This window comes from Heterodontus francisci, unplaced genomic scaffold (assembly GCF_036365525.1).
Source record: "Heterodontus francisci isolate sHetFra1 unplaced genomic scaffold, sHetFra1.hap1 HAP1_SCAFFOLD_136, whole genome shotgun sequence".
Classification (NCBI taxonomy): Eukaryota; Metazoa; Chordata; class Chondrichthyes; order Heterodontiformes; family Heterodontidae; genus Heterodontus; species Heterodontus francisci.
The window spans coordinates 4947505-5019593 of NW_027141926.1; the positions used below are offsets into that span (position 1 = coordinate 4947505).

Here is a 72089-nt window from a genome sequence, read left to right on the forward strand (position 1 = left end):
CACTGAGTGGGTCTGTTATTATAGTATCTCCACAGGGAGAGTCACTGAGTGGGTCTGTTATTATAGTATCTCCTTAGGGAGAGTCACTGAGTGGGTCTGTTATTATAGTATCTCCTTAGGGAGAGTCACTGATTGGGTCTGTTATTATAGTATCTCCACAGGGAGAGTCACTGAGTGGGTCTGTTATTATAGTATCTCCACAGGGAAAGTCACTGATTGGGTCTGTTATTATAGTATCTCCACAGGGAGAGTCACTGAGTGGGTCTGTTATTATAGTATCTCCACAGGGAGAGTCACTGAGTGGGTCTGTTATTATAGTATCCCCACAGGGAGAGTCACTGAGTGGGTCTGTTATTATAGTATCTCCACAGGGAGAGTCACTGAGTGGGTCTGTTATTATAGTATCTCCACAGGGAGAGTCACTGAGTGGGTCTGTTATTATAGAATCACCACAGGGAGAGTCACTGAGTGGGTCTGTTATTATAGTATCTCCACAGGGAGAGTCACTGAGTGGGTCTGTTATTATAGTATCTCCACAGGGAGAGTCACTGAGTGGGTCTGTTATTATAGTATCTCCACAGGGAGAGTCACTGAGTGGGTCTGTTATTATCGTATCTCCACAGGGAGAGTCACTGAGTGGGTCTGTTATTATAGAATATCCACAGGGAGAGTCACTGAGTGGGTCTGTTATTATAGTATCTCCACAGGGAGAGTCACTGAGTGGGTCTGTTATTATAGTATCTCCACAGGGAGAGTCACTGAGTGGGTCTGTTATTATAGTATCTCCACAGGGAGAGTCACTGAGTGGGTCTGTTATTATAGTATCTCCACAGGGAGAGTCACTGAGTGGGTCTGTTATTATAGTATCTCCACAGGGAGAGTCACTGAGTGGGTCTGTTATTATAGTATCTCCACAGGGAGAGTCACTGAGTGGGTCTGTTATTATAGTATCTCCACAGGGAGAGTCACTGATTGGGTCTGTTATTATAGTATCTCCACAGGGAGAGTCACTGAGTGGGTCTGTTATTATAGTATCTCCACAGGGAGAGTCACTGAGTGGGTCTGTTATTATAGTATCTCCTTAGGGAGAGTCACTGAGTGGGTCTGTTATTATAGTATCTCCTTAGGGAGAGTCACTGATTGGGTCTGTTATTATAGTATCTCCACAGGGAGAGTCACTGAGTGGGTCTGTTATTATAGTATCTCCACAGGGAGAGTCACTGATTGGGTCTGTTATTATAGTATCTCCACAGGGAGAGTCACTGAGTGGGTCTGTTATTATAGTATCTCCACAGGGAGAGTCACTGAGTGGGTCTGTTATTATAGTATCCCCACAGGGAGAGTCACTGAGTGGGTCTGTTATTATAGTATCTCCACAGGGAGAGTCACTGAGTGGGTCTGTTATTATAGTATCTCCACAGGGAGAGTCACTGAGTGGGTCTGTTATTATAGAATCACCACAGGGAGAGTCACTGAGTGGGTCTGTTATTATAGTATCTCCACAGGGAGAGTCACTGAGTGGGTCTGTTATTATAGTATCTCCACAGGGAGAGTCACTGAGTGGGTCTGTTATTATAGAATCTCCACAGGGAGAGTCACTGAGTGGGTCTGTTATTATAGTATCTCCACAGGGAGAGTCACTGAGTGGGTCTGTTATTATAGTATCTCCACAGGGAGAGTCACTGAGTGGGTCTGTTATTATAGTATCTCCACAGGGAGAGTCACTGAGTGGGTCTGTTATTATAGTATCTCCACAGGGAGAGTCACTGAGTGGGTCTGTTATTATAGTATCTCCACAGGGAGAGTCACTGAGTGGGTCTGTTATTATAGTATCTCCACAGGGAGAGTCACTGATTGGGTCTGTTATTATAGTATCTCCACAGGGAGAGTCACTGAGTGGGTCTGTTATTATAGTATCTCCACAGGGAGAGTCACTGAGTGGGTCTGTTATTATAGTATCTCCACAGGGAGAGTCACTGAGTGGGTCTGTTATTATAGTATCTCCACAGGGAGAGTCACTGAGTGGGTCTGTTATTATAGTATCTCCACAGGGAGAGTCACTGATTGGGTCTGTTATTATAGTATCTCCACAGGGAGAGTCACTGAGTGGGTCTGTTATTATAGTATCTCCACAGTGAGAATCACTGAGTGGGTCTGTTATTATAGTATCTCCACAGGGAGAGTCACTGAGTGGGTCTGTTATTATAGTATCTCCACAGGGAGAGTCACTGAGTGGGTCTGTTATTATAGTATCTCCACACGGAGAGTCACTGAGTGGGTCTGTTATTATAGTATCTCCACAGGGAGAGTCACTGAGTGGGTCAGTTATTATAGAATCTCCACGGGGAGAGTCACTGAGTGGGTCAGTTATTATAGTATCTCCACAGGGAGAGTCACTGAGTGGGTCTGTTATTATAGTATCTCCACAGGGAGAGTCACTGAGTGGGTCTGTTATTATAGTATCTCCACAGGGAGAGTCACTGAGTGGGTCTGATATTATAGTATCTCAACAGGGAGAGTCACTGAGTGGGTCTGTTATGAAAGAATCACCACAGGGAGAGTCACTGAGTGGGTCTGTTATTATAGAATCACCACAGGGAGAGTCACTGAGTGGGTCTGTTATTATAGTATCTCCACAGGGAGAGTCACTGAGTGGGTCTGTTATTATAGTATCTCCACAGGGAGAGTCACTGAGTGGGTCTGTTATTATAGTATCTCCACAGGGAGAGTCACTGAGTGGGTCTGTTATTATAGTATCTCCACAGGGAGAGTCACTGAGTGGGTCTGTTATGATAGAATCTCCACAGGGAGAGTCACTGAGTGGGTCTGTTATTATAGTATCTCCACAGGGAGAGTCACTGAGTGCGTCTGTTATTATAGTATCTCCACAGGGAGAGTCACTGAGTGGGTCTGTTATTATAGTATCTCCACAGGGAGAGTCACTGAGTGGGTCTGTTATTATAGAATCTCCACAGGGAGAGTCACTGAGTGGGTCTGTTATTATAGTATCTCCACAGGGAGAGTCACTGAGTGGGTCTGTTATTATAGTATCTCCACAGGGAGAGTCACTGAGTGGGTCTGTTATTATAGTATCTCCACAGGGAGAGTCACTGAGTGGGTCTGTTATTATAGTATCTCCACAGGGAGAGTCACTGAGTGGGTCTGTTATTATAGTATCTCCTTAGGGAGAGTCACTGAGTGGGTCTGTTATTATAGTACCTCCTTAGGGAGAGTCACTGATTGGGTCTGTTATTATAGTATCTCCACAGGGAGAGTCACTGAGTGGGTCTGTTATTATAGTATCTCCACAGGGAGAGTCACTGAGTGGGTCTGTTATTATAGTATCTCCACAGGGAGAGTCACTGAGTGGGTCTGTTATTATAGTATCTCCACAGGGAGAGTCACTGAGTGGGTCTGTTATTATAGTATCCCCACAGGGAGAGTCACTGAGTGGGTCTGTTATTATAGTATCTCCACAGGGAGAGTCACTGAGTGGGTCTGTTATTATAGTATCTCCACAGGGAGAGTCACTGAGTGGGTCTGTTATTATAGAATCACCACAGGGAGAGTCACTGAGTGGGTCTGTTATTATAGTATCTCCACAGGGAGAGTCACTGAGTGGGTCTGTTATTATAGTATCTCCACAGGGAGAGTCACTGAGTGGGTCTGTTATTATAGTATCTCCACAGGGAGAGTCACTGAGTGGGTCTGTTATTATAGAATCTCCACAGGGAGAGTCACTGAGTGGGTCTGTTATTATAGTATCTCCACAGGGAGAGTCACTGAGTGGGTCTGTTATTATAGTATCTCCACAGGGAGAGTCACTGATTGGGTCTGTTATTATAGTATCTCCACAGGGAGAGTCACTGAGTGGGTCTGTTATTATAGTATCTCCACAGGGAGAGTCACTGAGTGGGTCTGTTATTATAGTATCTCCACAGGGAGAGTCACTGAGTGGGTCTGTTATTATAGTATCTCCACAGGGAGAGTCACTGAGTGGGTCTGTTATTATAGTATCTCCACAGGGAGAGTCACTGATTGGGTCTGTTATTATAGTATCTCCACAGGGAGAGTCACTGAGTGGGTCTGTTATTATAGTATCTCCACAGTGAGAATCACTGAGTGGGTCTGTTATTATAGTATCTCCACAGGGAGAGTCACTGAGTGGGTCTGTTATTATAGAATCACCACAGGGAGAGTCACTGAGTGGGTCTGTTATTATAGTATCACCACAGGGAGAGTCACTGATTGGGTCTGTTATTATAGTATCTCCACAGGGAGAGTCACTGAGTGGGTCAGTTATTATAGAATCTCCACGGGGAGAGTCACTGAGTGGGTCAGTTATTATAGTATCTCCACAGGGAGAGTCACTGAGTGGGTCTGTTATTATAGTATCTCCACAGGGAGAGTCACTGAGTGGGTCTGTTATTATAGTATCTCCACAGGGAGAGTCACTGAGTGGGTCTGATATTATAGTATCTCAACAGGGAGAGTCACTGAGTGGGTCTGTTATTATTGAATCACCACAGGGAAAGTCACTGAGTGGGTCTGTTATTATAGAATCACCATAGGGAGAGTCACTGAGTGGGTCTGTTATTATAGTATCTCCACAGGGAGAGTCACTGAGTGGGTCTGTTATTATAGTATCTCCACAGGGAGAGTCACTGATGGGTCTGTTATTATAGTATCTCCACAGGGAGAGTCACTGAGTGGGTCTGTTATTATAGTATCTCCACAGGGAGAGTCACTGAGTGGGTCTGTTATTATAGAATCTCCACAGGGAGAGTCACTGAGTGGGTCTGTTATTATAGTATCTCCACAGGGAGAGTCACTGAGTGGGTCTGTTATTATAGTATCTCCACAGGGAGAGTCACTGAGTGGGTCTGTTATTATAGTATCTCCAGAGGGAGAGTCACTGAGTGGGTCTGTTATTATAGTATCTCCACAGGGAGAGTCACTGAGTGGGTCTGTTATTATAGTATCTCCACAGGGAGAGTAACTGATTGGGTCTGTTATTATAGTATCTCCACAGGGAGAGTCACTGAGTGGGTCTGTTATTATAGTATCTCCACAGTGAGAATCACTGAGTGGGTCTGTTATTATAGTATCTCCACAGGGAGAGTCACTGAGTGGGTCTGTTATTATAGTATCTCTACAGGGAGAGTCACTGATTGGGTCTGTTATTATAGTATCTCCACAGGGAGAGTCACTGAGTGGGTCTGTTATTTTAGTATCTCCACAGGGAGAGTCACTGAGTGGGTCTGTTATTATAGTATCTCCACAGGGAGAGTCACTGAGTGGGTCAGTTATTATAGAATCTCCACAGGGAGAGTCACTGAGTGGGTCTGTTATTATTGTATCTCCACAGGGAGAGTCACTGAGTGGGTCTGTTATTATAGTATCTCCACAGGGAGAGTCACTGAGTGGGTCTGTTATTATAGTATCTCCACAGGGAGAGTCACTGAGTGGGTCTGTTATTATAGTATCTCCACAGGGAGAGTCACTGAGTGGGTCTGTTATTATAGTATCTCCACAGGGAGAGTCACTGAGTGTGTCTGTTATTATAGTATCACCACAGGGAGAGTCACTGAGTGGGTCTGTTATTATAGTATCTCCACAGGGAGAGTCACTGAGTGTGTCTGTTATTATAGTATCACCACAGGGAGAGTCACTGAGTGGGTCTGTTATTATAGTATCTCCACAGGGAGAGTCACTGAGTGGGTCTGTTATTATAGTATCTCCACAGGGAGAGTCACTGAGTGGGTCTGTTATTATAGTATCCCCACAGGGACTGAGTGGGTCTGTTATTATAGTATCTCCACAGGGAGAGTCACTGAGTGGGTCTGTTATTATAGTATCTCCACAGGGAGAGTCACTGAGTGGGTCTGTTATTATAGAATCACCACAGGGAGAGTCACTGCGTGGGTCTGTTATTATAGTATCTCCACAGGGAGAGTCACTGAGTGGGTCTGTTATTATAGTATCTCCACAGGGAGAGTCACTGAGTGGGTCTGTTATTATAGTATCTCCACAGGGAGAGTCACTGAGTGGGTCTGTTATTATAGTATCTCCACAAGGAGAGTCACTGAGTGGGTCTGTTATTATAGTATCTCCACAGGGAGAGTCACTGAGTGGGTCTGTTATTATAGTATCTCCACAGGGAGAGTCACTGAGTGGGTCTGTTATTATAGTATCTCCACAGGGAGAGACACTGAGTGGGTCTGTTATTATAGTATCTCCACAGGGAGAGTCACTGAGTGGGTCTGTTATTATAGTATCTCCACAGGGAGAGTCACTGAGTGGGTCTGTTATTATAGTATCTCCACAGGGAGAGTCACTGAGTGGGTCTGTTATTATAGTATCTCCACAGGGAGAGTCACTGAGTGGGTCTGTTATTATAGTATCTCCACAGGGAGAGTCACTGAGTGGGTCTGTTATTATAGTATCTCCACAGGGAGAGTCACTGAGTGGGTCTGTTATTATAGTATCTCCACAGGGAGAGTCACTGAGTGGGTCTGTTATTATAGTATCTCCACAGGGAGAGTCACTGATTGGGTCTGTTATTATATTATCTCCACAGGGAGAGTCACTGAGTGGGTCTGTTATTATAGTATCTCCACAGGGAGAGTCACTGAGTGGGTCTGTTATTATAGTATCTCCACAGGGAGAGTCACTGAGTGGGTCTGTTATTATAGTCTCTCCACAGGGAGAGTCACTGCGTGGGTCTGTTATTATAGAATCTCCACAGGGAGAGTCACTGAGTGGGTCTGTTATTATAGTATCTCCACAGGGAGAGTCACTGAGTGGGTCTGTTATTATATTATCTCCACAGGGAGAGTCACTGAGTGGGTCTGTTATTATAGTATCTCCACAGGGAGAGTCACTGCGTGGGTCTGTTATTATATTATCTCCACAGGGAGAGTCACTGAGTGGGTCTGTTATTATAGTATCTCCACAGGGAGAGTCACTGCGTGGGTCTGTTATTATAGAATCTCCACAGGGAGAGTCACTGAGTGGGTATGTTATTATAGTATCTCCACAGGGAGAGTCACTGAGTGGGTCTGCTATTATAAAATCTCGGCAGGGAGAGGCACTGAGAGAGTCTGTTATTATAGTATCTCCACAGGGAGAGGCACTGAGAGAGTCTGTTATTATAGAATCTCCAAAGGGAGAGTCACTGAGTGGGTCTGTTATTATAGTATCTCCACAAGGAGAGTCACTGAGTGGGTCTGTTATTATAGAATCTCCACAGGGAGAGTCACTGAGTGTGTCTGTTATTATAGTATCTCCACAAGGAGAGTCACTGAGTGGGTCTGTTATTATAGAATCTCCACAGGGAGAGTCACTGAGTGGGTCTGTTATTATAGTATCTCCACAGGGAGAGTCTCTGAGTGGGTCTGTTATTATAGTATCTCCACAGGGAGAGTCACTGAGTGGTTCTGTTATTATAGAATCTCCACAGGGAGAGTCACTGAGTGGGTCTGTTATTATAGTATCACCACAGGGAGAGTCACTGAGTGGGTCTGTTATTATAGTATCTCCACAGGGAGAGTCACTGAGTGGGTCTGTTATTCTAGTATCTCCACAGGGAGAGTCACTGATTGGGTCTGTTATTATAGTATCTCCACAGGGAGAGTCACTGAGTGGGTCTGTTATTATAGTATCTCCACAGGGAGAGTCACTGAGTGGGTCTGTTATTATAGTATCTCCACAGGGAGAGTCACTGAGTGGGTCTGTTATTATAGAATCACCACAGGGAGAGTCACTGAGTGGGTCTGTTATTATAGTGTCTCCACAGGGAGAGTCACTGAGTGGGTCTGTTATTATAGTATCTCCACAGGGAGAGTCACTGAGTGGGTCTGTTATTATAGAATCTCCACAGGGAGAGTCACTGAGTGGGTCTGTTATTATAGTATCTCCACAGGGAGAGTCACTGAGTGGGTCTGTTATTATAGTATCTCCACAGGGAGAGTCACTGAGTGGGTCTGTTATTATAGTATCTCCACAGGGAGAGTCACTGAGTGGGTCTGTTATTATAGTATCTCCACAGGGAGAGTCACTGAGTGGGTCTGTTATTATAGTATCTCCACAGGGAGAGTCACTGAGTGGGTCTGTTATTATAGTATCTCCACAGGGAGAGTCACTGAGTGGGTCTGTTATTATAGTATCTCCACAGGGAGAGTCACTGAGTGGGTCTGTTATTATAGTATCTCCACAGGGAGAGTCACTGAGTGGGTCTGTTATTATAGTATCTCCACAGGGAGAGTCACTGATTGGGTCTGTTATTATATTATCTCCACAGGGAGAGTCACTGAGTGGGTCTGTTATTATAGTATCTCCACAGGGAGAGTCACTGCGTGGGTCTGTTATTATAGAATCTCCACAGGGAGAGTCACTGAGTGGGTATGTTATTATAGTATCTCCACAGGGAGAGTCACTGAGTGGGTCTGCTATTATAAAATCTCGGCAGGGAGACGCACTGAGAGAGTCTTTTATTATAGTATCTCCACAAGGAGAGGCACTGAGAGAGTCTGTTATTATAGAATCTCCAAAGGGAGAGTCACTGAGTGGGTCTGTTATTATAGAATCTCCACAGGGAGAGTCACTGAGTGGGTCTGTTATTATAGTATCTCCACAGGGAGAGTCACTGAGTGGGTCTGTTATTATAGTATCTCCACAGGGAGAGTCACTGAGTGGGTCTGTTATTATAGTATCTCCACAGGGAGAGTCACTGAGTGGGTCTGTTATTATAGTATCTCCACAGGGTGAGTCACTGAGTGGGTCTGTTGTTATAGAATCTCCACAGGGAGAGTCACTGAGTGGGTCTGTTATTATAGTATCACCACAGGGAGAGTCACTGAGTGGGTCTGTTATTATAGTATCTCCGCAGGGAGAGTCTCTGAGTTAGTCTGTCATTATAGTATCTCCAGAGGGAGAGTCACTGAGTGGGTCTGTTATTATAGAATCTCCACAGGGAGAGTCACTGAGTGGGTCTGTTATAATAGTATCACCACAGGGAGAGTCACTGAGTGGGTCTGTTATTATAGTATCTCCACAGGGAGAGTCTCTGAGTTAGTCTGTCATTATAGTATCTCCAGAGGGAGAGTCACTGAGTGGGTCTGTTATTATAGAATCTCCACAGGGAGAGTCACTGAGTGGGTCTGTTATTATAGTATCTCCACAGGGAGAGTCACTGAGTGGGTCTGTTATTATAGTATCTCCACAGGGAGAGTCACTGAGTGGGTCTGTTATTATAGAATCTCCACAGGGAGAGTCACTGAGTGGGTCTGTTATTATAGTATCTCCACAGGGAGAGTCACTGAGTGGGTCTGTTATTATAGTATCTCCACAGGGAGAGTCACTGAGTTAGTCTGTCATTATAGTATCTCCAGAGGGAGAGTCACTGAGTGGATCTGTTATTATAGAATCTCCACAGGGAGAGTCACTGATTGGGTCTGTTATTATAGTATCTCCACAGGGAGAGACACTGAGTGGGTCTGTTATTATAGTATCTCCACAGGGAGAGTCACTGAGTGGGTCTGTTATTATAGAATCTCCACAGGGAGAGTCACTGAGTGGATCTGTTATTATAGTATCTCCACAGGGAGAGACACTGAGTGGGTCTGTTATTATAGTATCTCCACAGGGAGAGTCACTGAGTGGGTCTGTTATTATAGTATCTCCACAGGGAGAGTCACTGAGTGTTTCTGTTATTATAGAATCTCCACAGGGAGAGTCACTGAGTGGGTCTGTTATTATAGTATCTCCACAGGGAGAGTCACTGAGTGGGTCTGTTATTATAGTATCTCCACTGGGAGAGGCACTGAGTTAGTCTGTCATTATAGAATCTCCACTTGGAGAGCCACTGAGTGGGTCTGTTATTATAGAATCTCCACAGGGAGAGTCACTGAGTGGGTCTGTTATTATAGTATCTCCACAGGGAGAGTCACTGAGTGGGTCTGTTATTATAGTATCTCCAGAGGGAGAGTCACTGAGTGGGTCTGTTATTATAGTATCTCCACAGGGAGAGTCACTGAGTGGGTCTGTTATTATAGAATCTCCACAGGGAGAGTCACTGAGTGGGTCTGTTATTATAGTATCTCCACAGGGAGAGTAACTGATTGGGTCTGTTATTATAGTATCTCCACAGGGAGAGTCACTGAGTGGGTCTGTTATTATAGTATCTCCACAGTGAGAATCACTGAGTGGGTCTGTTATTGTAGTATCTCCACAGGGAGAGTCACTGAGTGGGTCTGTTATTATAGTATCTCCACAGGGAGAGTCACTGATTGGGTCTGTTATTATAGTATCTCCACAGGGAGAGTCACTGAGTGGGTCTGTTATTATAGTATCTCCACAGGGAGAGTCACTGAGTGGGTCTGTTATTATAGTATCTCCACAGGGAGAGTCACTGAGTGGGTCAGTTATTATAGAATCTCCACAGGGAGAGTCACTGAGTGGGTCAGTTATTATAGTATCTCCACAGGGAGAGTCACTGAGTGGGTCTGTTATTATTGTATCTCCACAGGGAGAGTCACTGAGTGGGTCTGTTATTATAGTATCTCCACAGGGAGAGTCACTGAGTGGGTCTGTTATTATAGTATCTCCACAGGGAGAGTCACTGAGTGGGTCTGTTATTATAGTATCTCCACAGGGAGAGTCACTGAGTGTGTCTGTTATTATAGTATCACCACAGGGAGAGTCACTGAGTGGGTCTGTTATTATAGTATCTCCACAGGGAGAGTCACTGAGTGTGTCTGTTATTATAGTATCACCACAGGGAGAGTCACTGAGTGGGTCTGTTATTATAGTATCTCCACAGGGAGAGTCACTGAGTGGGTCTGTTATTATAGTATCTCCACAGGGAGAGTCACTGAGTGGGTCTGTTATTATAGTATCCCCACAGGGACTGAGTGGGTCTGTTATTATAGTATCTCCACAGGGAGAGTCACTGAGTGGGTCTGTTATTATAGTATCTCCACAGGGAGAGTCACTGAGTGGGTCTGTTATTATAGAATCACCACAGGGAGAGTCACTGCGTGGGTCTGTTATTATAGTATCTCCACAGGGAGAGTCACTGAGTGGGTCTGTTATTATAGTATCTCCACAGGGAGAGTCACTGAGTGGGTCTGTTATTATAGTATCTCCACAGGGAGAGTCACTGAGTGGGTCTGTTATTATAGTATCTCCACAAGGAGAGTCACTGAGTGGGTCTGTTATTATAGTATCTCCACAGGGAGTGTCACTGAGTGGGTCTGTTATTATAGTATCTCCACAGGGAGAGTCACTGAGTGGGTCTGTTATTATAGTATCTCCACAGGGAGAGACACTGAGTGGGTCTGTTATTATAGTATCTCCACAGGGAGAGTCACTGAGTGGGTCTGTTATTATAGTATCTCCACAGGGAGAGTCACTGAGTGGGTCTGTTATTATAGTATCTCCACAGGGAGAGTCACTGAGTGGGTCTGTTATTATAGTATCTCCACAGGGAGAGTCACTGAGTGGGTCTGTTATTATAGTATCTCCACAGGGAGAGTCACTGAGTGGGTCTGTTATTATAGTATCTCCACAGGGAGAGTCACTGAGTGGTTCTGTTATTATAGTATCTCCACAGGGAGAGTCACTGAGTGGGTCTGTTATTATAGTATCTCCACAGGGAGAGTCACTGATTGGGTCTGTTATTATATTATCTCCACAGGGAGAGTCACTGAGTGGGTCTGTTATTATAGTATCTCCACAGGGAGAGTCACTGAGTGGGTCTGTTATTATAGTATCTCCACAGGGAGAGTCACTGAGTGGGTCTGTTATTATAGTATCTCCACAGGGAGAGTCACTGAGTGGGTCTGTTATTATAGTATCTCCACAGGGAGAGTCACTGAGTGGGTCTGTTATTATAGTATCTCCACAGGGAGAGTCACTGAGTGGGTCTGTTATTATAGAATCACCACAGGGAGAGTCACTGAGTGGGTCTGTTATTATAGTGTCTCCACAGGGAGAGTCACTGAGTGGGTCTGTTATTATAGTATCTCCACAGGGAGAGTCACTGAGTGGGTCTGTTATTATAGAATCTCCACAGGGAGAGTCACTGAGTGGGTCTGTTATTATAGTATCTCCACAGGGAGAGTCACTGAGTGGGTCTGTTATTATAGTATCTCCACAGGGAGAGTCACTGAGTGGGTCTGTTATTATAGTATCTCCACAGGGAGAGTCACTGAGTGGGTCTGTTATTATAGTATCTCCACAGGGAGAGTCACTGAGTGGGTCTGTTATTATAGTATCTCCACAGGGAGAGTCACTGAGTGGGTCTGTTATTATAGTATCTCCACAGGGAGAGTCACTGAGTGGGTCTGTTATTATAGTATCTCCACAGGGAGAGTCACTGAGTGGGTCTGTTATTATAGTATCTCCACAGGGAGAGTCACTGAGTGGGTCTGTTATTATAGTATCTCCACAGGGAGAGTCACTGATTGGGTCTGTTATTATATTATCTCCACAGGGAGAGTCACTGAGTGGGTCTGTTATTATAGTATCTCCACAGGGAGAGTCACTGCGTGGGTCTGTTATTATAGAATCTCCACAGGGAGAGTCACTGAGTGGGTATGTTATTATAGTATCTCCACAGGGAGAGTCACTGAGTGGGTCTGCTATTATAAAATCTCGGCAGGGAGACGCACTGAGAGAGTCTTTTATTATAGTATCTCCACAAGGAGAGGCACTGAGAGAGTCTGTTATTATAGAATCTCCAAAGGGAGAGTCACTGAGTGGGTCTGTTATTATAGAATCTCCACAGGGAGAGTCACTGAGTGGGTCTGTTATTATAGTATCTCCACAGGGAGAGTCACTGAGTGGGTCTGTTATTATAGTATCTCCACAGGGAGAGTCACTGAGTGGGTCTGTTATTATAGTATCTCCACAGGGAGAGTCACTGAGTGGGTCTGTTATTATAGTATCTCCACAGGGTGAGTCACTGAGTGGGTCTGTTGTTATAGAATCTCCACAGGGAGAGTCACTGAGTGGGTCTGTTATTATAGTATCACCACAGGGAGAGTCACTGAGTGGGGCTGTTATTATAGTATCTCCGCAGGGAGAGTCTCTGAGTTAGTCTGTCATTATAGTATCTCCAGAGGGAGAGTCACTGAGTGGGTCTGTTATTATAGAATCTCCACAGGGAGAGTCACTGAGTGGGTCTGTTATAATAGTATCACCACAGGGAGAGTCACTGAGTGGGTCTGTTATTATAGTATCTCCACAGGGAGAGTCTCTGAGTTAGTCTGTCATTATAGTATCTCCAGAGGGAGAGTCACTGAGTGGGTCTGTTATTATAGAATCTCCACAGGGAGAGTCACTGAGTGGGTCTGTTATTATAGTATCTCCACAGGGAGAGTCACTGAGTGGGTCTGTTATTATAGTATCTCCACAGGGAGAGTCACTGAGTGGGTCTGTTATTATAGAATCTCCACAGGGAGAGTCACTGAGTGGGTCTGTTATTATAGTATCTCCACAGGGAGAGTCACTGAGTGGGTCTGTTATTATAGTATCTCCACAGGGAGAGTCACTGAGTTAGTCTGTCATTATAGTATCTCCAGAGGGAGAGTCACTGAGTGGATCTGTTATTATAGAATCTCCACAGGGAGAGTCACTGATTGGGTCTGTTATTATAGTATCTCCACAGGGAGAGACACTGAGTGGGTCTGTTATTATAGTATCTCCACAGGGAGAGTCACTGAGTGGGTCTGTTATTATAGAATCTCCACAGGGAGAGTCACTGAGTGGATCTGTTATTATAGTATCTCCACAGGGAGAGACACTGAGTGGGTCTGTTATTATAGTATCTCCACAGGGAGAGTCACTGAGTGGGTCTGTTATTATAGTATCTCCACAGGGAGAGTCACTGAGTGTTTCTGTTATTATAGAATCTCCACAGGGAGAGTCACTGAGTGGGTCTGTTATTATAGTATCTCCACAGGGAGAGTCACTGAGTGGGTCTGTTATTATAGTATCTCCACTGGGAGAGGCACTGAGTTAGTCTGTCATTATAGAATCTCAACTTGGAGAGCCACTGAGTGGGTCTGTTATTATAGAATCTCCACAGGGAGAGTCACTGAGTGGGTCTGTTATTATAGTATCTCCACAGGGAGAGTCACTGAGTGGGTCTGTTATTATAGTATCTCCAGAGGGAGAGTCACTGAGTGGGTCTGTTATTATAGTATCTCCACAGGGAGAGTCACTGAGTGGGTCTGTTATTATAGAATCTCCACAGGGAGAGTCACTGAGTGGGTCTGTTATTATAGTATCTCCACAGGGAGAGTAACTGATTGGGTCTGTTATTATAGTATCTCCACAGGGAGAGTCACTGAGTGGGTCTGTTATTATAGTATCTCCACAGTGAGAATCACTGAGTGGGTCTGTTATTGTAGTATCTCCACAGGGAGAGTCACTGAGTGGGTCTGTTATTATAGTATCTCCACAGGGAGAGTCACTGATTGGGTCTGTTATTATAGTATCTCCACAGGGAGAGTCACTGAGTGGGTCTGTTATTATAGTATCTCCACAGGGAGAGTCACTGAGTGGGTCTGTTATTATAGTATCTCCACAGGGAGAGTCACTGAGTGGGTCAGTTATTATAGAATCTCCACAGGGAGAGTCACTGAGTGGGTCAGTTATTATAGTATCTCCACAGGGAGAGTCACTGAGTGGGTCTGTTATTATTGTATCTCCACAGGGAGAGTCACTGAGTGGGTCTGTTATTATAGTATCTCCACAGGGAGAGTCACTGAGTGGGTCTGTTATTATAGTATCTCCACAGGGAGAGTCACTGAGTGGGTCTGTTATTATAGTATCTCCACAGGGAGAGTCACTGAGTGTGTCTGTTATTATAGTATCACCACAGGGAGAGTCACTGAGTGGGTCTGTTATTATAGTATCTCCACAGGGAGAGTCACTGAGTGTGTCTGTTATTATAGTATCACCACAGGGAGAGTCACTGAGTGGGTCTGTTATTATAGTATCTCCACAGGGAGAGTCACTGAGTGGGTCTGTTATTATAGTATCTCCACAGGGAGAGTCACTGAGTGGGTCTGTTATTATAGTATCCCCACAGGGACTGAGTGGGTCTGTTATTATAGTATCTCCACAGGGAGAGTCACTGAGTGGGTCTGTTATTATAGTATCTCCACAGGGAGAGTCACTGAGTGGGTCTGTTATTATAGAATCACCACAGGGAGAGTCACTGCGTGGGTCTGTTATTATAGTATCTCCACAGGGAGAGTCACTGAGTGGGTCTGTTATTATAGTATCTCCACAGGGAGAGTCACTGAGTGGGTCTGTTATTATAGTATCTCCACAGGGAGAGTCACTGAGTGGGTCTGTTATTATAGTATCTCCACAAGGAGAGTCACTGAGTGGGTCTGTTATTATAGTATCTCCACAGGGAGTGTCACTGAGTGGGTCTGTTATTATAGTATCTCCACAGGGAGAGTCACTGAGTGGGTCTGTTATTATAGTATCTCCACAGGGAGAGACACTGAGTGGGTCTGTTATTATAGTATCTCCACAGGGAGAGTCACTGAGTGGGTCTGTTATTATAGTATCTCCACAGGGAGAGTCACTGAGTGGGTCTGTTATTATAGTATCTCCACAGGGAGAGTCACTGAGTGGGTCTGTTATTATAGTATCTCCACAGGGAGAGTCACTGAGTGGGTCTGTTATTATAGTATCTCCACAGGGAGAGTCACTGAGTGGGTCTGTTATTATAGTATCTCCACAGGGAGAGTCACTGAGTGGTTCTGTTATTATAGTATCTCCACAGGGAGAGTCACTGAGTGGGTCTGTTATTATAGTATCTCCACAGGGAGAGTCACTGATTGGGTCTGTTATTATATTATCTCCACAGGGAGAGTCACTGAGTGGGTCTGTTATTATAGTATCTCCACAGGGAGAGTCACTGAGTGGGTCTGTTATTATAGTATCTCCACAGGGAGAGTCACTGAGTGGGTCTGTTATTATAGTATCTCCACAGGGAGAGTCACTGAGTGGGTCTGTTATTATAGTCTCTCCACAGGGAGAGTCACTGCGTGGGTCTGTTATTATAGAATCTCCACAGGGAGAGTCACTGAGTGGGTCTGTTATTATAGTATCTCCACAGGGAGAGTCACTGAGTGGGTCTGTTATTATATTATCTCCACAGGGAGAGTCACTGAGTGGGTCTGTTATTATAGTATCTCCACAGGGAGAGTCACTGCGTGGGTCTGTTATTATATTATCTCCACAGGGAGAGTCACTGAGTGGGTCTGTTATTATAGTATCTCCACAGGGAGAGTCACTGCGTGGGTCTGTTATTATAGAATCTCCACAGGGAGAGTCACTGAGTGGGTATGTTATTATAGTATCTCCACAGGGAGAGTCACTGAGTGGGTCTGCTATTATAAAATCTCGGCAGGGAGAGGCACTGAGAGAGTCTGTTATTATAGTATCTCCACAGGGAGAGGCACTGAGAGAGTCTGTTATTATAGAATCTCCAAAGGGAGAGTCACTGAGTGGGTCTGTTATTATAGTATCTCCACAAGGAGAGTCACTGAGTGGGTCTGTTATTATAGAATCTCCACAGGGAGAGTCACTGAGTGTGTCTGTTATTATAGTATCTCCACAAGGAGAGTCACTGAGTGGGTCTGTTATTATAGAATCTCCACAGGGAGAGTCACTGAGTGGGTCTGTTATTATAGTATCTCCACAGGGAGAGTCTCTGAGTGGGTCTGTTATTATAGTATCTCCACAGGGAGAGTCACTGAGTGGTTCTGTTATTATAGAATCTCCACAGGGAGAGTCACTGAGTGGGTCTGTTATTATAGTATCACCACAGGGAGAGTCACTGAGTGGGTCTGTTATTATAGTATCTCCACAGGGAGAGTCACTGAGTGGGTCTGTTATTCTAGTATCTCCACAGGGAGAGTCACTGATTGGGTCTGTTATTATAGTATCTCCACAGGGAGAGTCACTGAGTGGGTCTGTTATTATAGTATCTCCACAGGGAGAGTCACTGAGTGGGTCTGTTATTATAGTATCTCCACAGGGAGAGTCACTGAGTGGGTCTGTTATTATAGTATCTCCACAGGGAGAGTCACTGAGTGGGTCTGTTATTATAGTATCTCCACAGGGAGAGTCACTGAGTGGGTCTGTTATTATAGTATCTCCACAGGGAGAGTCACTGAGTGGGTCTGTTATTATAGTATCTCCACAGGGAGAGTCACTGATTGGGTCTGTTATTATATTATCTCCACAGGGAGAGTCACTGAGTGGGTCTGTTATTATAGTATCTCCACAGGGAGAGTCACTGCGTGGGTCTGTTATTATAGAATCTCCACAGGGAGAGTCACTGAGTGGGTATGTTATTATAGTATCTCCACAGGGAGAGTCACTGAGTGGGTCTGCTATTATAAAATCTCGGCAGGGAGACGCACTGAGAGAGTCTTTTATTATAGTATCTCCACAAGGAGAGGCACTGAGAGAGTCTGTTATTATAGAATCTCCAAAGGGAGAGTCACTGAGTGGGTCTGTTATTATAGAATCTCCACAGGGAGAGTCACTGAGTGGGTCTGTTATTATAGTATCTCCACAGGGAGAGTCACTGAGTGGGTCTGTTATTATAGTATCTCCACAGGGAGAGTCACTGAGTGGGTCTGTTATTATAGTATCTCCACAGGGAGAGTCACTGAGTGGGTCTGTTATTATAGTATCTCCACAGGGTGAGTCACTGAGTGGGTCTGTTGTTATAGAATCTCCACAGGGAGAGTCACTGAGTGGGTCTGTTATTATAGTATCACCACAGGGAGAGTCACTGAGTGGGTCTGTTATTATAGTATCTCCGCAGGGAGAGTCTCTGAGTTAGTCTGTCATTATAGTATCTCCAGAGGGAGAGTCACTGAGTGGGTCTGTTATTATAGAATCTCCACAGGGAGAGTCACTGAGTGGGTCTGTTATTATAGTATCACCACAGGGAGAGTCACTGAGTGGGTCTGTCATTATAGTATCTCCAGAGGGAGAGTCACTGAGTGGGTCTGTTATTATAGTATCTCCACAGGGAGAGTCACTGAGTGGGTCTGTTATTATAGTATCTCCACAGGGAGAGTCACTGAGTGGGTCTGTTATTATCGTATCTCCACAGGGAGAGTCACTGAGTGGGTCTGTTATTATAGAATCTCCACAGGGAGAGTCACTGAGTGGGTCTGTTATTATAGTATCTCCACAGGGAGAGTCACTGAGTGGGTCTGTTATTATAGTATCTCCACAGGGAGAGTCACTGAGTGGGTCTGTTATTATAGAATCTCCACAGGGAGAGTCACTGAGTGGGTCTGTTATTATAGTATCTCCACAGGGAGAGTCACTGAGTGGGTCTGTTATTATAGTATCTCCACAGGGAGAGTCACTGAGTTAGTCTGTCATTATAGTATCTCCAGAGGGAGAGTCACTGAGTGGATCTGTTATTATAGAATCTCCACAGGGAGAGTCACTGAGTGGGTCTGTTATTATAGTATCTCCACAGGGAGAGTCACTGAGTGGGTCTGTTATTATAGAATCTCCACAGGGAGAGTCACTGAGTGGGTCTGTTATTATATTATCTCCATAGGGAGAGTCACTGAGTGGGTCTGTTATTATAGTATCTCCACAGGGAGAGTCACTGAGTGGGTCTGTTATTATAGGATCTCCACAGGGAGAGTCACTGAGTGGGTCTGTTATTATAGTATCTCCACAGGGAGAGTCACTGAGTGGGTCTGTTATTATAGTATCTCCACAGGGAGAGTCACTGAGTGGGTCTGTTATTATAGTATCTCCACAGGGAGAGACACTGATTGGGTCTGTTATTATAGTATCTCCACAGGGAGAGTCACTGAGTGGGTCTGTTATTATAGTATCTCCACAGGGAGAGACACTGAGTGGGTCTGTTATTATAGTATCTCCACAGGGAGAGTCACTGAGTGGGTCTGTTATTATAGAATCTCCACAGGGAGAGTCACTGAGTGGATCTGTTATTATAGTATCTCCACAGGGAGAGACACTGAGTGGGTCTGTTATTATAGAATCTCCACAGGGAGAGTCACTGAGTGGGTCTGTTATTATAGTATCTCCACAGGGAGAGTCACTGAGTGGGTCTGTTATTATAGTATCTCCACTGGGAGAATCACTGAGTGGGTCTGTTATTATAGTATCTCCACAGGGAGAGTCACTGAGTGGGTCTGTTATTATAGTATCTCCACAGGGAGAGTCACTGAGTGGGTCTGTTATTATAGTATCTCCACAGGGAGAGTCACTGAGTGGGTCTGTTATTATAGTATCTCCACAGGGAGAGTCACTGAGTGGGTCTGTTATTATAGTATCTCCACAGGGAGAGTCACTGAGTGTTTCTGTTATTATAGAATCTCCACAGGGAGAGTCACTGAGTGGGTCTGTTATTATAGTATCTCCACAGGGAGAGTCACTGAGTGGGTCTGTTATTATAGTATCTCCACTGGGAGAGGCACTGAGTTAGTCTGTCATTATAGAATCTCCACTTGGAGAGCCACTGAGTGGCCCTGTTACTATAGCATCTCCACAGGGAGAGTCACTGAGTGGGTCTGTTATTATAGAATCTCCAAAGGGAGATTCACTGATTGGGTCTGCAATTATAGAATCTCAACAGGAAGAGTCGCAGAGTGGGTCTGTTACTATAGTATCTCCACAGGGAGAGTCACTGAGTGGGTCTGTTATTATAGTATCTCCACAGGGAGAGTCACTGAGTGGGTCTGTTATTATAGTATCTCCACTGGGAGAATCACTGAGTGGGTCTGTTATTATAGTATCTCCACAGGGAGAGTCACTGAGTGGGTCTGTTATTATAGTATCTCCACAGGGAGAGTCACTGAGTGGGTCTGTTATTATAGTATCTCCACAGGGAGAGTCACTGAGTGTGTCTGTTATTATAGTATCTCCACAGGGAGAGTCACTGAGTGGGTCTGTTATTATAGTATCTCCACAGGGAGAGTCACTGAGTGGGTCTGTTATTATAGTATCTCCACAGGGAGAGTCACTGAGTGGGTCTGTTACTATAGCATCTCCACAGGGAGAGTCACTGAGTGGGTCTGTTATTATAGAATCTCCAAAGGGAGATTCACTGATTGGGTCTGCAATTATAGAATCTCAACAGGAAGAGTCGCAGAGTGGGTCTGTTACTATAGTATCTCCACTGGGAGAGTCACTGAGTGGGTCTGTGATTATAGAATCACCACAGGGAGAGTCACTGAGTGGGTCTGTTATTATAGTATCTCCACAGGGAGAGTCACTGAGTGGGTCTGTTATTATAGTATCTCCACAGGGAGAGTCACTGATGGGTCTGTTATTATAGTATCTCCACAGGGAGAGTCACTGAGTGGGTCTGTTATTATAGTATCTCCACAGGGAGAGTCACTGAGTGGGTCTGTTATTATAGAATCTCCACAGGGAGAGTCACTGAGTGGGTCTGTTATTATAGTATCTCCACAGGGAGAGTCACTGAGTGGGTCTGTTATTATAGTATCTCCACAGGGAGAGTCACTGAGTGGGTCTGTTATTATAGTATCTCCACAGGGAGAGTCACTGAGTGGGTCTGTTATTATAGTATCTCCACAGGGAGAGTCACTGAGTGGGTCTGTTATTATAGTATCTCCACAGGGAGAGTAACTGATTGGGTCTGTTATTATAGTATCTCCACAGGGAGAGTCACTGAGTGGGTCTGTTATTATAGTATCTCCACAGTGAGAATCACTGAGTGGGTCTGTTATTATAGTATCTCCACAGGGAGCGTCACTGAGTGGGTCTGTTATTATAGTATCTCCACAGGGAGAGTTACTGATTGGGTCTGTTATTATAGTATCTCCACAGGGAGAGTCACTGAGTGGGTCTGTTATTATAGTATCTCCACAGGGAGAGTCACTGAGTGGGTCTGTTATTATACTATCTCCACAGGGAGAGTCACTGAGTGGGTCAGTTATTATAGAATCTCCACAGGGAGAGTCACTGAGTGGGTCAGTTATTATAGTATCTCCACAGGGAGAGTCACTGAGTGGGTCTGTTATTATTGTATCTCCACAGGGAGAGTCACTGAGTGGGTCTGTTATTATAGTATCTCCACAGGGAGAGTCACTGAGTGGGTCTGTTATTATAGTATCTCCACAGGGAGAGTCACTGAGTGGGTCTGTTATTATAGTATCTCCACAGGGAGAGTCACTGAGTGTGTCTGTTATTATAGTATCACCACAGGGAGAGTCACTGAGTGGGTCTGTTATTATAGTATCTCCACAGGGAGAGTCACTGAGTGTGTCTGTTATTATAGTATCACCACAGGGAGAGTCACTGAGTGGGTCTGTTATTATAGTATCTCCACAGGGAGAGTCACTGAGTGGGTCTGTTATTATAGTATCTCCACAGGGAGAGTCACTGAGTGGGTCTGTTATTATAGTATCCCCACAGGGACTGAGTGGGTCTGTTATTATAGTATCTCCACAGGGAGAGTCACTGAGTGGGTCTGTTATTATAGTATCTCCACAGGGAGAGTCACTGAGTGGGTCTGTTATTATAGAATCACCACAGGGAGAGTCACTGCGTGGGTCTGTTATTATAGTATCTCCACAGGGAGAGTCACTGAGTGGGTCTGTTATTATAGTATCTCCACAGGGAGAGTCACTGAGTGGGTCTGTTATTATAGTATCTCCACAGGGAGAGTCACTGAGTGGGTCTGTTATTATAGTATCTCCACAAGGAGAGTCACTGAGTGGGTCTGTTATTATAGTATCTCCACAGGGAGAGTCACTGAGTGGGTCTGTTATTATAGTATCTCCACAGGGAGAGTCACTGAGTGGGTCTGTTATTATAGTATCTCCACAGGGAGAGACACTGAGTGGGTCTGTTATTATAGTATCTCCACAGGGAGAGTCACTGAGTGGGTCTGTTATTATAGTATCTCCACAGGGAGAGTCACTGAGTGGGTCTGTTATTATAGTATCTCCACAGGGAGAGTCACTGAGTGGGTCTGTTGTTATAGTATCTCCACAGGGAGAGTCACTGAGTGGGTCTGTTATTATAGTATCTCCACAGGGAGAGTCACTGAGTGGGTCTGTTATTATAGTATCTCCACAGGGAGAGTCACTGAGTGGGTCTGTTATTATAGTATCTCCACAGGGAGAGTCACTGAGTGGGTCTGTTATTATAGTATCTCCACAGGGAGAGTCACTGATTGGGTCTGTTATTATATTATCTCCACAGGGAGAGTCACTGAGTGGGTCTGTTATTATAGTATCTCCACAGGGAGAGTCACTGAGTGGGTCTGTTATTATAGTATCTCCACAGGGAGAGTCACTGAGTGGGTCTGTTATTATAGTATCTCCACAGGGAGAGTCACTGAGTGGGTCTGTTATTATAGTCTCTCCACAGGGAGAGTCACTGCGTGGGTCTGTTATTATAGAATCTCCACAGGGAGAGTCACTGAGTGGGTCTGTTATTATAGTATCTCCACAGGGAGAGTCACTGAGTGGGTCTGTTATTATATTATCTCCACAGGGAGAGTCACTGAGTGGGTCTGTTATTATAGTATCTCCACAGGGAGAGTCACTGCGTGGGTCTGTTATTATATTATCTCCACAGGGAGAGTCACTGAGTGGGTCTGTTATTATAGTATCTCCACAAGGAGAGTCACTGAGTGGGTCTGTTATTATAGAATCTCCACAGGGAGAGTCACTGAGTGTGTCTGTTATTATAGTATCTCCACAAGGAGAGTCACTGAGTGGGTCTGTTATTATAGAATCTCCACAGGGAGAGTCACTGAGTGGGTCTGTTATTATAGTATCTCCACAGGGAGAGTCTCTGAGTGGGTCTGTTATTATAGTATCTCCACAGGGAGAGTCACTGAGTGGTTCTGTTATTATAGAATCTCCACAGGGAGAGTCACCGAGTGGGTCTGTTATTATAGTATCACCACAGGGAGAGTCACTGAGTGGGTCTGTTATTATAGTATCTCCACAGGGAGAGTCACTGAGTGGGTCTGTTATTCTAGTATCTCCACAGGGAGAGTCACTGATTGGGTCTGTTATTATAGTATCTCCACAGGGAGAGTCACTGAGTGGGTCTGTTATTATAGTATCTCCACAGGGAGAGTCACTGAGTGGGTCTGTTATTATAGTATCTCCACAGGGAGAGTCACTGAGTGGGTCTGTTATTATAGAATCACCACAGGGAGAGTCACTGAGTGGGTCTGTTATTATAGTATCTCCACAGGGAGAGTCACTGAGTGGGTCTGTTATTATAGTATCTCCACAGGGAGAGTCACTGAGTGGGTCTGTTATTATAGAATTTCCACAGGGAGAGTCACTGAGTGGGTCTGTTATTATAGTATCTCCACAGGGAGAGTCACTGAGTGGGTCTGTTATTATAGTATCTCCACAGGGAGAGTCACTGAGTGGGTCTGTTATTATAGTATCTCCACAGGGAGAGTCACTGAGTGGGTCTGTTATTATAGTATCTCCACAGGGAGAGTCACTGAGTGGGTCTGTTATTATAGTATCTCCACAGGGAGAGTCACTGAGTGGGTCTGTTATTATAGTATCTCCACAGGGAGAGTCACTGAGTGGGTCTGTTATTATAGTATCTCCACAGGGAGAGTCACTGAGTGGGTCTGTTATTATAGTATCTCCACAGGGAGAGTCACTGAGTGGGTCTGTTATTATAGTATCTCCACAGGGAGAGTCACTGATTGGGTCTGTTATTATATTATCTCCACAGGGAGAGTCACTGAGTGGGTCTGTTATTATAGTATCTCCACAGGGAGAGTCACTGCGTGGGTCTGTTATTATAGAATCTCCACAGGGAGAGTCACTGAGTGGGTATGTTATTATAGTATCTCCACAGGGAGAGTCACTGAGTGGGTCTGCTATTATAAAATCTCGGCAGGGAGACGCACTGAGAGAGTCTTTTATTATAGTATCTCCACAAGGAGAGGCACTGAGAGAGTCTGTTATTATAGAATCTCCAAAGGGAGAGTCACTGAGTGGGTCTGTTATTATAGAATCTCCACAGGGAGAGTCACTGAGTGGGTCTGTTATTATAGTATCTCCACAGGGAGAGTCACTGAGTGGGTCTGTTATTATAGTATCTCCACAGGGAGAGTCACTGAGTGGGTCTGTTATTATAGTATCTCCACAGGGAGAGTCACTGAGTGGGTCTGTTATTATAGTATCTCCACAGGGTGAGTCACTGAGTGGGTCTGTTGTTATAGAATCTCCACAGGGAGAGTCACTGAGTGGGTCTGTTATTATAGTATCACCACAGGGAGAGTCACTGAGTGGGTCTGTTATTATAGTATCTCCGCAGGGAGAGTCTCTGAGTTAGTCTGTCATTATAGTATCTCCAGAGGGAGAGTCACTGAGTGGGTCTGTTATTATAGAATCTCCACAGGGAGAGTCACTGAGTGGGTCTGTTATTATAGTATCACCACAGGGAGAGTCACTGAGTGGGTCTGTTATTATAGTATCTCCACAGGGAGAGTCTCTGAGTTAGTCTGTCATTATAGTATCTCCAGAGGGAGAGTCACTGAGTGGGTCTGTTATTATAGAATCTCCACAGGGAGAGTCACTGAGTGGGTCTGTTATTATAGTATCTCCACAGGGAGAGTCACTGATTGGGTCTGTTATTATATTATCTCCACAGGGAGAGTCACTGAGTGGGTCTGTTATTATAGTATCTCCACAGGGAGAGTCACTGAGTGGGTCTGTTATTATAGTATCTCCACAGGGAGAGTCTCTGAGTTAGTCTGTCATTATAGTATCTCCAGAGGGAGAGTCACTGAGTGGGTCTGTTATTATAGTATCTCCACAGGGAGAGTCACTGAGTGGGTCTGTTGTTATAGAATCTCCACAGGGAGAGTCACTGAGTGGGTCTGTTATTATAGTATCTCCACAGGGAGAGTCACTGAGTGGGTCTGTTATTATAGTATCTCCACAGGGAGAGTCACTGAGTTAGTCTGTCATTATAGTATCTCCAGAGGGAGAGTCACTGAGTGGATCTGTTATTATAGAATCTCCACAGGGAGAGTCACTGAGTGGGTCTGTTATTATAGTATCTCCACAGGGAGAGACACTGAGTGGGTCTGTTATTATAGTATCTCCACAGGGAGAGTCACTGAGTGGGTCTGTTATTATAGAATCTCCACAGGGAGAGTCACTGAGTGGATCTGTTATTATAGTATCTCCACAGGGAGAGACACTGAGTGGGTCTGTTATTATAGTATCTCCACAGGGAGAGTCACTGAGTGGGTCTGTTATTATAGTATCTCCACAGGGAGAGTCACTGAGTGTTTCTGTTATTATAGAATCTCCACAGGGAGAGTCACTGAGTGGGTCTGTTATTATAGTATCTCCACAGGGAGAGTCACTGAGTGGGTCTGTTATTATAGTATCTCCACTGGGAGAGGCACTGAGTTAGTCTGTCATTATAGAATCTCCACTTGGAGAGCCACTGAGTGGCCCTGTTACTATAGCATCTCCACAGGGAGAGTCACTGAGTGGGTCTGTTATTATAGAATCTCCAAAGGGAGATTCACTGATTGGGTCTGCAATTATAGAATCTCAACAGGAAGAGTCGCAGAGTGGGTCTGTTACTATAGTATCTCCACTGGGAGAGTCACTGAGTGGGTCTGTGATTATAGAATCTCCACAGGGAGAGTCACTGAGTGGGTCTGTTATTATAGTATCTCCACTGGGAGAGGCACTGAGTTAGTTTTTCATTATAGAATCTCCACTGGGAGAGTCACTGAGTGGCCCTGTTACTATAGCATCTCCACGGGGAGAGTCACTGAGTGGGTCTGTTATTATAGAATCTCCACAGGGAGATTCACTGATTGGGTCTGCAATTATAGAATCTCAACAGGAAGAGTCGCTGAGTGGGTCTGTTACTATAGTATCTCCACTGGGAGAGTTAGTGAGTGGGTCTGTTACTATTGTATCTCCACTGGGAGAATTAGTGAGTGGGTCTGTTATTATAGAATCTCCACAGGGAGATTCACTGAGTGGGTCTGCAATTATAGAATCTCAACAGGAAGAGTCGCAGAGTGGGTCTGTTACTATAATATCTCCACTGGGAGAGTTAGTAAGTGGGTTTGTGATTATAGAATGTCCACAGGGAGAGTCTCTGAGTGGGTCTGTTATTACATTATCACAGAAGGAGAGTGACAGAGTGGGTCTGTTATTACATTATCTCCAGAGGGACAGTCACTGACTGAGTCTGCTATTATAGTATCTCCACAGGAAGAGTCAGTGAGTGGGTCTGTTATTACTGTATCTGCACAGGTGGAGTCACTGAATGGGTCTGTCGTGATAGTATCTCCACAGGGAGAGTCATAAGTGTGTCTGATGTAATAGAATCTCCACAGGGAGAGTCACTACGTGGGTCTGTTATTATCGTATCTCCATGTTGGAGAAAATCCAGATTGTGCCCAATTGTTAAACAAATTCTCCAGACTCTGACGTTGAGAATCAAACACTTTATTGCATGATATCATGGGGGGACACACCTTGCCTAAAGGCGGTCCAGTGCTACCCCCGACAGCTACAAATCGTCGTGGACTTATATAGTATAAAAGAAGCAGAGCTAGCAGTTTCACAATTAAGCATAAACCACAGGACAACCATAAGACCACCTGCAGCTCTGTGCCCTTTGCAAAGTCCGAGGTCGGTAGAGCGTTAGTTCGAGCATAACACGCTAGTTCCTTATTTCAATGCCCACTCCAGACTATATCTGGCCGTTACTTCTGGCTAGGTTGCACAAACATGATAAAAGCGGAAGAGTCAGCAACGAACACTCTGCTTTCACTTCCCCAAAATCCATCATGAGCTCTGTCCCTTCCTAAGCCAGATGATTGTGGTCAGTTGCTCGGTCTACATTTCCTGACCATTGGTTAGGTTAGCTACAAGCTGCGTCCTGTTTTTCTATTTCTACAAAGTTAAGTAATAATTAGCAAAGCTTAGAAAATTCTCCAACAATCCTTCCTTTTATCATACCATGATAACACAATATCATCGTATGTGGAGGGGAGAGGTATTTAAAGTAGTCATTGAAGCATAATATCTTTTTCTGCCATCGCGCTGTCCCAGCCGCAAGGCCAAGCCAGCAATACATGATTGATTAATCTCAGTTTAAATGTCCCCATAAAATTCTATTCTTAAAATTCTAAAATTCCGTTCTCACAGTCCCCTCTTGACTCTTCCACAACCCTTTTAAGAATCCTTCCCTTGATCCCACCTCGGTGCCTTTAACGGTCTCTATTTGTCTAGAAACAGCCTTCAACACCCGGAGGGGTCGCACTCAATACGTTGCCTGCTTCTTTCACAAGGGGGCAGCGGGAACTCTGTAAAGGCATAAGTTTTGCAGGGGCTTCAAATACTTGCTTACAAAATAAAAGGGTGGTACACTTTAAATTTACCATCTCATTTCAGCATCACTGTCACATAGGCGATTGTACAAACGTAATACAATTTAACAAAGTACATTGGTCATTCATTAACTCACTTTAAGTATATAAAAGGTTGTACAATTACCCCTTTTATGGCATAACTAATTGTCCCTCCTTTGACAGAGTAAGTTCGAACACTAATTGCTTTTCGGGTAGCTGTCCAACCTGTGTTCATACATCCTCTGACATCGCCTAATTAACATCTTAAATTGCCAAATTAAGTATGTCACATCTAACACCATGATACCCAAAACCACTATCAGGACATGGGAGATAATTCTAAACCAGGGGTGCATCTGCACGTCCTCCTGCCAGGTAGAATCATTTATCTCGTCAATCACATCTTGTAGCATCTTCGACTGTTGTTCCAGATCGCAGTACACTACAGCAATGACTTCTAGCTGCTGTCTCTCTTTACCCAAGCGTCTGGGCAATGAATGAATAGTATATTCATCGCCCCGGAGGTAATATGCCAAATCCTCCTTTATACTTTCTTTCTCAGTTATCGTTTCTGTCTTTTGTTTATGTATCTCTACCAACTCCATTTTCCCTACTCGGGTTGGTATTAGTGGGTTGAACCAAAATGTACTGTTTCTCACCGGACAAGTCCGTTTATGTCCATACTGGTACTCCTTCGCTGTGGTGGTTAAGCAATATCTCCCCTTTCCCATATCGGCCACATGGGTTAGTCCTGACAATGCTTTCCTAGTTTCCATGGTGCAATTTACAGTGGTATTAAATCCACATTTTGATTCTGCCAATTTATCTATAGGATGACGACATATGATCACCTGGTTTTCCAGACTACACTCAGACAATGGACAATGTTGTTCCAATTACCTCTTTTCCAATTTCCATAACATAGGGTAACACATCATTGCATTTTATGTAATCTCTTTATCATTTTCTCATTACCAAATTCCTGTCTCAACAATGGTTACAGTAATACCTTGTACAACTCTCGGGTCTTCTCAGGGCACCAGTCACGTAGCTGGATATCTGAGAAAAGCAATATTACCAGTACCAACTCAAGCTTTACATTATCATATACAATGTTATTAGTTTTTATTATCGCAATCCCATTTTCTAGTCCTGTAGTTAAGACCGGGCAAGGGAGACCAGTCACTTGTGGCTGTTGAGTCGCAACCTTACTCGTCGGTAATTAGAATGTGGGGTTAACCGTGGGGGTTGGTGCTTCTTATCTGTTTAATCTCATAACCAGAAATAGGAACAGTGCCTTTATTTTTAGAGCTTTAATATCTTGCGCTAGGGGAGTTCGAGCATTATCTGCACTCACTTTTGCTCTGTCTCATGCTTTCCCTGTGTTATTATTATTCCCAAATAAGAAACATTTTCCTTCATTATCGGTGCCATTTTCAGCTTAACTTTCACTCTAACCTTCTGAAGGAAGGTGGAATATCGATGGATTATTATAAAATCCCTAGGAGAGACACGTCCACATGTACTGTTGTCCCTTGAACGTAAACGCAAATTTATATTGACACTCTTGTGCCAACTGTATGGACCAGAACCCATTGCCAATGTCCAACACAGTAAACCACTGATTTGTTATTTTCTAAAACTTTGATTGTCCTCTTAAATACGAGATAAATGTCCCTTTTAGTGCTTTAAATAACCACTAATATCAGTTAAATTTTGTTTATTGATTCCAATTTCTTATGCCCTGACTTGGTTGTACTTTTTGTAGGTTAAGGACAGAAATGCTTGCAACTATCTTTCCTTCTCAAGCATTTTGTCTCATTGATAAAGATGCTATGATATTTGATGTCTGCAATTAAATTTTAAATTCTCAAAGCTGCTGGATCTCTTGTTGTGGCATCAGTTCTCATGTGGCCTTGGAACCTGCCGTCACCTGCTTAAAAAGAATCCATTGTGGCTCTGCCCCTGAGCCCAATGGGTTAATTGGTCCAATTCTATCTGTCAACTTAGAAATGTAAAATTTAACAATGTCCAATATGTATAAATTTGACTCTCAGCAATGCAAAAAGCTGCAGCGGGTTAAGTTCCTTGTTTGTCTCCAAGGGGGCGGAGCAAAACATTCTCAGCTACGTCACTTTACAAAACCTTTCTTTTCTGATCGAAAAGAACTATCTATCTTAAACCTTTTCAATCCTTTTGGTATCCTTAGGGTTCAAAAACAACAAAATCATGTGCAACTTTGCCCTGTCAACTATCTAACCTTCCTCACAGACTCTCAGCACTCTGTATCTGCCTGTTCAACAGCTCCTCGCACTGACCCTTGGTGAAAACTATTATCTATCATCCGCCAGTCTGCAGAAAAAAAACAACCATTTAGCATGGCTCGCTGTTTTCTGTCTGTCATATATTTTTTATCCAATTGGACTATAATTCCGGTGGGCATAGTCCTAGAGCCATTTACGGCATAGAATGTAGACATTCAGCCCATCGAGTCGATGCCAGCTCTCCATGGAGCAATCCAGTCAGTCCCACTCCCCTGGTTGATAAGCGTAGCCTGCAAGTCTATTTTGTTCAAGTGCCCATCCAATTTCCTTCGAAACCGTTATTTGTTTCCATTTCTTCCACACTCATGTGCAGCGAGTTCCAGGTTATTATCACTCACTGTGTAAAAAAAAAAGTTCTTTCTCACATCCCCCTGCAGTTCTTGCTTGAATCTTTCACTTTGCACTCGCTAGCTCTTCTACATTTAGTTAATAGGAACAGCTTTTCCTTGTCGAATTTATCTAAGAATATCATAACCTTGTACACCTCTATCAATTCTCCCCTCAATCTCCTTTGCTCCAAGGAGAACAAAGAAAAGTTTTCCAACCTAACCTTGCAGCTGGGAGCCCCCTTATCTGGAACCATTCTGGTAAATCTCCTCTGCACCGTCTCAGGGACCCTCATATCCTTCCTAATGTGTGATGACCAGAAATGCATGCAATGATCCAATTGGGGCATAACCAGATTGTTAGACAGCTTCAGCATATCTTCCCTGACTCTTTGCTCAATACATCTATTTACGAAGCTGACAATGCCATATGTTTTGCTACCACTCTCTCAATATATCCTACAGGTTTCAAAGTTCGATGTACAAGCATCCACAGGTCTCTCTGTTTCTGCACACGTTTTGGAATCGTGCTATTCGGTCTATATTGCCTCTCCCTATTCCTTCTGCCAAAATGCATGACCTCAAACTTGTATTAATTCCCATCTGCCACTTGTCATTCCATTATGCTAACCCATCTATGTACTGTTGTAGGCTGTTCTTATCATCCTCACTGTTTGCCACACCTCCAAGGTTTGTGCCATTGATAAATTTCGAGATTCTGCATTCCAAGATGTAAGACTTAAATATAGCAAAAAAAAAATGCTCCGAGCACTGACCCTGGGAGAAAATTACTATCTATCATCCGCCAATCTGCAAAAAAAACCCAACCATTTAGCATGGCTTGCTGTTTTCTGTCCTTTAGATAATTTTGTATCCAGTTGAACACTGGTTCTCCTATTCTATGAGCCTCAATTTTGTTAAGCAGCTTATTATGTGTTACATTATCAAACTCATTCTTAAAGTCCATGTCAACAACATTCATTGCATTTTCTTCCTCAACCTTACCTGTTAAACATCACACAATTCAATCAAATTTGTCAAGCATGATCTGCCTTTTACAAATCCGTGCTGGCTATCACAAATTAACTGAAACCTCTCCAAGTGCTAGTTGATTTTTCCCTGAGTCTTATTTCTAAACTTTTATCCACCACTGATGTTAGGCCACCTGCCTACAGTTGCCAGAAATGTCCTTGCACCCTTTTTTGAATAAGGGATTCACTTTGCCACTCTCTAATCCTCTGTCACTTCCCTCATATCTGGGAAGATTGCACGATTATGACACGCCCTTCTGCGATGTCTACCCCCACTTTGTTTGGTAACCTGTCATGCAGTCCATCTGGATCAGGTGACTTATCTACCCCTATCACAGCCAGCCTTTTCAGCACCTGCCTCTCTCAAATTTTACCATATGCATTGGCTCAACTCTTCGCTTCTATTGATATTTTGTTAGATTCATCTTCCTTAGTAAACACTGATACAATATACTCATTATCTATTCTAGCCTTTATGTTACTGGAAACGCTACTTTCATCCTCCAATTCTGCTGAACACAAAGTATCGTTCAAGTGTGTCACCTGGAATTCTGCGCTTTCCAGTCGCTGCCCTGCATGCTTCGTGACGAACCCAGAGCACTCTCTCAGTCTGAGTAATACACCTAAATTCACAATCATAAAGCACAGGAGGTCATTCAGACCAGTGTCCTTGTGCTGGCTCTTTAAGAGTGATCCACTTAGTCTCACACTCCACCGATCCTCCTCCATAGCTCTGTACATTCATTCCCTTCAAGTATTTATCCAATTCTCCTTTAAAAGTTACTCTTGAATTTTCTTCCAGCACCTTTTCAGGCAGTGCATTCCAGATCACAACAACTCACTGTGTAAAAACATTTCTCATTGTCCCCTCTGGTGCCATAGTCAATTATAATAAATCTTTGTCAATTGGTTACAGACCCTCCTGCCACTGGAAACATTTATGCATATTGACTCTATCAAAAAATTGTGTGACTTTGAAAGACTTGATTAAATATACTCTTAAGCTTCTGTGCTCTAAGGAAAACAATCCCAAATTCTCTCATTTCTCCAAATTAACAGAACTCCCTCATACCTGTGGCTATTCTTGGAAATAACCTCTTGCACCCTGTCTAATACCTTGACATCTTTCTGAAACTGTGGTGCCCAGAACTGGAGAAAATATTCCATTTGGGATCTAATCAGCGTTTTATAAAGGTTTAGTGCAATGTCCATGTATTGTAGGCTGTGCCTCTCTGTATAGATCCCAGGATCCAGTATATGTTTTAATCAGCCCTCTCAAATTGCCCCGCCAGAATATCTTGTGAACAAGCATCCCCTGTTTCGGATTTATTGGCAGTACCAGCATTGAGGGAGTGCTTCACAGTGGGATGGGCAGCTCTGAGGGAGGGCGAGACTGTCAGAGGAGCAGTACTGATGGAGCACTGCAATGTCGGATGATCAGTACTGAGGGAGTGCTGTAACAGTCGGAGGAGCAGCATTGAGGGAGCCCTTCAATGTCGGAGGGGCAGCACTGAGGGAGCACTGCACTGTCCGAGGATCTGTACTGAGGGAGTGCTGAGACAATCAGAGGAGCAGCACTGAGGGAGTGCTACAATGATAATGGGGCAGTACTAAGGGAGCACTGCACAGTACTGAGGCAGTGCTCCACTGTTGAAGGAGCATTACTGAGGGAATGCTGTCCTGTCGAAGAGGCGTTTTGAGGATGCACTGCAATGTTGGACGTGCTGTTTGTTTGGATGACAGGTTATGCCTAGGTCCCGTTTGCCCACTTAGGTGGAGATAAATTCTTCCAGGTCCCGTCTCCTGCTGAGAGAGCCTCTGCTACGTTAAAACAATCAGCTATTGCCCAGTTACCACCTTCCGCACCGCAACTGCCATCGAAAGACGGAAAGGCCCGAGGATGCCAAATGGACTCCTCCTGTTCCTGCATAACAGGCTCGAGGGGCTGAATGACCTCCTCCTGTCCCTGTGTAACATCCTCTCGGGAGCTTAATGGCCTCCTACTGTTCCTGTTTATCAGTCTCAAGAGGGTTTAATGGCATCTTCCTTTTCCTGCGTTTTCTCTGATTGGTCAGTCATGGCGATGGACAGTGAATCTCTGTCTGATTAAAACTGTCCTTGTATGTTGTCTCGTCCTCGCTCTCCCATCCCCAGGAATAGTTGAAGACTCTCGCCAATGAGACAGTGAATGACTCCTCAGAGTTTCACTGCTTGCCATTACAATTCTCCATACATCACAGTGAGATCCTGCAGCTCAAGGCCCAGATGGATGATGGACACAATCTGCTCTTCCCCGTCTGAACCACAATGGAGTGAAGGACCTCACTAAAACAACATGAGAGCGAGGGATGTCTCTAAGGGTGTTGGAAAGAACACCCTCATTGCTGGGAGAATGCAGCCTCGAATTCTCATTTGTTAATAAAACCTCTGTTTGCAACTGACAAGCTCTCTGAATTATGAAGTTATGGCATTTTGCGGAATTTCATGTAATGTTGAATTGGAGCTCAGTGACAGTAACTCTCCGAGTAAGATTTTTAGTGGGAATATCAGTTAGTGCAAAATCTTACTGAGTGTGGATCACTAACCAGAGTGGAACACCTGACTGCAATGACCATGTATTACTGACAGTATCTGGCTCTGTAGAATTAGATTGAGTTAAGTTCACTAATGATAGTGGTACAAAGAACAAAAGAATACAGAAAATTACTGCACAGGAACAGGCCCTTCGGCCCTCCAAGCCTGTGCCGATCCAGATCCTCTATCTAAACATGTCGCTTATTTTCTAAGGGTCTGTATCTCTTTGCTTCCTGCCCATTCATATATCTGTCTAGATACATCTTAAAATACGCTATCGTGCCCGCGTCTACCACCTCCGCTGGCAATGCATTCCAGGCACCCACCACCCTCTGCACAAAGAACTTTCCACGCATATCCCCCCTAAACCTTTCCCCTCTCACTTTGAACTCGTGACCCCCAGTAATTGAATCACCCACTCTGGGAAAAAGCGTCTTGCTATCCACCCTGTCTATACCTCTCATGATTTTGTACACCTCAATCAGGTCTCCCCTCAACCTCCGTCTATCTAATGAAAATAATCCTAATCTGCTCAACCTCTCGTCATAGCTAGCGCCCTCCATACCAGGCAACATCCTGTGAACCTCCTCTGCACCCTCTCCAAAGCAACTACATCCTTTTGGTAATGTGGCGACCAGAACTGCACGCTGTATTCCAAATGTGGCCGAATCAAAGTCTTATACAACTGTAACATGACCTGCCAACTCTTGTACAAAATACCCCGTCTGATGAAGGAAAGCATGTCGTATGCCTTCTTGACCACTCTATTGACCTGCGTTGCCACCTTCAGGGAACAGTGGATCTGAACACCCAAATCTCTCTGGACATCAATTTTCCCCAGGACTTTTCCATTTACTGTATAGTTCACTCTTGAATTGGATCTTCCAAAATGCATCACCTCGCATTTGCCCTGACTGAACTCCATCTGCCATTTCTCTGCCTAACTCTCCAATCTATCTATATTCTGCTGTATTCTCTGACAGTCCCCTTCACTATCTGCTACTCCACCAATCTTAGTGTCGTCTGCAAACTTGCTAATCAGACCACCTATACTTTCCTCCAAATCATTAATGTATATCACAAACAACAGTGGTCCCAGCACGGATCCCTGTGGAACACCACTGGTCACACGTCTCCATTTTGAGAAACTCCCTTCCACTGCTACTCTCTGTCTCCTGTTGCCCAGCCAGTTCTTTATCCACCTAGCTAGTACACCCTGGACCCCATGCGACTTCACTTTCTCCATCAGCCTGCCATGGGGAACCTGATCAAACGCCTTACTGAAGTCCATGTATATGACATCGACAGCCCTTCCCTCATCAATCAACTTTGTCACTTCCTCAAAGAGTTCTATTAAGTTGGTAAGACAAAGATCCCAGTGGTCATGTATTAATAGTATCTGTCACTGTTGAGCTGAACTGAGAGTGGGTCACTAGCCGGAGTGGAACACCTGATCCCAGTGATCATGTACGACTGGGAGTATCTGTCTCCGTGGAGTTGTACGGAGTATAATGGTGGAACATGCTTCTATTTAGAAATCATTTATTCAGGGTAAAATAAAAGCAACATACTACGGAAATCTGAAATAAAAACAGCTGGAAATACGCAGCATGTCTGGCAGCATCTGGGGAGAGAGAAACAGATTTATCTTTCAGGTTTCTGACCTTTCATCAGAACTGGAAATGGTTAGAAATGTAGTTGGGTTTGTGCGAGTGAAAAGGGAGGGGGAAGAAAAACAAAATGGAAGTTATGTGTTAGGGCGGACGGAAGGAGAGATTAAATGACAAAGATGTCATGGGATGAAAGGCAAATGGATTAGGAATAGACATACTAAAAGGCAAAGCATTTGTCCAGAGAATGGTGACGGTAGAATTTGCAGATGCATTACATGGTCTAAAACAAATAAACTTTCCTCTCAGACACAAAAGCCAAACAGGAAAGATAATTTAACCGTGGCTAGTAAAAGTTAAAGATTGCCTAGATCAAGATAAGTGGCTCATCAGGCCGTCTGAAAAATGGGTAAACCCGAGGATAGTGAGCAATTTAGAATCCAGCAAATGATGACCAAGAAATTGATAAGAAAAGGGAAAATATAATATGAATGCAACATAGCAAGAAACATAAAGGTGGATGGAAAAAGTATATTTAGGTATGTGAAAAGGAAAAGATTAGCAAGGACAGACCTATTGCAGGTGGAGACAGGAGAATTGTTAGTGGAGAATAGAGAATGGGCAGGCAAAATAAACAATTACTTTATATCTGTCTTCATGGAGGAAGAAACAGAAAATGTCCCAGAATACTAGGAAACCAAGGGACTTTCAAAAATGAGAAACTGAAAGAAATTCGTATTAATGAAGAGTTAGCACTCGAAGGGTTAACCGGAGTGAAGGTTGAGAAATCTACGGGATCAGATGATCCACACCCCAGAGTGCTGATGGAGGTGGCGAAAAGAGAGGGAATGCACTGGCGGTTATCTTTCAATATTCTATCGATTCTGGAAAGGTCCCTTCGGACTGTAAAGTAGCAAATATAACCACACTATTGAAGAAAGGAGGCAGAGAGAAAACGGGTAACTACAGACCTGTGAGTTTGACGTTGGTAGTATGGAAAATGGTAGAATCCATTCTAAAGGATGTGACAACTGGACACTTAATAAATCCTGATATGATTTTAAAGAGTCAAAATGAATTTATGGAGGGAGATCATGTTTGAGAAAGCTGTTGGAGTTTTTTTAGGATTTTACTTGCAGCATGGATAAAGGAGAACCAATGGATGTGGTGTATTTGAATTTTCAGAAGGTATTTGATACTGTCCCACACAGGAGGTTAGTAAACAAAATTAGAACACATGGGATTAGGGTTAATATACTGCAACGAATGTGGAATTGGTGAACAGACGGAATAAACTGGCCGTTCTCAGGATGGTAGCTTGTTGCTAATGGGGTACCACAGGAATCACTGCTGGGGCCGCAGCCATTCACAATCTATGTAAATGATTTGGATATGGCGACCGAATGTAATATTATTTCGGGGCAGCGATCTCTCTCCATTGTGGGTAAGAACCTGGTCATCAGGTGCGAGGCGCTCACGTTGTTGCTCTACGTGGCGCAGGTCTGGCCCATACCCCACTCCTGCGCCGTGGCAGTCACCCGAGCCATTTTCCGCTTCATCTGGGGATCTAAAATGGACCGGGTCCGGAGGGACACGATGTTCAAATCTCTGGACATGGGCGGGAAAAATGTACCCAACGTGGCCCTCATCCTGATGACCACCTTCGTGTGCGGCTGCATCAAGCTATGTGTAGATCCCCAGTACGCAAACTCCAAGTGTCACTACGTGCTGAGGTTCTATCTGTCCCCGGTGTTGCGAAGGATGGGCCTGGTCACATTGCCGCGGAACGCTCCGTGCAGTTGGGCGGCGCCATACCACCTATCCTTCGTGGAGCAGTTTCTGCGGAAAAACACCTTTGACCACCGGTCCATCAGGCAGTGGTCTGCACGGAATGTCCTCAAGGCCCTACGGGAAAAGGAAACGGTGGATCCTGTTGGATGGTTCCCCGAGCAGACCGTCAAAGTCATTTGGCGGAATGCCTCATCACCAGAACTTTCAAACAAGCACCAAGACGTAGCTTGGCTGGTGGTGAGAAGGGCCCTCCCCGTCAGATCCTTCATGCACACCCGAAGTCTCGCCCCCTCCGCACAGTGCCCCCGCGTTGGCTGTGGTGGGGAAGAGACGGTCGCCCACCTCCTCCTGGAATGTGCCTTTGCAAAGCAGGTGTGGAAAGAGATGCAGTGGTTTTTGTCAAGGTTCATCCCAAGCAGCTCTGTAACACAGGAGTCTGTGCTCTACGGGCTGTTCCCAGGGACGCACACCGAGACAAACATCAACTGCTGCTGGAGGACTATCAATTCGGTGAAAGACGCCCTTTGGTCTGCCCGAAACTTGCTGGTCTTCCAGCGCAAAGAGTTGTCCACCACCGAATGTTGCAGACTGGCACATTCCAAGGTCCAGGACTACGTGCTGAGGGATGCACTAAAGCTTGGGGCAGCCGCAGCAAAGGCTCAATGGGGAAAGACCACAGTGTAAGGTTCCCCCACCAAGCTGGACTGAGGGGCTGGAACCATCGGAAGCCCCTCGAACTGTATCGTTAATATTCTCAATTGCTGTAAATGTAAAACTGTAATTGACATGACAATTGTGAAATGGAAGGGTTGGGAAGAAACTCATGACATTATTGAAAGAAACAGATCTCCTTTGCAATGTTTGTATTTTTTCGTGCTGTTTGGAAACTGTTTGGCAATGTAATTTTTACAGATTTTTATGAATAAAGTATATTTTGGGAAAAAAAAATTTCCAGATTTGCTGATCACACAAAACTAGGTGGGAATTTGAGTTGTGAGGAGGATGCAAGGAGGCTTCAAGGGACTTTCACAGACTAAGGGAATGGGCAAGAACATGGCAGATCGAATGTAATGTGAATAAGTGTGATGTTATTTTCTTTGGTAGAAAAACACAGTAAAAAACAGACTATTTCTTAAATGATTAGAGATTGGGAAATGTTGATGTCCAAAGCTAACTGGGTGTCCTTTTTCATGAATCACTAAAACCTTGCATGCAGCTGCAGCAAACAATTAGGAAGGCAAATAGTATGTTCAGCTTAATCAAAGGGGGTTTTAGGTAGAGAAGTAAGCAAGGCTTCCTGCAATTGTATCGAGCCTTGGTGAGACCACACCTGGTGTATTGTGTCGTTTTTATCTCCTCATCTGAGGAACAATATACTTGCCATGGAGGGAACTGAGCCTGTATTCTCTCGAGTTTCGAAGAATGAGATGTGATCAAATTGAAACTTTAAAAAATCTTAAACGGCGTGACAAAAGTAGATGCAGAATCGATATTTCGCCTGGCTGGTGGGTGTAGACCAAGGGGGCATAGTCTCAGAATAAGGAGTAAGCCATTTAAGACTGAGGAGGAAGTTCGTCACTCAGTGGGTGATGAATCTTTGGAATTCTCTACCCTAGAGGACTGTGGAAGCTCAATCATTGAGGATGCTCAAGACAGAAATCTACAGATATCCAGATGCAAATGACATCCAGGGATGTGGGGATAGCACGGGAAAGTAGAATATCAGCCAAATTTAATCGAATGGCGAAGCAGGCTCCAAGGGCTGAATGGCCTACTCTTGCTTCTATGTTCCCATTTTCCTGTGTTCATATCATGAACAGTTCTGTCTGAAAGCACAACCATGAAAAAACGGAGTTTGAGACACCCATTAAACTGCACCAAAAGAAACGGATGTTAATTAATTCCTGACATTACATAGCATTGTCACAGCATTCTAATTCCCTGTCGAATGAATTTCGTGCTCTGAGTATAGTTACTGTAAACACTACATTTACTTTACTGCTGAGTATCGCCTTCCCCCCAGATGGGTCATAAAAATCTGTGTGTCAGGAGTGATGAATTTTTTTGTCTTGCTATTGCATAGGAAGAATATTGGACTGTGTTTATTGAAACGACCTATTCTCGAACTGCTTAAGATTTGATGGATATATTGTTACATATGATTCAGAGTCTCTACACGTGTAACCTGTACCACTGACTGTTCTGAGCTCAGTGAGAAGTGTCCCTGTGAGAAGAGTCACGGAGAACTGAGGAGTATACATATCTGGTTTTCATAATGCGAAGATCAGACAGAGGGAAATAAATGATAGCATTAATAAATGGTGAACAATGGAATAAATAGCGCACTTCTCTCAGTTCTGGAATCATCCTGGTTAAAATAAGTGCATATTCTCCAGTAAATCAATATCGTTTTTGCAACATGGAGACCAGAACTGTACATAGTACGCTAAGTGTTGTGTATTAACAAAGGTTCTGTATTAGTTTAATATCAGCTCTGCTTTTTCAATTCCATTTCATTCGAAGAGAAATCCAGTTCGATAAACAGAAAGTCCTGGAAATACTCAATAGGTCTGGCAGCATTTATGGAGTGAGAAACAGAGTTAACTTTTTAGGTCTGTGACCTTTCATGTTTGCTCTTTTAAATTTTAATTTGAACTCTTTATCTCTGATTACCTGTTCCTCTCTACCCTATTCATGCACTTATGTTCCAAGGTGCATTTCAGAACCTGATTCTTCTGACCAAAAGTCCTCACATATCATCATATTGAAATTAATTTGCTGTCTAATTGTCCATTCTGATCGTTTATAAACAACATTTTTCAATTAATTCGCTACTTTGTTGCATTCTTCCTCTTTATTAACTATATTCTCAGTGTGGATTTGTCAGCAAAGTTGCAAATTATGCTTCATTCTTTATGTAACTGGTGAACGATACTGTTCCCAGCGTTGGTCAATGTGGAACACCACTTCCAGACTTCCACCAGTCTGACATAACACCTTTTACCTCATACACACTGTTTTATGTGTCTGTAGCCGGCTTGCTGTCCGTTCTTCAGCTTCTCTCCTCCAGTCCACCAGTCCTCTGCTGCCTCCTACAGCCAAGGACGATTGACATTTTCTATCTGGTGACTCTGCTGTTTCCACCATTCCTTCACTGAGCAACTGTCATACATCCCATGTGGATTGGGTAAATATTTTACTTTATTGAGTGACAAAAGGAAAGGCAAGGGACGAGATTTCAGGGGCTCTGACAGAAATTTTCAGATCCTCTCTGTTCACTGGAGTGGTACAAGAGGTTTGATAAGGTTCCCCATGGTAGGCACATTCAGAAAGTAAGGAGGCATGGGATTCAGGGAAAGTTGGCTGTCTGGATACAAAATTGGCTGGCCCATAGAAGTCAGAGGGTGGTAGTAGATGGAAAGTATTCAGCATGGAGCTCGGTGACCAGTGGTGTTCCACAAGGATCTGTTCTGGGACCTCTGCTCTTTGTGATTTTTATAAATGACTTCGATGAGGAAGTGGAAGGCTGAGTTAGCAAGTTTGCCGATGACACGAAGATTGCTGGAGTTGTGGATAGTGTGGAAGGCTGTTGTAGGTTGCAACGGGACATTGACAGGATGCAGAGCTGGGCTGCGAAGTGCCAGATGGAGTTCAACCTGGAAAAGTGTGAAGTGATTCATTTTGGAAGGTCGAATTTGAATGCAGAATACTGGCTGAAAGACAGGATTCTTGGTAGTGTGGAGGAACAGAGGGATCTTGGGGTCCATGTCCATAGATCGCTCAAAGTTGCCACACAAGTTGATAGGGCTGTTAAGAAGGCGTATAGTGTGTTGGCTTTTATTAACAGGGGGATTGAGTTTAAGAGCCACGAGGTTATGCTGCAGCTCTATAAGGCCCTGGTTCGACCACACTTGGAATATTGTGTTCTGTTCTGGTCGCCTCACTGTAGGAAGGATGTGGAAGCTTTAGAGATGGTGCAGAGGAATTTACCAGGATGCTGCCTGGACTGGAGGGCATGTCTTATGAAGAAAGATTGAGGGAGCTAGGGCTTTTCTCATTGGAGCAAAGAAGGATGAGAGGTGACTTGATAGAGGGGTCCAAGATGATGAGAGGCATAGATAGAGTGGATAGCCAGAGACTTTTTCCCAGGTTGGAAAGGGCTATCACCAGAGGGCATAATCTTAAGGTGATTGGAGGAAGGTTTTGGGGGGATGTCAGAGGTAGTTTATTTACACAGAGAGTGGTGGGTGTGTGGAATGCGCTTCCAGCGGTGGTAGTAGAAGCAGATACATTAGGGACATTTAAGCTACTCTTGGATAGGTATATGGATGATGGTAGAATGAAGGGTAGGTAGTTAGTTTGATCTTAGAGTAGGTTAAAGGTTCGGTACAACATCGTGGGATAAATCAGGTAATTAAAGGCCGGAGAGTCTAACATCAGTGGTTGGGAAAATACTGGAAAAAGCTCTGAGGGACAGAATTAATCTCCACTTGGACAGGGAAGGATTAATCAGGGATAGTCAGCATGGCTTTGTCAGGGGATATCTTGTCTAACTAACTTGATTGAATTTTTAGAGGACGTGACTAGATGTGTAGGTGAGGGCAAAGCAGTTGCTGTAGTCGACATGGACATCAGTAAGGCGTTTGATAAGGTCCCACATGGGAGATTGGTTAAGAAGATAAGAGCTCATGGTATCCAGAGCAACTTGGTAAATTCGATCCAAAATAGGTTTAGTGGCAGAAAGCAGAGGGTTATTGTCGATGGTTGTCTTTACGAGTGGAAGACTGTGGCCAGTGGTGCACCATCGGGATCGGTGCTGGATCCCTTGCTGTTTGTAGTGTACATTAATGATTTATGCTTGAATACAGGTGGTGTGATCAATATGTTCACAGATGACAAGAAAATTGGTGGTGCTGTAAATAGTGAGGAGGAAAGCCTTAGATGCAACACGATATAGATTGGCTGGTAAAATGGGTGGAGCAGTGGCAAATAGAATATAATCCTGAGAAGTGTGAGGTGATGCAGTGTGGGAGGACTACCATGTCAAGAGAATATGCAATGGGTAGTAGGACCCTAGGAAGTACAGAGGGTCAGTGGGACCTTGGTATTCTTGTCCTTAGATCAATGAAGGCAGCAGCACAGGTAGATAAGGTGATTAGGAAAGCATATGGTTACGTGCCTTTATTAGCCCAGGCATAGAATATATGAGCAGGGAGGCAATGAGGGAGCTGTATAAAACGCTAGTTAGGCCACAGATGGGGTACTTTGTACATTTCTTGGCCCCACGCCATAGGAAAGATGTGATTGCACTGGAGAGGGTGCAGATGAGATTCTCCAAGATGTTGCCTGGGCTGGAGAATTTCAGCTATGTAGAGAGACTGAAAAGGCTAGGGTGTTTTCCTTAAAGCACAGTAGGCTGAGGGGAGATATGATATAATTGAAATAGCTATATGCTTGATGGACGGCACTGACACGAATGGTCGACCGGCCTCTTTCTGTGCTGTATATCTCGACAACTCGATGAAAATGTGTTGCATTGAAAGAGATTAACTGAACTTGTTTGTTCAGTGACTGTAATTAATATCTGTCTCCATTGTCACTAATTGTGTCACTGGGGGGATTCCATCTTCCATTAATAAAGGACTCTTTGCAATGTGTTATCCCATTGTGTCAACGTTAGCATCATCCCCGGTGATAACAGGGTTCAGTGGCTACAGAGAGAGGGAGAGGATAGGTCAGGATCTGAGAAGAATATATTGGATTATTGCGACAATGGGCCAGGATCTGGGAACAATGGACTGGAATGCGACAACAATGGACCCGAATCTGGGAGCAGAAGTCTGGAAAGTTACAACAGTTGATCAGAATCTGAGAATGGAAGATTGGAATGTGGCAGCAATGAGCAGAAGTATAACCTATTGGTTTTATTTTCTTTCTGCACATTATCATTGGCTAACATCAGAATTCCGGATCAAATATGCACTTGTGATTATTCAACACATTTACTATCCCATCCTTGCTATGATTGGTGTCCCTGGTAAGTCTCTCAGTCCAGTTATTATATCTATAAACCATGATTCATTCTCTTACAAATCTTTGTTGTTTCAATATTGAGGAAATGGAAGCCATTTCTTTGATTCCTGGTACAAAGTCAACATGCTAACCAAAGACTCAATCCCCCTCACTTGACAATATCTGAGGCTGGAGCAACTGTTTGCAACCTGGGCAATCATTTTGATCCTCAGCTGACTTCAAATCACATATTATCGCCGCTATCAATACTGACTCATACCAGCTGCAAAATATCGCAATCTACCTCAGCCCATCCGTTGTATAAACCCTTATCATTGCTTTTCTTAAATCCAGATTCGCCTATTCCAAACTATACTGGTGAGACTCACAGGTACAACCTCTCTTACACCACAGGAGATTCAAATCACTAATACTAAATCACACCAAACAACATGCACCCATCCACATGTTCTCAGCGAAATGCATTGGTTCCTGGTCTAGCAGCACCTCAATTTTCCTATTCCCATCCTTGTGTTTGAACCCCTCCATGTCCTCGCCCCTCCTATTACTCCTAAAACCTCTGTCCATTTCCCATATCCCTGTGAGTTGTTCCTTTTCAGTATTTATCGCAAATCTCTTTTGAAAGATTACTTCTTTTCATCTGTATCTCTCCATGGCCATGATTCTGGGCTTCACAGAAGGATGAATCTATTTTGCTGGTGCTGCAAAGATTATAAAACACAATATGGTGCAGGACAAGCTGCCAGCCACTCCTGGCGTATCCCGTGTGGTTATCCGTGTTGGGCAGGGTGCTCTAACAACCTTGACGCACTTCTTTGAAATTTGGTCTGTCTCTGCATGTTCCAGGCATCCAGCTTATAAGAATTAGAATTAGAACATTACAGCGCAGTACAGGCCCTTCAACCCTCGATGTTGCGCCGACCTGTGAAACCATCTGTCCTACACTATTCCATTTTCATCCATATGTCTATCCAATGACCACTTAAATGCCCTTGTAGGTGAGGAGCTATTGACTTTCCTCTGCTAATGCCAAGTTATTTAAGGTGCTGTAGATTTTTTTCTGGAAGTTGAGTTTGTGAGCTGCTGCATACATTTAGGGAGGGCTGAGGAAGTGTTGACCCAACTCTGGATGAGATATGGAGACTGCATTAACAGCGCATATTGATCGACAAGAAATGGAGCGGAAGCTGCAGAAAAGGGAGGCTCTGCGAAGAGGAAGTTGTTGGCGGAATCTGCGCTGGACAACCCGAGATTTTCAAGAGCACGTTTCCTACCAACACCTAATACAAGATTTGTACGCGTGGTAACTCCGATTCAACAAGGAGGTGGTCACAGAGATGTGCAGCCTCCATCAACATAGTCTGGAGTCTCACACCAAAGCCAAGACAGAGCTGTCAGTGGCAGATAAGACCATTCTCTGCATCGACATCTTTCCAGGTGGTGGGGGAGCAAGATATCCAACACCTCCCAATGTGTGCACATTGATGCATTCGGGAGATGACAGAGGGCATCCAGGCCAGGTGAGTAGAAAACATCGTTTTATCCCTCACAGAGAATACAGGATCAGAAATCCCATGGTTTTGCCAAAGCAGTGGAGTTCCAGATGGTTCATGTGGCTCTGCGGAATCCAATGTCAAAGTGGAGATTTAAAGGAAATGAACAACTCTTATCGATTAATGTGCACTTGATTTGTGACTGTGCAAACGTTGCTGAAAGTTGCTGAATGTTCACTATCCTGGCAGTAGCTGCAGCAGCTTCAATCTGAGGCAGTCAGCCATTCTCACCATCTTTGCACCTCCAGAGCGAACCAGAATGTTGCTTATCGAGGGAGAATGCTATGCTGTCATTGAGTGATAGTATCTTTTACTGCACAAAAGCAGACTTGTCCGCCCATCGACCCCATGCCAGCTCTCCACGGAGCTAATCAGTCTGTCCCACTGCCCCATTCAATTCCTCTAGCCCTGTAGGTCTATTTACTTCAAGTGGCCAACCAATTTCCTTTTGAAGTCATTAATTGTTTTATTGTTTTGGCAGCAATACGTTACTAGACAAGCTTGAGTTCAATGGTAAATAAATTGTGGGTGTTTTATTGTGAAGTAGCTCTAAGGACAACAACTCTAGCCTATCCAGTCTCTCTTCACAGCTGAAATGCTCCAGCCCAGGCAACATCCTGGTGAATCTCCTCTGCTCCCTCTCCAGTGCAGTCACATCCTTCCTATAGTGTGGTGCCCAGAACTGTACACAGTACTCCAGCTGTGGCCTAACTAGCGTTTTAGACAGATCCATCATAACCTCCCTGCTCTTATATTCTATGCCTCAGCAATTATCCCATATGCCTTCCTAACCACCTTATCTACCTATGCTGCTGCCTTCAGTGATCTATGGACAAGTACACCAAGGTCCCCCTGACCCTCTGTACTCCCTAGGGTGCTACCACCCATTGTATATTCCATTGTCTTTTTTGTTCCCCCAAGTTGCATCACCTCACACTTCTCAGGATTAAATTCCATTTTCCACTGCTCTGCCCATCTTACCAGCCCATTTATATCGTCCTGCAATCTAAGGCTTTCCTCCTCATTATTTATGACACCACCAATATTCGTGTCATCTTTGAAATTATTGATCATACATCCTATATTCACATCTAAATCATTAATGTACAGTACAAGTAGCAGGGGTCCCAGCATCGATCGTGTTTATGTTTAATTTAATACTGCTATTTTACTTCTCATTAATCCATTCCTGATTCCACATTCAATCCATATTTTTACTCTACATTTCCCAAACAAATCAGGATTATTTCATTTAAACCCTATCTCCAACAGAAAGCTCTGTCACAGGAACTAAAGAAGGTCCACCACTGATAGTGATCACTGATGCTCAAATGTCATACCAAACTCCTTTCAACTGTTATTTTTACTCCCTAGTTTACAGTTAATTTAGCGACAATTCGGATTAATTGTTTCGTTGATTTTTTTTAGTGGACTCACGTCCAATTATTGTTTTGGAATAAGTGAATTATATGCTGCCTGTCACAGTTGAGGGAATCTCTCAGTCAGTCCAACATTTAACTTTATGTACAAGATTGCTGCAGAAGCCACAAATCTGGAATAATAACAGAAAATGCTGAAACGACTCGACAGGGCTGGCAGCATCTGTGGAGAAAGAAACAGGAAAATGTGTTTTAGATCAGTGAAATTCGCTGGAACTTGGACTGTTTTTAAACTCGGCATGGGAAAGGAGGGATTGCAGGATTTTGATCAATACTGAGTTCAGCAATTTCAGTTTAGCATAACCCCTTTCCAATTTAATCTCTTCCGCCTTCCAGCCAGTAAGAACCATTCAGTTTTTTTTTTACGTATACCCATTTAAATGCACCATTGGGCACAGGAACACATCTGTAACTCTGAATATGTATTCAGTCAAAAATGTTAACTTTGCTCCCAGCCTGATGTATAATTTCTCGGTTTGTTTCACTTCCTCACAGTTAACTTGATGACGATTGTGATCCTGTCTCGGGGAAAGTGCGGGCTCTCCAAATGTGTCACTCGCTATTTAGTGGCCATGGCAGTGGCGGATCTACTTGTCATTATCCTCGACCTTATATTGAGGCACATTCCCATTGTTTATCCAAAACAGTTTCAATTCCTGTTGGCCGTACGCATGTGTAATATCCATGCTGTCCTGCTTCATGCAGCTACAGACTGTTCTGTTTGGTTTACGGTCACCTTCACCTTTGATCGATTTGTGGCCATTTGCTGCCAGAAGCTGAAAAGTAAATATTGCACCGAGAAAACGGCGGCTGTGGTTCTGGGAACTGTGAATGTGCTGAGCTGCTTAAAGAACATTTTCTGGTATTTTATGTTGACAGGTTGGTACTCGAAGGCGAACAGACCCTGGTTTTGTTATGCAAATATGTATGTTTATTTCTCTCATGTCTGGGCAGCAATCGAGTTCCTCCATCACATTCTAACCCCTTGTGTCCCATTTGTGGTGATTCTGCTGCTCAATGCTTTCACCATCCGACACATTTTTGTGAGCAGCAGAGGTCGCAGGAGACTCCGAGCCCACAGCAGAAGGGAGTGTCGCAGGGACCCAGAGCTGGAGAATCGAAGGAAATCCATAATTTTGCTGCTCGTTATCTCGGCCAATTTCATACTCTTATGGGCTGTGTTAATGGTGAATACGATGTGGCAAAGAATACAGGATTTGGAGCCGGTGGCTCCATCAGTACCCGTTTATCTGATACAATTGAGCTTCATGCTGCAGCTCCTGAGTTGCTGCACAAACACTGCGATTTATGCACTGACCCAGACTCAGTTCAGAGAGCAGTTGAAGAATGTGCTGACATATCCCTTTTCTCAAATTGTTCTATTAATTAAATAAATAAATGACTGGTTATTTCCAGCAGCTTGTCATTTTCTTTCACACTTCCACCAACCATTGCCAGAGTCTGCTGCCATGGTGCCAGATCGAGGGTGGAGGCTACCGCTGTAGTGCCAGAGCTAGGGGCGGGGCCCGTTACTTTGGTGACAGAGCAGGGTCATGTTCTTCCACCAAGGTGATGGAGCAGTTGCGGTTTGTGTCTCTATGATGAGAGTGCTGGGAGTGCCCTGTTCACCTTGTTGAAGAAGCAGTTTGGCCTGTCCCCCATGGTGACGTCTCAGGGTGGGCAGGGCCTGTTCCCTAGTGTGACGGATAATTGGGAGCTGTGGGAAGTCGCTATAGTGATGAGGGACTTGTCGCAGGGCCCATTCTCCATGGATACAGCCGGGGGAGGGCGGGGGGTGGGGGCGGAGAGGCCTGCTCGGCATGGTTATGATGGAGTGGCGGCATAGCCTGTTCTATTAGTGGGTGGGGTGTGGTGGTAGGGCTTCTTTCCCATGGTGGAAATTGAGTGGGGAGGGGACCTGTTACCCATGGTGGCCGGGGGAATGAAGCTTTGCGGTGTTCCCCGTGGTGACTGGGATTTACCGAGGCCTGTTGCCCTGCTCAATGAAGAGAGAGTCGGTGCCTGGTCCCCATGGTGACTGGAGATTCTGGGCGGTGCCTGTTTCACATCACAGCAGATGTATGGGAGCAGGGTCTCTTCATCATTGAGACTGGGATTGGGAAGGGTCTGTTCCCCATGGTGACTGTGAAGTGGTAGCAGAGGCTGTTCCACATGGCAACGGCACAATTGATGGGGGCAGCGTCTGAGGTTCTCCAGCCTCGCTCACCATGCACAGCCAATGATGCAGTGGAAAGCATAAGGGAAAAGCACCACCAGCAGCCCTGTCCATTGGTGGTCTCCATCACGACCAGGATAGCAACATAAAGAACAACAAAACCAAGAAGACCGAAGATGGTGTGAAGACTGAGCCTGAATTCTTTGTTCTCCTTTATAACCATTTTTTCACATTGATTATAGTTTTTAATAGAATGTTATAGTATTTATGATGATCGGTAACCTTTCAACATCCTTTATAACACCTTATAATCCTTTGAAACTTCATCAACTTTATCATCCTTCATAATAATATAAACACCTTTTTAACAACATATGACACTTCGTAATCTTTCATGAACTTTTGTATTGTTTTTATAATCGACTGCAAACATTGTACTCTTTACCATCTTTTATAACTCTTAATTAAATTCATAACACTTTGAAACCATACTCAATAGCTTCTTCTATTCATCCGTGACCGGTGAGTGGCCTTCTTGGCCTGCTGAAGTGCTGGTGTTTAGGTACACGTGTTAGGAAGTGCATTCCAGGAATTTCACCCAGCGGCAGTGAAGGAACAGCGATATTGTTCCAAGTCAGAATGGTGTGTGGCCTGAATGGAAACATGTTCTGCCCTTGCCCTTTTAGGTGGAAGCTGTTGCCTAAGGAGCCTTGATGAGTTTCTGCAATGCTTCTTGTCGTTGGTACAGACTGTTGCCACTGTACATCAGTAGTGAACAGAGTGAATGTTACAGGTCGTAAGTGGGCTTCCAGTCAAAAGGGCTGCTTTGTCCTGGGTGGTGCCGAGTTTCTTGTGTGTTGTTGGATCTGCTCTCATCCAGGCTCGTGCAGTGTATTCCATCACACTCCTGATTTGTGCCTTGTAGATGATGGACAGGCATTGAGGAATCATGAGTTGAGTTATTCACTGCAAGATTCCCCACCTCTGACCTGCTTTGGTATTTATGTGGTTCGTCAGGTCAGTTTCTGATTAATGGTAAGACCAGGATGTTGATAGTGTGGAATTCAGTGATGGTGACGCCAGTGAACTTCAAGGGGTTAGATTCCCTCTTGTTTGAGATGGTCATTTTCTGGCAATTGTGTGGCACGAATCCACCCAAGCCTGGATGTTGTCCAATTCTTGCTGCATCTGGACATTGGCTGCTTTCGTATCTGAGGAGTTGTGAATGGTATGGAAAACTGAAATCATCAGTCAACATCACTAATACTGTTCTTATGATGGAGGGATGGTCATTCCCGGGGGGTGGGGGGTGGTATTCAGATGGGAGTCTGCTCCCGGGGGGTTATTTCAATGGGAGTCTGTTCCTGGGGAGGTATTTAGATGGGAGTCTGTTCCTGGGGGATATTTAGAATGCCTCCTTTTTCTTTTTGACTAGGCTCACAATATCCCGCGTTATCCAAGGTTCCTGAAACTTGTCAAATTTATCCTTCTTCCTCACAGGAATGTGCTGGTCCTGGATTCTATACATCTGATGGTTGAAAGACTCCCACATGTCAGATGTTGATTTACCCTCAAACAGCCGCCCCCAATCTGAATTCCTCAGTTCCTGCCTAATATTATTATAATTAGCCTTCCCCTAATTTAGCACCTTCACCCAAGGACTACTCTTATCCTTATCCACAGGTACCTTAAAACGTATGGAATTATGGTCACTGTTCCCGAAATGCTCCCCTATTGAAAGTCGACCACCTGGCCGCGCTCATTCCCCAATACCAGGTCTAGTACGGCCCCATCCCTCGTTGGATTATCTACATATTGTTTCAAGAAGCCCTCCTGGATGCTCCATAGAGATCCTGCCCCATCCAAGCCCCCAGCACTAAGTGAGTCCCAGTCAATATAGGGGAAATTAAAATTACCCACCTTTACATCTTTCCAAATTCTGTTCACGTATCTGTCGACCTCCCGCTGGCTGTTGGGAGGACTGTAGAAAACACCCAACATCGTGACTGCACCCTGCCTATTCCTGAGCTCCACCCATATTGCCTCGCTGCACGACGCCTCCGAGGTGTCCACCCGCAGTACAGCTGTGATACTCTCCTTAACATGTAATGCAACTCCCCCACTCCTTTTACATCCCCCTGTATCCCGCCTGATGATTCTAAATCCTTGAATATTTAGCTGCCAATCCTGCCCTTCTCGCAACCGTGTCTCTGAAATAGAAACTACATCATAGTTCCAAGCACTGATCCCAGCTCTAAGTTCATCTGCCTTACCTGTTATGCTTCTCGGATTGAAACAAATTCACTTCAGGCCACCAGCCCACAACATCCCCATGCCTGCTTTTCCTCTTAGTTTTACTGGCCTTATTTACCTGCTCTGGTTCACACCCTCCTGCCACACTAGTTTAAGCCCTCCCGAGTGATGCTAGTGAACCTCGCAGCCAGGATATTTGTGCCCCTCCAGTTTAGATGCAACCCGTCCTTCTTGTACAGGTCCCATCTGTCCCTGACGCGATCCCAATGCTCCAGATATCTGAAATCCTCCCTTCTAGAATTTTATAAGTTACTGAGATCCCCTCTCACTCTTCTGAACTCCAGCGAATATAATCCTAACCGACTCAATATCTCCTCAGACGTCACTCGTGCCATCCCAGGAATCAGTCTGGTAAAACTTTGCTGCACTCCCTCTATGGCAAGAAAATCATTCCTCAGATAAGGATACGCAAACTGCCCACAATATTCCAGATGTGGCCTCACCAAGACGCTGTGTATCTGCAGCAAGTGATCCCTGCTCCTGTACTTGAATCATCTCGCTATGAAGGCCAACATACTATTTGCCTTTTTTACCACCTGTTACACCTGCATGCTTATCTTCAGCGACTGTGCATGATAACACCCAGGTCTCACTGCATATTCCCCTCTCTCAGTTTATAGCCGTTCAGATAATAATCTGCCTTCCTGTTTTTGCTACCAAAGTGGATAACCTCACATTTATCCACATGATACTGCATCTACCACGCATTAGACCACTCACTCAACTTGTCCAAATCACCCTGAAGCCTCTCTGCATCCTCCTCACAACTCACCCTCCCACTCAGTTTTGTGTCATCTACAAATTTGGAGATATTACATTTAGTTCCTGGATCTAAATCATTTTTGTATATTGTGAATAGCTGGGGTCCCAGCACTGATCCCTGTGGTACCCCACCAGTCACTTCATGCCATTCGGAAAAAGACACATTTATCCTTGTTATGGGGTTTTCCTAATACAGTTTTTTTCCTAAAAAGGGTTTAACATTGGTAAATCACTGCCTTCTGGCACCTCTTCCATTGCCAAAAGGTGATTGAAAGATTATCACAGTGTCACTGCAATGTCCACCATTCTTTCCCTCAGCAACCTTCATACATCCCAACCATATTGCATAAAAGTTCGACTTAATAAAATTTAAAAAAAGGTTTTGAATTGAAAGGGGTTAACTAAACCTGTTTGTTCAGTGACTGGAATTAATGTCAATCTCCGCGGGCAAGTCATTGTGTCACTGGAGGATTTCCCACTTCTATTAATAAGGGACTTATTACAATGTGTCAGCGTGAACATCACCTCTAGCTCTAACGGGGATTGCGGCTCCAGAGAGAGGGAGAGGATAGACTGGAATTTCAAAACAATGGATTGGAATGTTACACTGATGGATCCGAAGCTGAGAACCATAGATTGGAATGGTGCAACAGTCGTCAGGAATATATTGGTTTGGTTTCACCTATTTACTGAAGATGATGATTGGCTATCATTAGATCGACGGATCTATTTCGGACTGAAAATGATTCAGCACAGTTACTATCCCATCCTTGCTATCATCGGTGTCCCTAGTAAGTCTTTCAATTCAGATATTAATTCTATAAACAAGGTTTAACCATGTTACTGCTTTTGTCACTTATTCTCTCACTTTGTTGCAGTTGGTAGTTTTGGTAAGACCTTGTATGCAGCTATTAGAGCTATAAATCATTTCTAACTTTATTACTGCAGAGGTAATTTGCTCTTTCATTTTTGCTGTTTCTGGGGTCCCTGGTAATTCGCTATATCCAGCTATTAAATCGATACATCTTATATCACTACACTAGTGCTCTTGTCATGTAAACATTGGAAAAAATGAAATTAACTTCAGTTCCCAAAACCAATGCTGCACCGTGTCTACCGAATCTATTCCCCACTCAGGCTATTATCTGAGGCTGACCTAGACTGTTCACAAACTCACGGACTCTTTCACCCTGAGCTGAGTTCTGATTCAACATTCTCTCCCTCACCCATCATGCTGACGAACACCTCCATAATATTGCCCTCTGCCTCCGCCCATCTGCAATATAAACCCTCATTTGTGTCTCTGTCAAATCCAGACTCGGTTGCCCTAATGTTCCACCTTTCATTTGCAACATTTAATTGACCAAAACTCATCCAAAGCTGCTGCCCATATCCAAACTAGCGCCAAATCCCATTCAAAACACCATGCTCACTGAACTACATAGGTTTCCGCTCTGGAAATCCCTTAATTCTAATATTTTCACCCGCTTCCATGGCCTCAACCCTTCAGTTACTCCCATTCCTATTTTCCTGCAGCTTGTTTCCTTTCACTCGTTATCTAATTCGTTTTGTAAAGAACATTTCGATTCCTCTGTATCTCAGCCTGGCCACAATTTGTGGCTCTGGAGATCCACTGGTGTCAGTGCTAAAAAGCTGGAAACACATCTAATGGTGCGGGGCCTGCTGCTGTTCACTTCCAGCGTGCCCCAGGTGGTCCTCCATACTAGGAAAGTCGATTCAGCAGCTTTTGAGGTACATTTTGGATCAGCTGAGCATAGGCTCAACAACAATGTCCTGTGCCACATTGGAGTTGGACACCTCCATGCTCATGTTTAGCTACAGCAGACGTTTTTTCTCACCTGAGTCCCATGTATTAAAATTCGCCTGTGATATCGTCCCCTGATGAAGTGGCCCACGAGCTATACATTTCTTCCGGCCTGTCTGCAGACCACTTGTGCTCTGTCCCTCACCACGTGAAGATTCAAACTCTATACTGGCCTCTAAGGAACATGCAATTTGAGTTGATGGCTGAAAGCATCAGACAAATTGACGGGGCTTCATCATCAATGTTGTGATATTGCTCTCTCTCTCTCTCTCCCTCTCTCTCTCTCTCTGTCTCTCTCTGTCACTTAGTCTCTCTCAATCTATCTATCTCTTTGTCTTTCGGCCTCCTGGAGCTCATGCAGCTAGGAACATGACAGTTTTGGATCGTCAATGAAAATAATAAATTCAGAAGGGAAGGGCTGGTGTGAGGAACTGGGGATAGGAAGCAAAATATTCACGCTTCTACTATCGGCAACTTGCATATCATTCAAGATATCAGAATGAAGGTGAGCTGGGGCTTTAGAAGTGCATAATGCAGGAACATGGCGTCATCCTGAATGCTCTCGGTGATGCTGAGTGTTACGTGCTCTATTACAGCTGGCCTCAGGATGCAGAGAACCATCTCCTCCCTCAGGCTCAGGGGATGAAGTTATGCTTGACCCCCATTGGTTCATTACAGCTGCCTGCTATTATCGGCCACCTTGCCCTGCAAGAGAGAGGGAATAATATCAGTGTTTGTTTTGCACAGTTTTGGTGACTAACGAGAGGCATGTGGAACTAGTGAGAGGTAGGTGTCCGGCTGGCATAGTTAGAATGTGTGTAAAAGTGTAGTACATCGAGCAGCACGAAATATTGGTGGTGTGGAGCAAAGCAGATCACATGTTTTTTTAATTCATTCATGGGCTTTGGTCGTCGCTGGCCAGGCCAGCATTTATTGCCCATCCCTAATTGCCCTTGAGAGGTGGTGATGAGCTGCCTGGTTGAACTGCTGCAGTACATTTGGGGTAGGTACACCCACAGTGCTGTTAGGGAGGGAGTTCCAGGATTTTGACTCAGCGACAGTGAATGAACGGTAATATAGTTCTCAGTCAGGCTGGTGTGTCACTTGGAGGTGAACGTGCAGGTGGTGATGTTCCCATGCATTTGCTGCCCTTGTCCTTCCTGTTGGTAAAGGTCGTGGGTTTGGAAAGTGCTGTCTAAGGAGCCTTGGTGCATTGCTGCAGTGCATCTTGTAGATGGTACACACAGCTGGCGCTGTGTGCCGGTGATGGAGGGAGTGAATACTTGTAGATGGGGTGCCAATAAAGTGGTATGCTTTGTCCTGGAAGGTGTTGAGCTTTTTGAGTGTTGTTGGAGCTCCAACCATCCAGGCAAATGGAGATGATTCCATCACATTTCTGACTTGTGTACCATCCTTCAGTCTGAGCAGAAACATTTTACTACAACTCGCTTTTCTTCTTTTCTTGAGTCACATTTGTATCCAACATGATAGTGAGCCTCCTATTCCAACAACCTTAATTTTGTGATACAGCCATTCAGATGGCACCTTCTCAAAAGCTTCCTCAAAATACATAGAAACAACATCAACCACATGCCCTTCATCAATCTTCTTTCGTATTTCAACAGAAATTAATTTAGGACAGTCAAGCATCATCAGTCTTTTACAAATCCTCGCTGACTATCATTTCCAAGTGTCTGTTGATTCTTCCCTTATAATTGTTTCCAATAACGTACTTACCACGAGCATAGAACATAGAACAGTACAGCACAGTACAGGCCCTTCAGCCCACGATGTTATGTCGAATCTTTAACCTACTCAAGATCGAAGCAACTAGCGTTAAACCTAACTGACCTCTGTTTGACAGTCTGACCTTCCTCGTCATCTTCCCTCTCAATTGATTGTATTTGGCCTGCTTCTCACTTGATGAGTTTAACTGACATATATCATACAACCACCTTTTCTGGAATAAGATAGTCACATTTTCCAATCTCCAATCATCAGGCACCTCCCCCACATCCAGGAAGATTGGATGGTTATGGCACGCCTTTCTGCTCTCTGCATCCCCACTTCCTTGATCAATCTTGGATGTAAGCCATCCAGAGAAGGTGACGGATCTCCCATATGCATAGACTGCCGTTTTCGACCTCCCACCTCTTAATTTTGACACAATCCAAAGCCTCTACCCTCTCTACTTCGACAGATGTTTTGTCAGATGCCACTTCCTCAGTGAAAACTGATACAAAGTACTCTTTATATAAATTAGCCTGTCGCTGCGCCTCCAGGCAGATATTAGTCTCCCTGTCCTTAAGCACTCCAATCCACCTCTTGCTACCAACTCTCCACTTGCACGCCGGTGGAAGATTGTTCTGCTTTTCTATTCTCATATTCTCTGTTTGACAGTCTGACCTTCCTCGTCATCTTCCCTCTCAATTGATTGTATTTGGCCTGCTTCTCACTTGATGAGTTTAACTGACATATATCATACAACCACTCATTATTTCATCATAATCTCTATCACCCTCGTCATCTAAGGAGCCTTGTTGCTGGTCTCCGAACGTCTTGGCCTTATTTGAATGTGACTAGATTGTAGCTGAAGGCACTCTTCCTTGAAGACGACACTTTGTCTGCCTGTTAGTTTTTGGTTCCATTTGAGCCTGGCTAGATCCCTTTCATCTCACTGAACGTTGTCCTCTTCTACTCCAGACGTTCTACCTTAATTCGTTCACGGTGCTTCTGCATTAATGGTCAAAATCCTTGCATGTGATGATCACTCTCACCCAAGTTCTCCCCCAAAGACACTTGGTCCACTTGTCCCACTCATTATGCAGCACCAGATCTAACACTGCCTCCTTTCTAGTTGGGCTGAGAACATACTAATCGACGGACCTCTCCTGAACGCATCTCTGGAATTCCTCCGCCTCCTTACCCTTCACTCTTGAATTATCCTAATAGATAGTTGAGTCCCCCAATATCACCATCCATAATTTTTGCGCATCTCTGTGATTTTCCTGCAAATTTAATCCTATCTCAATCTCACTATTTGGACGCCTATCGAGTATCATTATTTGTGTGGTCATACACTTGTTGCTTCTTAATTCTAACCAAATAAAGCCTGTCCTTTCTCCCTCAAGTACAACCTCCTTTTCCAAAACTGCAATGTCTCCCCTAATCACTACTGCCATCCCACCTCTCTTTCACTCCTTCCCTAACTTTTCTGAACACTTTATATCCTTGCATATTAAGCGCCTGGTGCTCACCATTTCAAAATCATGTTTCCATTTTTGCCACACAGACTTATTCCCAAACTGCTTTTTGTGCTTGTAATTGACCAACCTTATTTACCACACGTTTGGTGTTTACAAACTTACATTGTAATCCTGGATTCACATTCCTCATAGTCCTTCTTAGTCCAATCCCATCGAAGACGGAAGCATTTCCTTCTATATTACTGTCTAACACTCTCACAATATGCACCTGATTCCTCCTTTCTCCATCTACATGTTAGTGCCCATCCCCTGCCAATTTAGTCCAAACAGTCCCCAATCACATTAATGAATCTCCTCACGAGGATGTTGGTCCACTCCAGTTGAGGTGCAACCTGTCCCTTGTGATTAGGTGCCTCCTTTTTTTTTAAAAGAGATACAGCACTGAAACAGGCCCTTCGGCACACCGAGTCTGTGCCGACCATCAACCACCCATTTATACTAATCCCACACAAATTCCATATTCGTACCACATCCCCACCTGCCCCTATATTTCCCTACCACCTACCTATACTAGGGACAATTTATAATGGCCAATTTACCTATCAACCTGCAAATCTTTGACAATTGGGAGGAAACCGGAGCACCCGGAGAAAACCCACGCAGACACAGGGAGAACTTGCAAACTCCACACAAGCAGTACCCAGAATTGAACCCGGGTCGCTGGCGCTGTGAGGCTGCAGTGCTAACCACTGCACCACTCCTGCCTCATTACTGGTCCTAATTACCTCAGAGTTTGAAGCCTTCCCTCCTGCATCATCGTCAAGCTACGCATTGATACACCTAAACTTCTACTTCTACTCTCACTAATACGTGAGACTGGGAGTAAGCCAGTGATGTTTACCTTCGTGGTCCTCCTCTGTAACTTCCAAACTAGTTCCTGACCTAGGACTTCAATACCTGCTCTCTCTGTGTCATTGGCACCAAAGTGTATCATTGCATCTGCCTCATTCCCTTCCTCTTGTAGAAAGTACTGCATGCTTTCTGTACGTCCTTTATCCAGGCACCAGGCGTGCAAAATACTCTTTTGAAACCATGCTGACTGTCACGGGTCAGAGAAGCTCTCTGTCAGTCTTTTTATACGAGAGCTAAGTGCTGTATTATCTGCAAATCTGAAATAAAAACAGAAAATGTAGGAAACAATCAGCAGGTCCAGCCGCATCTGTGGAGATACAAATAGAGTTAACGTTTCTGGTTGATGACCCTGCGTTAGAACTGGGAGTACATGGAGATGTCACAATTTGTAGGACACGCAGCCAAAGGTGGACGGGAGGATTATGATCAACAGTAAGTTCAACAATTTCAGTATCATTCGTTTGCCATTTAACTTCTCCTGCCATCCACCAGATCCCTGACCTTCCCCTGTGTTCTTACAGGTTCTCTACATCAATGGGTAGAAAAAAACATTTGCCTAAAGCTGGTTCCCAGCCTGACGTATAATTTCTCTTTTTATTTCCCATCCTCACAGCTAACTTGATGACGATTGTGATCCTGTATCGAGGGAAGTGCGGTCTCTCCAAATGTATCACTCGCTACCTGGTGACTATGGCAGTGATGGATTTACTGGTTGTTTTCCTCGACCTGATATTAAGGCACAGTCCAATTGTTTACCGGGAAATTTTCATTTCATGAATTACATCTGCGTGTAATATCCACGCCGTCTTGCTTTTATGCAATTATTGACTATTCTGTCTGGGCCACTGTCTCTTTCACCTTTGATCGTTTTGTAGCCATTTATTGCCAGAAACTGAAGAGAAAATATTGTACTGAGAGAATAGCGGCTGTGGTTCTGGGAACAGTGATTGTACTGTGTTGTTTAAGCAACATTTTCTGGTATTTTGTGTTCAAAAATTACTATCCATTTATCAATTTCCCCTGGTTTTGTTATATGCCAATTGCTGTTATGAGATCTTTCTTCTGGCTAATAGTGATATCCATTCATCATCTTCTAAACCCTGCACTCCCATTTATTTTGATTCTGCTGCTCAATGTTTTCACTGTCAGGAACATTTTAGTGAGTAGCAGAGTTCGCAGGAACTCCAGGGGAAAAGTATTGGGGACCGTCCCAAAGACCCAGAGATGGTGAGTGGAAGGAAATCCATTATTTTATTGTTTGTTATCTCCTGGAATTTCATATTATTATGGGCAGCGTTTGTTTTGCATTCAATATGGTACCAAATGTTTGTTTTTAGGTATGATGATATATGGCCACCTGATACATTAAACCAACTGGGGTTCATGTTACAACAGTTGAGTTGCTGCACAAATACTTTTATTTATGCCGTAATGCAAACTAAGATCAGGGAGCAGATGAAGGATGTGGTCAAGTATCCCTTTAAACTAATTGTTAAAGTCATTAAAATATGAGAAGAACTGAAAATCGTTCAACATCAGAACTCATTCCGACATTATATACTGAGAAAGAATCCTTTCCCATTGATTTAGATTAATATTGATACACATGCTAACACACCTGTCAATGATCCAGAATACTCAATGCCCTGGGTTGCTGACCCTGAACCTGAACGCCCTGGGAATTTAGCCTCGAAACCAGAATGTCCTGTGGCATTAAACCTCAACCCTCACTTCCCTGATCAATGACCCTGCACCAACAAGGCTCTGGTTCAGTAACCTAGCACCTGAAACGTCTGAGTCAGTGACGCTGAACCTATAAAGCCCTGGGTCAATGACCCTGCGCCAACAAGGCCCTGGGTCAATGACCCTGAATCTATAATGCCTGGAGTAGTGACGCTGAACTTGTAATGCATGAGTCAGTGACTCTCCGCCAACAATGCCTCGGTCAGTGATCCTGAAACTAAGCCCTAGGTCAGTGACTCTGACCCGATAATGTCCAGCTCAGTGTCCTTGAATCAACGATGGCCTGGGTCAATGATTCCGAAGGTACAGTGCCCTGGGCCAGAGACCCTGAGGCCACACTATCCGGTGTCAGTTACAATGAGCTTCAATGCTCTGGATCATTGACCCTGAACCACAAAGCCCAGATCAGTCATCGTGAAACCTCAATGCCCTTAGTCAGTGAGACTAAACTTCAAGGATCTGGATCAGTGACCCTGAAAACAATACGTGGACCAATAATGTGTAACAGTCGATGCCCGTGGCTCACGAACCTAAAAATCTAAGCCCTGAGCCAATGACCCTGAATCCATAATGCCTGGCTCAGTGTTTTGCCTCCTCGATGTTATTACATCTGTGTACTCAAAGCCGGTGGGTTGTTGCTCACATCAAAATTCCATGCCCACATCTTACGGATTTGGGAGGACAATAACTCCCTACAACTTCAGGAATGTGATATTGCAACCATCTTCAAGAAGGGATAGAAATCATGTAGTGGAAAGTTTGCAGTATTTCCCTCTTGTGCACAGCGGGGGAAATCCTGACACTCATTCGCCTGAATCATCTACTTCCTGTGATGGAGGAAATCTTTTGAGAGCCATAATGTTACTTTCGACTTTCCAGAGGAATCTCCAACATGGTCTTTGTTGCCAGGCAAATCCAAGGACTGGGTTCCAGCGAACTACTGTGATAGTGCCCATGCTATTTGCAATCTTCTTGACTGTGGCTATTCACCTCAACAAAGATCAGCTGCCCTCTACTGTGAGTAGTAAATACCACCTAGATGGCAAACTCTTTAACCTCACTCCCCTCCGTGCTTAAACTAAAAAGTGGCCACCATAGGCATACAGATCTACAGTTTGTGGATGACTGCAGTGTCGTTGCCCACACTGCACCAGATTTTCCAGCTGCGTTTGATCTCTTCAATTCTGCATACAGGAGATTTGGCCTGTCTTGAAATTTACCAAAACAAACCTGATTTGTTTTTTTACCGGCACCTGGTCGGCCAAATAATCCACCTCCCATCTAACTTGAAGGAGAGACTTTGGAAAATGTTGAGCATTTCCCATAACTTGGCAATCATCTTTCTCAAAAGGCCACCATTGATGAGGGGATCAAACACCGGATCAGCTGCGCCTGCTCAGCCTTCTAGAAACTATGGCTGGCAGTGTTTGGCAGCAAAGGCCTTTGCAAGTCAAATAAAGTCCGAGTGTGCAGAGCAATTGTCAACCCACTCGTGTACTGCAGTGAGACTTGGACTATACAGCAGAAAAACAGAAGAGTTTTGGAGCAATTCCAGCTGCAATGTCCCTGTCAGACACTCTGGATTCAATGGGAGGACAGTTGGACAAACTCTAGTGTACTTCTTGAAGCCAGATCCACAAGCATTCAGGCAAAATTCCTGAAAAACCAACTTCGATGAACTGGACGCTGTAAAGATGACTGAACTGCGTCTCCCCAGCCAGGTCCTGTTTTGTCAACTCTCAAATGGCCAGGGTTTCCATAGAAGGACAAAAAGAACCCTTCAAGGAAAATCTGAAGCTCTCTTTGAAATGCGGCAGCATTGACATTGATGGCTTGGAGGAGCTTGCTGAGACTGGTTCAAAATGGCGACAATCTGTCCATCAAACTGCGTTATTCTTTGTGTCCAAACGCCTCAATGACGAGACAGAGAAGCGGCAGAGGAGGAAAGAAAGGGAAACAAATCCTGCATCTAGTCAGCCACTCTTTTTTTCCAATTTAGTAAATTACTGGTTGTGCAAATACCTACACTCCTGAAGGTTCGCTTCCTATGTCACATGCCCTCAGATCCTGCTTATTTGGAATATATTTTTAAAATTAAAAGTAACTTTCTTATCATCCCTAGCTGCCTCATCAGTTGTTGGATGTCGGGGTACAAGAGTCAATTAACCCTTCAATTATTCTTTTGCACTATTGTTCCAAATTCTGAAGTGACTCGAATATAACAGTGGTTATATTCAGTTCACTACAATTATGACTTGACACATGCAATGAACAACAATATCAAAGAGCAACAGTAATACCATTAAACACTGCGTAGAAGAGTGATTTCCATGTAATACACGCTGGCCCTGCCCCAGGTACATTATGTCATTCAATGTGACACAATATCTCTACCATGCCTGGACACATGAAAATTCCTTATATTTTCTTTACACAATAAATGCTATGGAGACCGATTTACCCCAATCGCTTTCTCAATCCTATTACCTTTCTATCATTTGACATTTCTGATGATAGATCACAGACCTGAAACGTTACCTCTGTTTATCTTTGCACAACTGCTGGCAGACCTGCTGAGTATTTCCATCATTCTCTGTTTTTAATTCAGCTTTCCAGAATTCGCAGCATTTTGCTTTTATCTTAAACAATCATTATCTCGTTATTACTTGAATGGCTCAATTACAAACAAACAAAGAAAACTGAACCATCTGTCATCCCAGATCAGGTCAAACACTCAAGGTTTCCCACGAATGACCCAAATCGTAAATAATCCAATGTTAAGACTCAGGCAATGTAAGGAAAGCATGGCAGAACTGGCACCCAGTTATTTTGTCTCGGTGTCAACTCACATCTAGGCTTCTGCCATTCTGCAAACATGTTAACGAACATATAGACTTGAAGAACTACGAAGATCCGAATTAAAACCAGGTGCAGGCCACTCGCGACTGCTCCACCACTCAAAAAGCCCATGGCTGATCTAAGTGTGACCTCAATTCCACATTCCAAATTTGTCCCTCTCCACAATCCTCGCTCTGCCTTCATACCTAATACTCTCTCCTTCTGTCTCTCTCCTCGTGTCGGAGATAGCAGGAGGGAGGGACAGAGAGAGGAAGACAGAGAAAGAATGTTGAAGAAACTGCATTCTGTTCCTAAGCTGTGCCATGCCTGCTCTCGGAGTGTTTGATGGGCAACATTAATCGGCCATGTGCAGTCCTGTATCAGACTGTGAAGAAGCGGAGCATGTTCAGTCCACAATGGGTCAAAGGGAATGATTCACTCCTGTCTGCTACTGGGAAGAGAGACTGACCTCAACATCAAGGCAGTGTTTGACTGAGTGTGGCATCAATAAGCCCGAGTAAAATTGAAGTCGTTGGGAATCGGGGGGGGGGGGGGGGGGGGGGTGGGGGGGAGCTCTCCACTGGTTGGAATCATACCGAGCACAAAGGAAGATGTTTGTGGTCGTTGGAAGTCAATCATCTCAGTCCCAGGTATTCAATGCAGGAGTTTATCAGGGTAGTGTCCTCAGACCAACATCTTAAGCTGAGATCCCAGCAGAAAATGCTGGATATACTGAGCAGGTCAGGCAGCATCTGTGGAGAGAGAAACAGAGTTAGTGATTCAGCTCAATGGATTCCAGATTTACAGCATCCACAATATTTTGCCTCAGATAATGAACCAATCCAGAGCCGCATGCACCAAGACCCGGACAACATTCAGGCTTGGGCCGCCTTTGGCAAGTAACATTCACGTCACACAAGTGCCAGGCAATGACCATCTGCAACAAGAGACAATCCAACCACCTTCCCTTGGCATTCAAAGCATTATCCCATTGCTCAGGGACAGAGAGCCTAAAAGGAGAGAGAGAGAGAATCGGGCAAGGGAGAGAGAGAGATGGGTGCGGGAGAAAGAGTTGGGGTGAGGGACAGAGAGAGAGAGAGACACACACACAGGGAGAGGGAGAGGAATGAAACATCCCAAACGGATGGAACAGGCTTGAGGGGCCGATCAGCCTCCTCCTGTCTTCCTAAGAATTTATAACTATTACACACTGAAATAAACAAGGTCGTGATGATAATTTTGAGAAAATAAAATGGAATTAATTATCAATAGTTTCTCCTTTAACATTGCTGATCCTATCACCCCCTAATGTGTTATAGTACTCTATCATTCCATGGTCCTCTTCTGAGAGAGAGAGAGACAGAGATCGGGTGGGGGTGAGAGAGAGAGAGAGAAAGATAAAGAGATGGGGTGAGAGGGAAAGAGAGATGGATGGAGTGAGGGAGAGAGAGAGATAGATGGGTGAGGGAGGGAGAGAGAATGAAAGATACAGAGATGGGGTGAGGAAGAGAGAGAGAGATGGGGTGAGAGAGACGATGATAAAGACAGGGTGAGGGAGGGAGAGAGACGGGTAAGGATGGGCGAGAGAGTCTGGCTGAGGGACAGAGAGAGAGAGAGAGACATTAAAGGAGAAGGCGAGGAAGAAAATGTTTGAAAGAGGTAGGATGGGCTAGAGGGACCGATCACCCTCCTCCTGTCTTCCTAAGGGCTTTATGATGATCATTTTTAGCAAATTAAATGGAATGAATGAACAATAGTCCCTCCTTTAAAATTATTAATCCGAATTCACAATTTTACTTGAGTGAATTTGGGCTTGAAAGACAATTTGCTGTTCATTAACATCACTGAATAAATAAATATTGGCAAATTCAATGTCACTTTGTTCCCATCCTTGTCCAAACTCCTACTGACTCACTCGAAGGTTTAAACCGAAGGAGCAGTTCTGACGGTGCGGGGTTCCTTTAAGAGATTGGGACTGACCCTCTCCCTGCTCCCCTCACCACCCCCCTCGGTGCCATGGTGCTGGGTCAGGGGTCACTGACTGCACGGACACTGGGATGACCCATGATCAACTGACCCCAAAGGCAATAAAAGTAAAGCAAAAATTCTCCTGCTCCCTGTGAAATCAGATTGACAATCAATTGAAACCCCGAGAGTGAAATACAAAAGGAGAACAGAGAGATTTTGATGTTTGTAAAAACATGATTTACACAAAGGGAAGTATTTGTGTTTATCTGTCGAAGTTGGTCAAAGTGAATATATGTGGCTCTGAGTGGGTTTCTCTCTCTCTCACTCTATACCAAATACAGGGCCAAGTATAATATCAACAGAGGCATAGTCAATTACTGTCTTAAGTGGTGCATTCGGGTGAGGGAGAGAGAGAGTGTGAGATGGAGCGAAGGAGAGAGATACAAGGTTAGGTGCGAAATTAGGCTGTGAGGAAGGCACAGATGGACTACAAAGGGAGATGGACAGAGAGAGAGAGATGGATAGGGACAGACAGTGACAAAGGGAGGCAGAGAGAGAGAGAGGGAGAGGGAGAGAGAGAAAGGTAGAGACAGGGAGAGACAGGGAGGCACAAATAATCATGGACAGAGAGAAAGAGGACAGACAGAGAGAGAGACAGAGAGCCACAAAGAGAGAAAGATAAACAGAGAGAGAGAGAAACAGAGAGAGGGAGAGAGAAAGAGAGAGAGAGACAGGAAGAGGTATAGAGAGAGGCAGTGTGAGAGAGAGACAGAAGAGCACAAGAAAGGGAGATGCAGATAGAGAGAGGGAGAGATGGTGTAAGGGAGGCATAAATAGAGTCATGGACAGAGGCAGAGAGAAAGAGAGAGAGAGAGAGAGTGGCAGAGAAAGAGGGAGAAGCAGAGACAGAGAGACAGAGACAGTGATGCAAAAGGCAATGAGAAAGTTAGGCAGGAGAAGAGAAAGAGACAGAGGGAGATGGACAGAGAGAGAGAGAGCAGATACAGAGAGAGAGACAGAATCAGGGAGAAAGGGAGAGATGGTGTAAGGGAGGCACAAATGGAGTCATGGAGAGAGACATAGAGAGAGAGAGACAGAGACAGAGTGTGAGATTGAGGCAGGGAGAGAGAGAGAGGCAGTGGCAGAGAAAGAGGGAGATGGACAGAGAGAGAGACAGAGACAAAGAGGGAGAGACAGAGACAGATGGAGAAAGACAGAGGGAGAGAGACAGAGAGGGAGCGAGACGGAGAGGGAGAGAGACACAGAGGGAGAGAGACAAAGAGACAAAGAGAGGCAGATACAGAGAGAGAGGGAGAGACACAGAGAGAGGAGAGACAGAATGAGAGAGAGTGGGCGAGATGGTGTAAGGGAGGCACAAATGAAGTCATGGAGAGAGACAGAGACAGAGAGAGAGACATAGTGGCCTTTCCCAGTCACGCGGCATTGTGGGAAGCACTGGACATTATTGTCTCCTCATTAACTCAGTTAAAATCAACTCATTCCCTCTCAGCTCTCTCTCTCTCCTTTTCAGATTGCAGGCTGAAATGGGCTTTGTTGGTAACAGTTACACCATCCCGGGTGTGATCAGATACTCTGTCCCTTCGGAAACGATTTCCTGTCCCTCCAACAGCTTGTGCCACTGCCCTATTTATCGGTGTGTTTTCCCCTTCTGATGATGTTGAATTTGTTAGTGGCTTTTCTCCTACTGAAGTCGTTGTATTCGTTAGTTTTATTTTAGTCCTCGGGAAGCTGTTCTGATCCTGTTGAAATTGTTTAATTTGTTGGTATTTTACCCTGCTGAGGTTGTTGTTGAACTTGGCCTGTTTCTCTGGCTGACGTTGTTGCTGTGGAATTTGTTTGGGTTTTTATGCAGAAATTGCTTGTGAATTTGTTGATGTTTTTCGCTTTCTGAAGTTGTTGTTGAAGTTGAACTGTTTTTGCTCCTGTCAAGGTCGGTGTTGTTTTTGTTGGTATTTTTCCCTAGATGTTGCGATATTTCTTGGTGTTTTTCTCAACCTGCAGTTGTTTTTGAACTTTTCTTCTCCTGAAGTTGATGCTGTGTTTGGTGTTTCTGTCCAGTTGCGCTTGTTGTTGCATTTGTTGGTGTTTTCCCCTGTTGAGGTTGTTGTTACATATGTTGGTGATTTTCCTGCTGTTGAGGTTGTTGTTGCATTTGTTGTTTTTTTCTCCTGCTGAGGTCGTTGTTGCATTTGTTGGTGTTTATCCCCTGTTGAGGTTGTTGTTGCATTTATTGGTGTTTTTCTCCTGTTGAGGTTGTTGTTGCATTTGTTGGTGTTTTTCTCCTTTTGAGGCTGTTGTTGCATTTATTGGTGTTTTTCCTCTGTTGACGTTGTTGTTGCATCTGTTGGTGTTTTTTCTCGTGTTGACGTTGTTGCTGAATTGATTTGAAAAACACGTTCGCCAACACTTTTCGGGATGAGAAGCTACATTCAACTGAATCCCAGGATCTGTTTCGCTGTCACGTTTAAAGGACTAACCTTACATTAGTGAGGTGTCAGACTCTGAAACAAATGTCCCAGTGCTGTGGTAACATAAATTGGCCACCGTGAACAAACCGAAAATATCTGACTGATGTTCTGAGAGAGGAGGGAAAGAGAGACAGACAGACAGAAAGAGACACAAAGAGGGAAACACAGACCGAGAGGGTGATCCAGACACAGAGAGTGATAACAGGATATTTGTCAGAAGATAGAGGAAGAAGAGGAGGCCATTTAGCCCCTCAGCCCTGTTCTGTCATTCAAAGAGATTGTGACTGATCTGTGACCGAACTCCATATACTCGTCTTTGCCCCATATCACTTCATACATTTTGTTATCAAAAATATATCATTCACCTATCAACCTGCAAGTCTTTTGGAATGTGGGAGGAAATCGGAGCACCCGGAGGAAACACACGCAGACGCAGGGAGAGCTTGCAAACTCCACACAGGCAGTACCCAGAATTGAACCCGGGTCGCTGGAGCTGTGAGGCTGCAGTGCTAACCACTGCACCACTGTGCCGCCCACATCAATCTCAGATTTAAAAATTAAGCTTTAAGCCAGCATGAATTGCTATTTGCAGAAGCGAGATCCAAAATTGTGCACACAGCAGTGAAGGATTGCATCAAATTAATATATCTTACATTCTCCCTTTCAATCCACCCCAAAAATCTTTCTCTCTCTCCAATCTAGTCCCTCTCAACAGCACTCTGTCTGTCTGAATATCTAACCCTCTCTCCCTCTGTCTCTCTCCTCGTGTCAGAGACAGCAGGAGGGAAAGACAGAGAGAGGAAGACCGAGAGAGAATGTAGAAGGAACTGTACTCTGTTCCTAAGCTGTGCTGAACCTGTTGTCAGAGGGAGACAGAGAGAGAGAGAGAGAGACTGACAGGGTGAGTGAGAGAGAGAGAGAGAGAGAGAGAGAGAGAGACGCATGGTGGGAACTCCCCCTCTACCCATAGAATGGTGGGAGCTCCTCCTCTAGCAATAAAATGGTAGAAGCTCCCCTCCAAGCATAAAAAGGTGGAAGCTCCGCTCCAAGAATAAAATGGTGGGAGCTCCCCTCCAAGCATAAAATGTTGGGAGTTCCCGTCCAAGCATAAAATGGTGGGAGCTCCCCTCGACGCAAATAATGGTGGGAGCTGCCCTCTACCCATAAAATGGTGGGAGATCCGCTCCATGCATATAATGGTGCGAGCTCCCCTCAAAGCATAATATGGTGGGAGCTCCCCTCCAAGCATAAAATGGTGGGAGCTCCCCTCCAGGCATAAAATGGTGGGAGATCCACTCTACGCATAAAATGGTGGAAGTTCCCCTCCCTACTCTCTGCATATAATGGTGGGAGTTCCTCTCTACCCATAAAACGGTGGGAAGTCCCCCTCTACCCATAAAATGGTGGAAAATCCCCGCCAAGCATAAAATGTTGGGAGCTCCACTCCAAGCATAAAATGGTGGGAGCTCCCGTCCAAGCATAAGATGGTGGAGCTCCCCACGACGCATAAAATGGAGGGCGTTCGCCCTCTACGCAACAAATGTTGGGAGCTCCCCTCCACGCAGATAAAGGTGGGAGCTCTCCTTCTATGCATAAAATGGAGGCTGCCCGCCCTCTACGCATAAAATGGTGGGAGCTCCCCTCTATGCATAAAATGGTGGGAGCTCCCGTCCAAGCATAAATGGTGGGAGCTCCCCCTCTATCCATTGAAAGGTGGGAGCTCCCCTCCAAGCATAAAATGGTGGGAGCTCCCCCACTACGCATAACATGGTGGGTGCTCCTCTCCAAGCATAAAAGGGTGGGATCTCCCCTCCACGCATAAATGGTGGGAGCTCCCCTCAAAGCATAAAATGGTGGGAGCTCCCCCACTACGCATAAAATGGTGGGAGCTCCCCTCCAAGGATAAGATGGTGGGGGCTTCCCTCCAAGCATAAATTCGTGGGAGCTCCCCTCAAAGCATAAATTGGTGGGAGCGCCCCTCTAAGCATAAAATGGTGGGCGCTCCCCTCTGAGCATGTAATGGTGGGAGCTCCCCCTCTATCCATTGAAAGGAGAGAGCTCCCCTCCAAGTATAAAATGGTGGGAGCACACGTCCAAGCATAAAATGGTGGGAGCTCCCCTCGATGCATAAAATGGAGGGCGTTCGCCCTCTACGCATAAAATGTTGGGAGCTCCCCTCTACTCACAAAATGGTGGGAGCTTCCCATCTACGCATAAAATGGAGGGTGCTCGCCCTCTACCCATAAAATGGTGGGAGCTCCCCTCTATGCATAAAATGGTAGATCTCCCATCAAAGCATAAAATGGTGGGTGCTCCCCTCTACTCATAAAATGGTGGGAGCTCCCGTCCAAGCATAAATGGTGGGAGCTCCCCTCCAAGCATAAAATGGTGGGAGGTCCCCCACTACGCATAAAATGGTGGGAGCTTCCCTCCAAGAATAAAAGGGTGGCACCTCCCCTCCAAGCATAAAATGGTGGGAGCTCCCCTCAAAGCATAGAATTGTTGGAGCTTCCCTCCAAGCATACATTCGTGGGATCTACCCTCCACGCATAAATTGGTGGCAGCGCGCCTCTATGCATAAAATGGTGGGAGCTCCCCTCTAAGCATAAATTGGTGGGAGCACCACTCCAAGCATATAATGGTGGGAGTTCCACCTCCATGCATAAAATGGTGGGAGCTCCCCTCCAAGCAAAAAATGATGGGAGCTCCCCTCTACGCATATAATGGTGGGAGCTCCCCCTCTGAGCATATAATGGTGGGAGCTCCCCTCTACGCATGTACTGGTGGGAGCTCCCCATCGATCCATTGAAAGGAGGGAGCTCCCCTCCAAGTATAAAATGGTGGGAGCACCCGTCCAAGCATAAAATGGTGGGAGCTCCCCTCGACGCATAAAATGGAGGGCGTTCGCCCTCTACGCATAAAATGTTGAAGCTCCCCTCCACTCACAAAATGGTGGGAGCTCCCCATCTACGCATAAATTGGAGGGTGCTCGCCCTCTACGCATAAAATGGTGGGAGCTCCCCTCTAGGCATAAAATGGTAGATCTCCCCTCCAAGCATAAAATGGTGGGTGCTCCCCACAACTCATAAAATGGTGGGAGCTCCCGTCCAAGCATAAATGGTGGGAGTTCCCATCCAAGGATAAGATGGTGGGGGCTTCCCTCCAAGCATAAATTCGTGGGAGCTCCCCTCCAAGCATAAATTGGTGGGAGCGCTCCTCTAAGCATAAAATGGTGGGAGCTCCCCTCTGAGCATAAAATGGTGGGAACTCCCCTCCAAGCAAAAAATGGTGGGAGCTTCCCTCTACGCATATAATGGTGGGAGCTCCCCCTCTAAGCATAAAATGGTGGGAGCACCACTCCAAGCATATAATGGTGGGAGTTCCACCTCCATGCATAAAATGGTGGGAGCTCCCCTCCAAGCAAAAAATGATGAGAGCTCCCCTCTACGCATATAATGGTGGGAGCTCCCCCTCTGAGCATATAATGGTGGGAGCTCCCCTCGACGCATAGAATGGTGGGAGCTACCCCTCTACCCTTAGAAAGGTGGGAGCTCCGCTCCAAGAATATAATGGTGGAAGCTCCGCTCCAAGAATAAAATGGTGGGAGCTCCCTTCCAAGCATAAAATGGTGGGAGCTCCCCTTCTACATATAAAATGGAGGGAGATGCTCCCTGCACATAAAACGGAGGGAAATGCTCCCTCTACATAGAAAATGGAGGGAGATGCACCCGCTATGCATATAATGGTGGGAGCGCCCCTCTAAATTTAAAATGGTGGGTGCTCACCCTCTATGCATAAAATGCTTGGAGCTCCCCTCCAAGCATATAATGGTGGGAGTTCCACCTCCACGCATAAAATGGTGGGAGTCCCCTCCAAGCAAAAATTGGTGGGAGCTCCCCTCTACGCAAATAATGGTGGGAGCTCCCCCTCTACCCATAGAAAGGTGGGAGCTCCCCTCCAAGCATATAATGGTGGGAGCTCCTCCTCCAGCAATAAAATGGTGGAAGCTCCGCTCCAAGCAAAAATTGGTGGGAGCTCCCCTCTACGCAAATAATGGTGGGAGCTCCCCCTCTACCCATAGAAAGGTGGGAGCTCCCCTCCACGCATAAAATGGTGGGAGCTCCTCCTCCAGCAATAAAATGGTGGAAGCTCCGCTCCAAGAATAAAATGGTGGGAGCTCCCTTCCAAGCATAAAATGGTGGGAGCTCCCATCCTGCATAAAATGGTGGGAGCTCCCGTCCACTCACAAAATGGTGGGAGCTTCCCATCTACGCATAAAATGGAGGGTGCTCGCCCTCTACCCATAAAATGGTGGGAGCTCCCCTCTATGCATAAAATGGTAGATCTCCCCTCCAAGCATAAAATGGTGGGTGCTCCCCTCTACTCATAAAATGGTGGGAGCTCCCGTCCAAGCATAAATGGTGGGAGCTCCCCTCCAAGCATAAAATGGTGGGAGGTCCCCCACTACGCATAAAATGGTGGGAGCTTCCCTCCAAGAATAAAAGGGTGGCACCTCCCCTCCAAGCATAAAATGGTGGGAGCTCCCCTCAAAGCATAGAATTGTTGGAGCTTCCCTCCAAGCATACATTCGTGGGATCTACCCTCCACGCATAAATTGGTGGCAGCGCGCCTCTATGCATAAAATGGTGGGAGCTCCCCTCTAAGCATAAATTGGTGGGAGCACCACTCCAAGCATATAATGGTGGGAGTTCCACCTCCATGCATAAAATGGTGGGAGCTCCCCTCCAAGCAAAAAATGATGGGAGCTCCCCTCTACGCATATAATGGTGGGAGCTCCCCCTCTGAGCATATAATGGTGGGAGCTCCCCTCTACGCATGTACTGGTGGGAGCTCCCCATCGATCCATTGAAAGGAGGGAGCTCCCCTCCAAGTATAAAATGGTGGGAGCACCCGTCCAAGCATAAAATGGTGGGAGCTCCCCTCGACGCATAAAATGGAGGGCGTTCGCCCTCTACGCATAAAATGTTGAAGCTCCCCTCCACTCACAAAATGGTGGGAGCTCCCCATCTACGCATAAATTGGAGGGTGCTCGCCCTCTACGCATAAAATGGTGGGAGCTCCCCTCTAGGCATAAAATGGTAGATCTCCCCTCCAAGCATAAAATGGTGGGTGCTCCCCACAACTCATAAAATGGTGGGAGCTCCCGTCCAAGCATAAATGGTGGGAGTTCCCATCCAAGGATAAGATGGTGGGGGCTTCCCTCCAAGCATAAATTCGTGGGAGCTCCCCTCCAAGCATAAATTGGTGGGAGCACCCCTCCAAGCATAAATTGGTGGGAGCGCTCCTCTAAGCATAAAATGGTGGGAGCTCCCCTCTGAGCATAAAATGGTGGGAACTCCCCTCCAAGCAAAAAATGGTGGGAGCTTCCCTCTACGCATATAATGGTGGGAGCTCCCCCTCTAAGCATAAAATGGTGGGAGCACCACTCCAAGCATATAATGGTGGGAGTTCCACCTCCATGCATAAAATGGTGGGAGCTCCCCTCCAAGCAAAAAATGATGAGAGCTCCCCTCTACGCATATAATGGTGGGAGCTCCCCCTCTGAGCATATAATGGTGGGAGCTCCCCTCGACGCATAGAATGGTGGGAGCTACCCCTCTACCCTTAGAAAGGTGGGAGCTCCGCTCCAAGAATATAATGGTGGAAGCTCCGCTCCAAGAATAAAATGGTGGAAGCTCCCTTCCAAGCATAAAATGGTGGGAGCTCCCCT

The 72089-nt window shown here is 44.9% G+C and overlaps 1 protein-coding gene across 1 annotated transcript; it reads left to right on the forward strand.

Moving 5' to 3' along the window:
- Nucleotides 1-42873: 42873 nt before the first annotated feature.
- LOC137365654 (probable G-protein coupled receptor 139) lies at nt 42874-47520 on the forward strand. The gene is made up of 2 exons (XM_068028022.1): nt 42874-43138; nt 46622-47520. Exons 1-2 carry the CDS (start codon nt 42874-42876, stop codon nt 47518-47520), a joined length of 1164 nt encoding a protein of 387 aa, XP_067884123.1.
- Nucleotides 47521-72089: the final 24569 nt, after the last annotated feature.

Bases quoted from the DNA above. Each gene is read 5' to 3' on its own strand.
- LOC137365654 (XM_068028022.1), top strand. From the start codon at position 42,874: ATGGGCCAGGATCTGGGAACAATGGACTGGAATGCGACAACAATGGAC. The intron at 43,139-46,621 runs GTAAGTCTCTCA...ACTTCCTCACAG, and splicing joins TGCTATGATTGGTGTCCCTG to TTAACTTGATGACGATTGTG.